Source organism: Pararge aegeria, chromosome 20 (assembly GCF_905163445.1).
Source record: "Pararge aegeria chromosome 20, ilParAegt1.1, whole genome shotgun sequence".
Classification (NCBI taxonomy): Eukaryota; Metazoa; Arthropoda; class Insecta; order Lepidoptera; family Nymphalidae; genus Pararge; species Pararge aegeria.
Genome location: NC_053199.1, coordinates 5,267,352 through 5,339,440, shown reverse-complemented (window position 1 = coordinate 5,339,440; position 72,089 = coordinate 5,267,352). Strand labels below are relative to the sequence as shown.

The 72,089-nt window shown below is 36.7% G+C and overlaps 2 protein-coding genes across 5 annotated transcripts; one reads left to right on the top strand and one right to left on the bottom strand.

Annotated features, from left to right (window-relative positions):
- Positions 1 to 43,666: 43,666 nt before the first annotated feature.
- On the bottom strand, positions 43,667 to 46,977 carry LOC120632676 (protein ALP1-like). 4 transcript variants are annotated; one of them, XM_039902631.1, is made up of 3 exons: positions 46,453 to 46,977; positions 44,914 to 45,167; positions 43,667 to 43,994 (listed from the first exon to the last, which is right to left on the bottom strand). In XM_039902631.1, exons 1-3 carry the CDS (start codon positions 46,743 to 46,745, stop codon positions 43,948 to 43,950), a joined length of 594 nt encoding a protein of 197 aa, XP_039758565.1. In that variant the 5' UTR covers positions 46,746 to 46,977; the 3' UTR covers positions 43,667 to 43,947. The 4 variants fall into 4 exon arrangements, with proteins under 4 accessions (XP_039758565.1, XP_039758564.1, XP_039758566.1 ...); XM_039902630.1 differs by lacking the exon at positions 43,667 to 43,994 and adding an exon at positions 44,155 to 44,826; XM_039902632.1 differs by lacking the exon at positions 43,667 to 43,994 and adding an exon at positions 44,155 to 44,597.
- Positions 44,003 to 46,255, top strand: LOC120632677. Its single transcript, XM_039902633.1, has 2 exons — positions 44,003 to 44,156; positions 45,299 to 46,255. Exons 1-2 carry the CDS (start codon positions 44,024 to 44,026, stop codon positions 46,027 to 46,029), a joined length of 864 nt encoding a protein of 287 aa, XP_039758567.1. The 5' UTR covers positions 44,003 to 44,023; the 3' UTR covers positions 46,030 to 46,255.
- Positions 46,978 to 72,089: the final 25,112 nt, after the last annotated feature.

The following is a 72,089-nucleotide window of genomic DNA, read 5'->3' as shown; positions in this document are numbered from 1 at the left end:
AGTTCTTTAGCGCAACATTTCAAATATATATATATTATAATATATATTTCTTTGGACCGTGACTAGCTTTCTGAGAGGCAAAGCCTTTTGTCCGATATCACTAACAAGGAACAAGGCAATGCGTAAACAAGTAACGCTAAATCGAAAGAATTCCTTAGATTTAGCGTTACTTATTTAAAATCATCAGGCATTCTATTTACGCACTGCCTAGGGTTAGTGAAATTAGTTATTCTCGTCTTTATGTCTACTAGGGACCTAGTAAGGTTGCGATATCATAAACATCTATAAGTCTTGTGACTTTTCAAGAGATTGCAGAACTAGCACAGTAACTGAAGTTTTTAGACTGATGAGAAAGATTAACTGCCATTCAATCACCATTAGAAATTCAGCATGAACCGAGAATTTACATGAGTTTAGAAATTAAGATGTGGCATTCGCGTAGTAATATTTGTTAAATGACACCTGTTTACTTATCTTAACATACTTGTACCTAGAAGTCGGTACAAGTCTGCGTACAGAAGTTATTGACTTTTTTTTCCTTTTTTTTGGGCATTATTTATTTAAATTCTGTACCAACAATATAATAAATATAATCTTTACATTTAAAGTGGCACTAACTTAAAAATTTTGTAGATACATAATATTTGTTTCTTGCTTCTTAGTTCTCTATATTAACGTTATTTTTTGTAAATTTTTTTTTGTAACATTTTGTCGATATCGTGTGAACGTTAAAAGAAAATAGAGAACGTTAATTCGAGTGAGCATCCACCCCAGTGATCCAACGGGTTTCAATTACAGTCTGCTTTATTGGAGTTGTCGAATGTTGACTTTTAAAAAGATCCTGCATTTTATGTCATCCTAGTACATCATAGTTCTTTTTTAGTTTCTACTGGTGCCCTGTTTGTATATTACTTTTTAATCATAACACCCTTAACGAATTAAGCTAACGTTAAACGATTTTTTAACCAGCTGATTTTTTTTAAATCTGATGAAACAAACAGAATTTCGAATGGGTTCGAAATTTCAATTTCCAACAAAATTTAACGTTCAGTAATTACAAAATATATAAAATTCTAAAAATTGTAACGTCCGTTTTCAACAATGACGGACAAAGTAATGCGGTAACGTCTAACCAACGAAGATGTATACATTCATCTATCACCAATCCACTTATAAACTCATATAACCTAACTTGTCTTTAGCCAAGAGTGCCACAAGACGCGGTATTTTGTTTTGTATTTTTTATTTATAAAAAAACTGTTTTCACCTGTTAACGACAAGGCTGCTTGGAAGCAAACCGCTCCGCTCTCATCTCACAAAAAATAAAAAAAATCTCAAATTATGAAACTGTAAAATGATGTTAAGAAAGAGCAATCTGCTGAGTTTCTTGCTGGCTCTTCTCGGCTTTTCGCCTTACTAACCGGTGGTAGAGTCACTACAAATAGACCGACTTACGTTTACTACGTTTACTACGTTTCAAAAATGAATAAATGAATTCATAGATGGCCTACGTATATTGTTATTTTTTCTAAAAAATCACTTGAATCTCTAGGCATCCGATTAAGGGGGTTCCTATGTCTTGCGAAAACGGGCATTAGTTTATTAAACGTAAACCGTCTTTAAATACTTAAATGTTTTTTGTGGATTTGAATATTATCTACCATCGGTGCCTAACTGATGAATATTTAAACGGCCTAAAGTTATTGTAAGCCAGGTGTCACAAGCGGATCGCTTCGCTGGTACTAGCTGAATGGAGATAAAAACAATGATAAAACGCCGCATTTATCTCCGAAGGTAATCTCACCAGTGACATCTGTCTCATTATATGCAAATGTGCCACGCAGAGATCGTACCTAATAATTGCACGGTTATTGCTTAATCACAGTGATTGGATAGGTCAGGTTTATCGTCCATAGACCATTAATATTCTTTTTGCTGGGAAACGTGTTTGTTGCTACTTGAATATATCTCTTGTGTGGACTGTGACTGTCAGGGCAATGCCCACATCGCTTGAAAGTCTCGGGTCATCGGCTATGCAGATGATATAAAATGAAGAAAATCATCACCTGCCTGGTGGCAAGTGAGGATGCAGTCAAGGACTAACTTGTAGTGGAATAAAAAACTAACCTATACCACGTTATGTGCCGCTTATAACCAGCGGCTCCCTGCGCCTCGTGATGTCATTTGTCCACGTATTCTGCATACAGCTTTATACAAATCAAGATGAAAATTTAAGAGTTAATGCAAAATACATCATAATTTCATAGACATAGAAGTCAAATTGTAACTAGCGAATCCGTGTCTGTACATAACATGTATATACCTACTAGTACACTAATGACTGCCACGGTTGCGGAGATGGCTATCGCAGTGTCAACCGTCCCCACGCATGTCTCCCACCATTGTTGCTTCTTGTTACATGGAATAATGACCACGTACAGTTTGATATGGTAACAGTAGATCCGCCATGGATCTATGTTTCTCTAATCATCTTCACCATCAACCGATCGATGTTTTCTGCTAGACATAGCTCTTTTGCAGGGAGTTCCAAATAGTAAGTAACATAGCTCTCTGTAGAGTGAATCTTTCTTAATGACCAGTTACATATGTCAAATTTCGAGATAGAGGTAAACCGACCATCTATGAACGGCGTTTGGGAAACTTTGTGACATATTTTCGTCCAAAATCGCTCAGTGCCTGAAGAGCAAAGTTTTCGAATAGTGCGTGTTGCGAGTGATGACTTACGGATCTGAAATGTGGTCGCTTACGTTTCTCTCAGCTGAAGCAAAATATTTACATTGATGACACTTCATAACGATAATTTTGAAACCAATGTACCTATATTCTTCTTCTTTGTCGTAACACTCTTGCTAGAGTGGTCGCGGTCATCACGGTGGGACATTGTTTGTGGCAGTTGTTACTCGCCTCACGATCATTTGCCACTTCTCCCTGTTTGCAGATAATCGGGTACACTCATGCAAGGGACCTCCCGCTGAAGATTTGATTTGATCGGTCCATCGCATGGGTGACCTACCGCGTGCTATAGTGCCTTCTACCTTGCCCTGCACAACAAGGCGTTCTATGGAGTTGTTGTCTCTCCGGGAGACGTGTCCGAAGAACTTTAATATGCGGCTGTGCACTAATGTTTAGAGACGTTGCTTGATGTCGATTTTCGGATAATGGAAATATTGGTGCGAAATTCGTTCCATGACACTCCAAGCTTACGTCACCAACACCACATCTCTAAAGCATCAATTTTCCAGTCCACGTCTCCGCGGCGTATAAAAATATGGGGAAAACAAGTGTTTGTACAAGCCGGATCTTAGTGGCCTTAGTAATGTTACGGTTCCTTCATATTTTCTTCAGATTTTCCATAGTACTTCTCGTTATTACCTACATTAGTACAAGCAAAAAGCAAGAGAATCTGAATCTATGTCAATTGAATGCTTCAATCTTTATACTCCACACCAAACAGATCTTCCACGGTACACTTTCTAAACACGTTTGGCTCCGAGACCGCTGCATCTTCAGGATGAAGGAGGAGATGTTGAGTTTACAATGAACTATGGCTAACATAAACCCCCAATAAGCTAAGCCAATTTTGAAGAACTTTTGCATTGGGATAACTAGTATCTTAAAGATGGCCATTTGATACTTTAAAGCTCATTAAAACATTCGGTTTACACGTGGTTTTTATTAAAAACCTGGGCCAAACTCGGGTTAAACTTGTTAAGTGGATGCCAGAAACGTCTTCGTCGTCTGCGTTTAATTTCTATTTTCCCATTAGAAAAAACCTGCGATACTTATACCCACCTTTATTTATCAAGCTAAGTAAAAGTCAAACCCTTTTTCGTGAATTGAAATTATAACTTCAAAGAATGAAAGACCTTCATATATACTTCCCGTGGCTATATCGTGATTTTGGCGGCAATATTAAAACTTTTTTGCCAATCAATAAAAAGCCCTTACTAAAGCTCTAGTTTGGTTACGACGTCACAAGTACGGCCATGGCCACGTTTTGGCGGGAAATAATATTTGCAGTTTATATCAACAAAAGCTTTAATTTCTACAAGAATAAGATATATTTCGGATACAGTAGATACATCCGAACATTTTGGGCAGTTTTTTAAATAAGTCGTCATATATATTAGCAAAGAGGCATATCCACCTTAAACAACATCCACAGAGCCGTCGAATCACAGCGACAAGCAACGAATGAAGAGATTGAGTTCCCGCGGCTTACATACAAATTGTTATATGAGATCGACCATTGTCTAGCGCTATCAGCTCCATCAGCCACATTGCGGTTCCGTGTTCGCGCTACACAATGACCATGGTTGACGACATAGTTTACGGTTTTAGGTTCTAAACTTGTGACAAAATATGTAAAATTACTCGAGTCCAAATAAAAAAAAAAACGTGTGAGTATTTATGTACACGCGTTTAAAATTCAAAATTCAAAGTTTATTTATTTCAAGTAGGCCTAATATAACTCATTAGTATAGTAATCACTTTTGAAACGTCAAGTCTGTATGTGTATAGTGACTAGGTTCGAAAGGCAGATTCTACCGAGAAGAAGCCGGCAAGAAACTCATCAAAAAAATTACTCTCATAATTTTTCCATAATGCGCCAAAGGAAGTTGGTATAGCTTCAAAAAACCTATTTCAGAATCATACACCGACATATATTTTCGTCAATTACGCTAACTTATGTCCACTTACTTACTTGGGTCCACTTTAAACTCATAAAATAATTACTCTTTTACTAATTTAATCTTTTCCCTTTTTTTTTTTCTTTTAAATTCGGCAAATAAGTAATAGATGAATCTCATTCACCTGCTGGTACGTGAATGTTCAGTCTTAGAACCCCTAATCGGTTTTCACGCGGCATTGTAGGTATAGGGAAGCTAAACTCACGGACAATCAGACCAGACGAGAGAAAATTTTGAAATTGTATATTCACAAACTGGTCAAGCCGGGTATTAAACCCGGGTCCTTCCACTTAAAACCATAGCACTCACCGCTGCGCTATAAACGTTTTCCTTTCCCTATTATTCCCTGTATATAAGGATAAATTCAATAGGTATTCCAACTGATGATTTACTGATTTTTAATTTGTGTGTAGAATCATATCAACCCGTTATCGGCCTACTACAGTGTACAGATCTCCTCCCACAACACAAACTCTGACCCACTGCAAATTGGTGGTCTTACCACGCCTTTGAGAACATTATGGCGAACTCTCAGGCATGCAGGTTTCCTCACGATGTTTTTACTTCCTCGTTAAAGCAAGTGATATTTAAATTGCACAAGTTAAAAACGCATATAACTCTGAAACGTCAGTGCTGCGTGCCGGGGGTCGAGCTCGTTCTCCACTCAAGGAAAGCCGAAGCCTTGAAAACTAGGCTATCATCTTGCCCACTAGGCTATCAATCTGAAAATCATTTGACTAAAATTATGCGAAGGTGAGACAGACATATAATAACCACAGCCTACCTTACGTATGCAAATAGCTCAGAAGCCTTAGTATGAAATTTGCTCGCTCGCAATGAAAGAGTCGTTTTCGAGTATGGAAATACTTTAATATCAAAGTAAAATGGATCTTAATTATAGTTTTAAAGCTCAATTGCTTCAATCGAATCCGCAAGAAGGCAACTAAGAGAGCAGAAAGCAAATCAGCTCGAATACAATTATTAAGCTTTGGCTTTTGACAGTGCATTTGAAAAACCAAAATCACAAATACAGGATTTGCGAATCTAAAACAGGTTAAATGAGGTCCATTTAACTTTGACGTTACAGGATTTAATGCTCAAAAACAATTTCTCGATTGCGAGCGAGCAGATCTTAGACTACGGCTACAGAAATACAGAATTTGCGAATCTAAAACCAGTGAAATAAGCTCCGTTTTACTTTTATGATAGTTTCATACTCGAAAACGACTCCTCGATTGCGAGCGAGGATCGAGAAACATATACTAAGGCTACAGTTTTTAGCTGGGCCATAGCCTCGGGAACTATTCATAATGAAACAAAGAGTTCGACTTGGAAAGGATTACCAAAACCGGAATGTAATTAACTCGAAAGCCACTTAATTAGGCCCCATTGTAAAATGACAAGACAACCGTCAATTTTGATACTGCCACTTACTGACTCACAGTTGTTTAGGAGAGCACACGTTTTTGATATATCCTCCAATTTTATGCTTTGCTTTTGCTTTGCTATGTATTCCCAGTAAGCAGAAACTCTTGAACTGCATTTCTGTTTATCTCACTAGTTCTGCCACTAAAAAAGCACAGAACTATAATAGAAGTTGGTTGTTTTGGACAGTAACTACCACGTCGGTTAATTGGGTGGTAATTTCGCAGAAATCATAATGTCTCACCAATCCAGGTCAAAAATTGATACAGTTGAGTAGGTATATACAATTTTTATAATTTTTATTAGTGTTTTACCTACACTTGGAGGAATTATCAATTTTATAAATTTAAAAATGCATATAAAAATTTTCGGAACCGACAGACAGGCTTTGAACCTGCGACTCTATGGCAATCGCGGCCTGAGCGCTTTCTCCAATTAAGCTACGGCTCTCCTTCCGTCGATGCCGAAATTAGTATATGCCTTTCACATCAGTCTTATAGCGACTGTAGCGTCATCTAGTGGGAAACGTTGCTGTTTCGATCTACTTTTTCAAAGGTCCATATTACAATGAGACACGTTTGAAGATGAGATGATACATTGCTTTTCATAATTTTTATACGCATTTTTAAATTTATAAAAAGGTTTATACAATGTATTATTGTATATATACATGTACCAGTGGCGTGCATAGAGGGTATGCACAGGGTATGCAGATGATATAAAATTAAGAAAATCTCCAGTTCGAGTAATAAAAACCTTGAGAAGAGGCTTTGTAAGAGTTATAAAAAGCCTACCCTTAAGTGTTTATAACTCGCACTGGAGAGTTTCTTCATTTTATATCTGCCATGTACCTGAGCAGGCTACTATAACTACTACCTGTCGCTAGTCTCTCGCTAGACAAGATAGCATGGGGAAGTCATCGGTGACGTGAACCGATAATTTCAAAGAAGGTTTCACTCCAATAACTTTCAGTATTTTAACTGCAATTTTTGGTTACATTTTATTATTTATTTATTTATTTATTTATTTATTTAATGAAAAATATACATTTTTTTTTATGTTAACCTAACAATATCTGTTACGGCGTAACAAAAACCCAGACGGGTTTATCCGTACACGTATTAAGTATTAGGTAGCACGCAGTTTGTTTTAACCGTGTGTATCACTTTAACCTAAAATTTTAGCAACAAATCAAATCGGGTCTTTGAAAACGTTTAACTAAATCATCATTTCTCCCCGAAAACCTTCTTCGGCGCAGTTAATTATACATTGCTTCCACACACGGTTGTTTTTACCCGTATTTTGGTGAACTTTTTTTGCTTCAAATAAATGATAGTAGCCTATATACAATTAGAGGTAGTGGTATACACAATGTGTTCAACCAGGTTAAGCACTAGGTAGCTACATGAGTAAGTAATAGTGTTATTTATTTTTACTAGTTGTACCAGTAAGTAATATTGTTATTTATTTTTTCTAGCTGTAGTACCCCGCGGTGTTCCGCCGTGATTGAACCGTTTGGTTCTTTTATTATAACGTGAAGAAATAACAATATTTGGCTTAAATAACGAATGTTTCTATAAACCAGCTTGGGTATTTGATGTCTGTTTGGATATAAAAGTTACCTATATTCGTACTCTCTAACTCTACCATACGTACTTTACAAGTTAGCGTTTGACTGCAATCTCACCTGGTGATAAGTGACAATGCAGTCTAAGATGGCAGCGGGCTAACCTGTTAGGGTACTCCCAAGTAGTCATAACCCTAATCGGTTTCTACGCGACATCGCACCGGAGCACTTAATCGCTTAGCGACACGTCTTTGTCAGTAGGGATGTAACTAGCCACGGCCAAAGCCACCTACCAAACAAAATACGAACTTTCAACTAATTAAACAAAATTAAGTCGACTGGTTGGTTTGCTAGGGCGTGAAGGAAGGCCAAACAAGCAAACAAACTCATTTATAATATTAGTATGGATAGGCAACATGAAGATCTATAGGGCATGCTAGCTCGCACCACGAGAATATTATGTCTATAAATTATCTTGTCTATCTCTATAGTAAAAAGTAACGGGTAGAGATGAGTATCTCGTGGAACGCATGCTAGCCCTGCTGGTGGATTAGCTCATTAAAAAGAAAGTGTGCAGTCAGGAGATCCTCGTCAGACTCGAAGTTTTAAGATAGGTAATCTTTGGAAATAGGCCAAAAATAGTTAAGTCCTATGAACGCTACCGAACGACGCGCACAGAGCTAGTATAACAATTTTTTCTTACGTAACGTGACAACGGTTGTTACGTTTTGTACTGTCCTGTGTAACCACACAAGTAACTTTAAAAACTAAATCAAAACACCACAAAACTGACACAAAATTGAACGTGATGAGATGATATCACACTGCCAACATTTTGATCGTAAGTAAAAAAATATTAGCTATAGTAAAAAAACACAGAATTCAGAACAAACCAGAATCCTCATTCAGCTAGTATTGCGTACAATGCACACGGGTATATTGGAGTCACCAGTTAAATTTATGTAATTTTTAACAGAGTACCTTCTTCATTTTCATGTTTTTAAATAAGTGAACAGTTTGTTCTTTTTGAGACGAAAGACTTTAAACTAAACGTAAAATAAGGCAGTGCTTTTATGCATATAATATGACCCCACTGAGTATATCATTAGTACAAAACAGGCAATTAAAGCGAACGTGTAACAGTTGGTATTAATTCTGAAACTGGTACAATTTACGGTAGCGATATCTGTCACCTCAGAGCCGTGCCCTATCGCGCCTTGACATTGACTTACTCCACAGATAACTGCGTAACGAAATGTGAAGCATGGGTCAGACCTGCGGCCTGATTCACTTTTGACGACCTCCGTGGCGCGGTGAGCTTTGTGCTTTTTAAAGTCGGATGTCCCGCTTTCAACATGCCAGGGTATTTGGTAATTTATAACTTTTGAATTTTCTCTGGCCTCTGGTTTGGTGGAAGGGTTCTGCCGTCGGTTACCACTTTACCGACTAAGATGTCCTACCAGCGTAGAAACCGATAAGGGTTTTGAGATTAATGTAACTGACATACCTCTAACAGGTAAGTTAGAATTGTAGGCATGCAAAGGCGCCTTATTTCTGCAACTCTTACAGGAAACCTCTGTCAGAAGGAAAAGCTGCAAGAGAACGGGATAGTGCAGATACATATATATATATATATTATGGGAGGAGACCCGTGCTTTGAGTGGATGATGAATATATAGCTTAATAGTAACCTGATTAGGTTACTCTTAAAATCACTAAATTCTGTAGTAGCTTTATTAAATAATACCTGTACCCGATGATGTATTACTGACGCTCGCGCTATTAGCCTATGTGTGGGCGCAGCATTACAAGTCGCAGCAGATAATGCGACACGCAGGTCGATACGAGGTGTCAATATGATGTGAATTATGTCGACATTTCTGTCCGCCATCCTTATTTGTATCTCATTATAGCAGATGAGTGCTACTAAATACCAACATTTACCTATGTTAATTTATAGGTACGTACCGACTCGCACGTTGTTATTATCGATAACGTTTAATTTGAATTCGCATATGCATAGCTAAGATAGTTGGATACAATTAAAATATCAATTGTTTTGAAGGCGTGTGAAGTAAAACAATTCGCATTTGGCTAGCGTGGAAGATATACGTGGGTGTGAACAAACTACGACAATACACACATCGCCATCTAGCCCCAAAGTAAGCGTGGCTTGTGTTATGGATACTAAGATGCCTTATGAATATTTGTATGAATAATATACATAAATACTTAGAAAATACATATAAACATCCAGACACTGAAAAACATTCATGCTCATCACACAAACATTTTCCAGTACCTAGTGGGAATCGAACCCACGGCCTTGGGCTCAGAAAGCAGGTTTGATACAAACTGCGCCAATCGGCCGGCAATGAAGATCTCAATTTATAGGTATGTATTGACTCACACGTAGTTATTATCGATAAAGTTTAATTTGCTGTTTATAGGTATAGCTAAGATAGTTCGATCAAAGTAAACATCACTAGCTTTAACGGTGAAGGAAAATCATCGTGAAACCTGCGTTCCCAAAGGCGTGTGAAGTCCACCAAATCGCATTTGGCTAGCGTGGTGGACTGCGGCTTAAACCCTTTTCATTCTTAGAGGAGATTGTTACTCTTTCATGGGCCGGTTTTGGGTGGATAATCATGATGAAGGTACTCCCTAGCCGCGCCTAAAGAAGAAAAGAAAGAAAGAAGGTATATGGCGTATAGGTGAAGCAGATGCCACCACTTATCAACAGTCGTTTCGCCCGATGACACAGCAGAATGGCCGTAAAAAACCGAATCCTTTGAGAATTAGTAACGAAGCGACGGTGAATTGGCATGTTATCGTCACCTGCCCTGACATCTGGTGGTCAACCCCGAAATCTGAACAATAAAAGTCAATCCAATCAGTGATGCCGCTATAGGGATGGCTTACTCGACGAACGACTCGTTAAGGATTACTTAAACGATAAAAATGCTTGGGTGTGATTTGCTCTAACTTCGTAGCGTAATATAAATTTACTGTGAGATGGTGATAACAAAAAACAAATTACCCGGCCAAGGTTTTTTGTGGGCTCTTCTTAGACCAGAGCGCGTTTGGAACCCTCGTAGTTTTAGGTTTAAGTTGGCGAACGAAGTTATCACCATCCCCTTACAATTATGTAAACATATTATATGTATGGGCGCTTCATAAGTGCCAGTGATAGGCCTACATGAATAAAGAAGTTGAATGAAGAATGGTTAGAACTATGGTCTCGCTTTTTGGGAACCAACCAAACCATTTAATAAATATCACTTGCTCGAACGGTGAAGCAAAACATCGTGAGGAAACCTGCATGCCTGAGAGTTCTCCAAAATGTTTTCAAAGGTGTGTGAAGTCCACCAATCCGCAATTGGCCAGCGTAGTGCCAGCGTAGCTGTTTTCATTGCAACTGTAAAAATTTGTAAAAATAAACTATTTTTATTTTTTGATATAACCAATGTCACAAATCACAATTACGTTATAATTTTTCTTTAATTTTAAGAACGCCTGACTAAAAGAATTAAATAAGATAACTTAAAGCCATAGTTTATCATTTACTCAGTCACTTGTCGATGTAAAAAACTGAAACAGCATTATTTATGTGAGTTGCTTTGAAACCACTTCTTTGGAACGATTTGTGCTACCACTTTTAATAAATAACTTTGAAGAGCCAGTGTCCGGTAATAATCTAGGAGTCGGTTAATGAGTTTTTGTTTACTTCGTGTAATTTTCAGCGGACTTATTAACAAAACTTGAAATGAAGAAAGGTATTGTATGGATTTTTAACTTTGTTTTTACTATATTTTGGTCCGAAGGTCCCGAAACGGTAATAGCGCATTGGGAAGAGCTCGGCCTCACATTCCGGGGGTTGACTTCGAATCCCAGCACGCCCCTCTAACTTTTCTAAGTTATGTGCGATTTAAGTAACTAAAATATCACTTGCTTCAACGGTGAAGGAAAACATCGTTAGGAAACCTGCATGCCTGAGAGCTCTACATAATGTTCTCAAAGGTGTGTGGAGTCCACAAATCCGCACTGAGCCAGCGTGGTGGACTACGGCGCTTACCCTCATTGTGGAAGGAGACCCGTGCTCTGTAGTGGGCCGGTAATGGTTTGATGATGATGATCTTTTGGTCGCGACTTGGTCTTAATTAGAAAAAAACGTCGCCACTTCTCAATTGAGTAGTTTGTATTTTATTTTGTACTTTATTGTATTTTACAGTTTAATTGTGTGTGTTGTTGGATGCTCTGAAGCTGGTTCCATTAAAATTAGAGTTAACTTTGTTTTAGAAGGTTTTCTTAACTATAGATACAAAATGATACTAATTGTATTTTGTACTTCATTGAAATAATTATTCTCATTGTCATTGGTGTGTAATAGAGCAAAGAGTTTACACACGAGCCTTTAGCCTTTAAAAATAGTGTAGTTTTTTTTTAAGCTCTTAAAAAAAGTTTGAGTTTAGTCGGTTGACTCTCCGCTGTTTAATAGGGCCAGTAACTTAAATTTTTAAAATCGGCTTTAGTTCATGATTTTTTTTTCATAATTTAGGTATCTTGTTTTTAATTATTTATTAAAAAAAAAAATGCGTATTGTTAACTTCAGTGCGTATTTTCTAGTATTTTATACTTATCGTTATCGGTCCCCCATCTGGATAAAGACATATTTTGTCAATGAAATATATTATACTATATACTCGACTCAGGCTCATTTGTATAAAAAAGAAACTAAAGTCAGCTGGAAACAAAAAACTTTGCCCCAGATTAACAACAAAATGTAAAGGCAGTCCCACATTTGCGAAGACAAAGCCGCTGCGTCTAAATAAATGCCAACCCATTTACAAGAGTGTAAGATATGACGTGATATAGATCACTCACTCCGTAATAAATAAATAAATAACATAAGTAAAATTACACCGTAAAGCGAATGTAACCGGAGGCGCTGCGGCTTGCTAGACTAGTGTGGATGTTCTCTTGATTTATATTACTCACAGTTTATTATTCAGATTATTTGCATTTTAAAAATTAATCATGTTTTAATATGCCAATATTATTTTTCGTGGTTGATATTTTTCCTTTTACGGTTTCTGCGCGTCAGTGTATATTCTAAACGTGAAAAGAAAGCGCTTTGCACATGTTCGAACGATATCAACTATAATATAAAATATCTTTAATTAAAAAAAAACCTCCTTGGATGCAAATAAATAAGTTGAGAGTGGAACCTATTTCCACTTATTTCCTGAGCACGCTTTCCAAAATATTTATTGCAGTCTTTGTAACGGTGAAAACATAAGACCGTTAGGAGTTTTATGTTATCAGTAGGAGACTGACAAAAACATCGCGCTCCCGCTCCAATTAACCGGGTCTGTTGTTTTCTTTGGTCCCCTCCGACAATGCGAAGGGGAGTCAGGCCAGTGGTTAGGTCAGGCCAGCCTAAGTAATAAGGCTAGACTGACCTAACCACTGGCCTGACCATGCTGGCCCAGTGCAAATTTGTGTATAATAAATAAATATACTACGATTATTCACACATCACCATCTAGCCCCGAAGTAAGCGGAGCTTGTGTGATGGGTACTTAGATGGCTGATGAATATTTATATCAATAATATACATATAAACACCCAAACACTGTAAAGCATTCATGTTCATCACACAAACATTTTCTAGCTGTGGGAATCGAACCCACGGCCTTGGAATCAGAAAGCAGGGTCGCTGCCCACTGCGCCAATCGACCTTCGTAATAAAATAAAGAGTTAAGAGTAAATAGAGAAATGGTGCCTTGTAGTGACGGCAGATCAGAATACAGGTTCACTACCCTTCCTCTTCCCACGGGTGTCGTACGAGGTGACTAAGGGTATATTACAGAGAATTGGCAATTAGCAGAGTACAGCAGTGGACTGTTATAAGCTTATCGTTTTTTAATACTTTAATAAGTATTTTGCTACTACCGCTGCAGTTCCATTTCTTCTACAGTTGTACGTAAATTGTAATAAAGTAATCCTTGGTGTTCCTTATTTATCCTGTTCTTTTGGTAAATGGATATCCAGTAGGTATTTGGTATCGGTGAGGTTGTTTCCCACAAGGTAAGTGACGGGCAGGTGATCGCAGGAGCGTACGCCGTAAGTATTATTTGGGCTATGATATCACCATAAGGTATTGATTGTAACGATTATTGATTTGAAGGTGGCTTATCCACCATATGTCGCAAGAGGCCGCGAGGGAGCGACAGGGACGGATGATTTAGAAACCCCTCGGGAGCGACGCGACCCGGTATTAATATTGTGACTGTGCCAGTATGGGGAAATCTTCCGATAAATACAATACGATAAATGTAACGATATTTGGGGGCTAGGCCTCGATACGGTGGTATCGGAGACGTTTTCACTCAATTGTGTTATTATTGTTTATAAACATTTGACCCTTTGTCTTTCCCGCATTTCCATCCATTCCTACTAGCTAAAGTCGCTGAGCGAATAGTCTCACTTATCTGTCAACTATGTCTTCACTTATCTAGTTCTAATCTCCTTAAATTTGCAATTTGAAGGCATTAATATAAACTAGCTGACCCGTGCAACTTCGTCTGCACCAAATCGGTTATTACCGGAAAACACAAATAAAATGAATGAATTAATCTTTGCTAGTTCTATTTATCGCCCCCGAAACCCCCTGTATACTAAATTTCATGAAAATCGTTGGAGCCGATTCCGAGATTTCAATTTTATATATACAAGAATTGCTCGTTTAAAGATATTAGATTTATCGCCCCCGAAACACCCTGTATACTTAATTTTATGAAAATTTTCAATTATATATATACAAGAATTGCTCGTTTAAAGATATAAGATACGATACTGAATACAACTAACAATAATACACCTTTATACAGGGGGAAATATAAAAATGGAAGATGTTGCTGTAAGAAATATTGTGGTCCATAAATATTATTATTATCATTAACTAGCTTTTGCCCGTGATTTGAGCCGCGTTTATTTTGGGTTTTAATAAAATTCCGCAGGGACCCTTTATTATCGTGGTAATACCTACCTGGATAATTTAACCTATGGTCGTCTCCAGGACGCACATTTTTCATTGCTAATTCTCACCGAGATCTGGTAAGTGGTCAAGCGATGTTCAGATAAGTAAATATTTAATACTGCTAGGCAGCATTGTTGCAATACTGTGTTCTGGTCTGATGGGCTCATGGACATTGGATTACATTTAGTTACAAATGTAACTCGTACCTACTGGAGATATTTTTCATTTTATATCATCGCATACCCTGTGCATACCCTCTATGCACGCCACAGTGTCCATCGGCAGGATATAAGCTACAGGTACATCAAATTTCATTAATATCGGTTCAACGGCGGAGCTGAACGAAGGTAACAAACAAACAAACTAACATACACTCTCGTATTTAAAATATTAGTATGGATTATCAGCATCTAATAATCTAGTACATACAGCGAATTTGGATCACTCCTTTCCACTGAGTTTTGGTGTCTGTCGCCTGGCACCTCAAGCTAAATTGGTACCGAAATTTCAAATTCAAATTTGTGTTCCCACATGCCCCGCGGCAGGTCCCCTTTAACGTCGTAATTGGTCCCCGGGGATTTGGTATTGGTAATGCATTCCTTTGATGCCTGATTGGTACTGTAGCAGTTATTCCGGTAAACGGTATCGTAATATTCGGTACTCGGTTGATGTTGTCGTAGGTCCGGACGGTTTGCTAGCTGGCGTATTTTCTCTGTCTAAAATGGATGAAATAACTTAAAATAAAAATGTAACTGGAAAATTTCTGTACATTTTTTAATATATTTTGAAAATGTTGACGGGTGGATGCTTTATAATCGATACTGAGTACAAAACAGATTTTTATTATATTTTTGTCTGTCTGTCTGTCCGTCCGGGCATCACGTGAAAACTACAAAACGGATTTAAATAAAATTTGAAACAGTGGTAGCTGATAATCCGGGCCAACATATGGGAAACTTTTTATCACGATAAACAATAAGTTTCCTTCGCGAAATGGGATGAAATTTTTTATTAATTTTACTTCATAGCTCTGTGCTCTTTTCTGTTTATTCATTTGAAAGTTTATACTATCAACCATGTTTTGTCTTATTTTATTAAGTATCTGATAAATATTTACTGAGATAAAGGACATAACTCTTCACAAATAACATCAAGTGGCAAGGGATATGGGACAACGATCGATGCATGCGTACTATCCTACTAATATTATGACGGCCGAATGGCGCAGTGGGCAGCGAATCTGCTTTCTGAGTCCAAGGCTGTGGGTTCGGTTCCCATAACTGGAAAATGCTTGTGTGATGTGATGTGTTGATGTGACTGGAAGATGGTTGCTGGTGTATAAATCATTCATTCATTCATTCATTGTTGTTTCCGGACTGAAGGGCGTGGTTGCTGGTGTATAAATCATTCATTCATTCATTCATTGTTGTTTCCGGACTGAAGGGCTTGGTTGCTGGTGTATAAATCATTCATTCATTCATTCATTGTTGTGTTCCGGACTGAAGGGCGTGGTTGCTGGTGTCATTACAGGCCCATGTGGCTTAACACCTACGCCTTAGGTTGACGGACACAGGGCAGCTCGTTGCAGGAAGTGCTCCAGTGAGTTAATTACTGCGATAGGTCCGTCAACTAATATTGAAAAGTAAAAATAATGAATAAATGTAGTAAATTTTATGAGGAATAATCGTATTATTTCGGTGTGGTTTTCGGGCAACGCGGTTGTTTGCTCAGTTTGATACTGGGGCACAGCATTGACTGAGCTTTCGGTCATTTGCCATATTGTTAATAATAAATTGGTAATAATTTAGTTTAACATCTCGTATTAACAATAGAGATTGGCAATAAAGGATTATTTGTTATTATTATTATTAATTGTCGAGGAAAGGAGATGGACAACGCATTATTTTATATTTCTACTGAATAATTAATTGATATTAGGATATTAATATTAATATAAATAAGTTTTAACGTTTGAAATAAAGCTGTTTTTTAGGATAGACCCGAAGACGAATTACTCATAAAACAGCTATTTTTATAGTCTTTAAACAAGAAAAAAATAGTTTTTTGCACTGTGTAAAGAGTTGTTTCCAACGATAACCCACAAGCTTCCGTTACGTTAAAAAAATATTGAATAATGAATTTCTTAACTATGGAAGCTATATTACCTAATATTGCTTTTTGCTCAAGCCTAGCCTAAACTGCAAGGGAAAGTAGAAGGTACCAGAGCACGCGGTAGATCACCGAGATGGACGGACCAAGTGAAGGCCACAACACCCAGATGACGGCCACGGCTAGTCTGTCAAGACTGCAACGCCTAAGAAGAAGAAGAAGCCTGACCTAATATAAAATTCTACTCTAAAGCAGGCTTTGTACCTAAAACTTGTACATATACAGAACTAAAAACTTACAGAACCCTCACTCAGCCATTATTGCATGCAGTGCATTGTGTCCAAAAACAGTAAAAACAAAACTCGCATCTATTTCACACCCGCGGAATCACAAACTCACAATTTTTTCCAATTTTCCCCATTTTATGGTAAACGTTTAGAACTACAGAGTTAAAATAATTACTGTCATCTGCTAAATGGAATAAATTGACGGAACTATTCGAGAAACACTACTAAAGTGGAGTGGTTTTTGATGCTTCAATATTAGTCGTGTACACGGTTTCTGTATGTTCTTAACTCTGTGGCTAACCACTAGACCAACGAGTTAGTTAAAACAATCCAAATCAGAGAAATAAATAATCCAAGTCAAAATCTTCCCTTTCATTATTCTCCTTTTGTTTATTCACTCGACACTTCGACACAAAAACAACATAAAACAACGAAATGCCTAATTGAAAACCGGAACGGCTGGTTATCGCAGGATTCCCTCCTTATTTCATTTAAAAACATGCCTATTATTTCCCCAGGGAGGGAAGGAAGGTCGCGAATTTCATAATTTAATATTTACCGGTATCGGATAATTAGATAGCGACGTGATTTGGTGCACGAAGGCGAAATTAATATCAATGTTGCTTGTTCGGTACGTCTAGTGATGTACTCATGCACAGTAAAGAAATATCGACGTGAGACATTTGTTGTTATATCCAAACGATATGAAAATCATTAATGAAATCACAATGTGTTAATGGCCAAATACTATTTACTTACGAACTAATTTATGTAAAACATTATATTTCCAGAGAAGAAAGGAAGGTTTTGAATTTTGTGCTATAACTTATATCGGTGTTGGATATTATACGTAGACAAGAGCCCAAATCATAGTAATATTGGGTTTGATATCTGCTATAAAACCCTGTATTAAAGGGCTCGTATTATATAGTACAGACGAACATGCATAATAAGTTGGTACCTATATACCAGTGATGCAACGGGATTGAGCTTGATAAAATAGTTTAAGAAATTAACTACGATTAAATGAAAATAATTTTTATGGTAATAAATAAATCAATCTTAGACTAGATACAGAAATTTGACATTTAGGACTTTTGAATTAGCCATTCTGACAAGCCTCATCTAAATTTGTAACCTTTTTGTATCCATTATTATAGGCACAAGAAGCATGTCATTTTGAATAGTGCATTCCATCAGAAAGTATATCTACAATTTATAACCCTTTTGATATTAGTTACCGCAGGAGAAGTATATCCTCGTTTATAAATGTTTGTAATGTAATCTATTTAACTTAACTTGTTTTTTTAACAGAAAAAAACAATTCCACCGATATCGATAAAATTATTCTCTTCCCTCATCGTCTAAGTAGGAGAATGAAGACAAATGCTAAAGTGTCGCAAGGGGGATCGATTCCGGGCGACATGACAAACAATATATGACAAACATAATTTTGTAGCCCTTCGTAATTTAGTCATGAGCAAGGGTAGCCAATACAAGAACGATGAGAAGTAATGTAATCCTAGTATACGGCCTCCGTTTTGCGTGCGTTGGATTTTGCTGTATGGATTTGAATCAAATTATATTGATGTGAAATGTCTATTGGCACGGCTTGGCAAATCAACCAGTATGCCATATTATGAAAAATTAAGCTTAATTTGCTTTAGTCTGCGAAAAGCAGGAGAATCTGTGTGGTGTAATTTATAATTTCTACAATCCTTATACTCCACACCAAACAGATCATCGGCAATGTGGGTACATTAAGCACGTTTCGATCCGAAACCGGCGCATCCTCAGGAGATTTTGACTTTACAATGAATAATTACATTGCCGAAGATCTATTTTTGGTGTGAAGTACCTATAAGGATTGAAGAAATTATAAATTACACCATACAGATTCTCCTGCTTTTCGCGGACTATAATAGCAAATTAAGCTTAATTTTCATAATATACCTATCAAGGATTTCCATAGTAGAGTAACGCCTGCTTCTATCCAATGCCGTAACGACATACTGGTTATAATTTTAGTAACTAAACTTTAGAAATTGTCCTTTGATTATTTATGTTTAAGTTAAACTAAAAATCCATTTTTATCAACCTTTTTAATCTGTATTGCTGTAGGAATATGTAACCAGTAAAGGGGCGTAAATAGGCTCTTATAGGATCAGTTATAGCTTAATAAATTTCAAAAGAGGTTCTAAGTGTTTTTGTGAAACAGCACTAAGTCTATAACTCACCCTAATAAAAAAGTATTATAAAGCTATATTGATAAAAAGAAACCGCGAACTCGCGTGACACTCCTAAGAAATAGTGTGTCAGTATAAATCAGTGCCGTCACAGTGACTGCACGATTTTCGTGAAACTTTTCAATTATTACAGTCAACCTTGGCGTTATCATCGCGATGGGGAATGGAATTAAAAAACTCGTGTTAATTGGACACTGGAGTGGTGCCTGGCACGACACGATACACGTGAGCCGGCTCCCTAATCGCACAATCAACACAACTTTGTCCAACACTCGGCTTTTCATAGACCTGCTAATGTTGAAGAGCTGCTACCTGTGATCCGTTTCACATATACAATTATGTTGAAACGAATAGTTTTGAGCTGTAGTGTGTTCAACTCGTGCTAATTGGACACTGGAGTGGTGCCTGGCAAGACACCATACCCGTGAGCAGGCTTTCTAATCGCAATGTTATAGACCTGCTAGATGTGATGCATTTCACATATTCACTTATGTAGTAACGAACAGTTTTGAACTGTAATGTGTTAAATCATTCAGTTGTCCTAATAACTCGTGTAATTATGACACTGGAGTGATGGTTGGTACAACACGTTACTCAGTAGCCTGTTCTCTAATCGCACAATCCATACAACTTTATCCAACACTTTGCTTTTGATAGAACTATATTGAATGCTAATGAATTTGATAGAAAATAGCTGCTAATATAGTACAGCTACTATCTGTGACCATTACACATATGTCTTTGCGTGGTGACGAATAGTTTTAAACTATAATGTGTTAATTTATTCAGTTGGCTCAAAACTCGTGTTTATTGGATACTGGAATGGCCCCTGGCACTACACGATACTCGTGAGCCGTCGATCTCTAGTCATACAAACAACAAAACTTTGTCCAACACTTGACTTTTGATACACCTGCTAATGTAAAGCTGCTGGCTAAAATCTATTCACCATTTTTTTATTGGCTGCATCACATGGCTTCTGAGAGGTAGGAAAATGGACTCCTCGGAAGAGTCAATCAGCATGTGACTTTAGAAATGCATGAGTAGCGACTTTTGCTATCGGGAATAAATTAACTTGAATTCACAGGTCCAATTAAAAAAATAAATCATTATTTTTAACTGATCAAAAAAAAAACCTTTAGACGGTTCTCGTTACATCACTTTCACTCTATACAGCAATTGTCGCGCCTTTTAACTTTTTGTTCCCAACAAAATATTGAGGTACCGCAAGGAAAAATCAAAAACTTCTTACAACGAGTAAGAAGTTTTTTCCTTACGGCTACGGCTTACGTGTTTACTAAGTAGGTAATACAATTATAGAGAGAAGTAAATATTATCATTATCATTATAAATTCTTTATTGCAAACAAACCTACTCTTTGTATTTAAAAAAAAAATCAAAATATATGATTCTTAATTATTTTATTTCTTTCCGCATCTAGTCGATTCACAAGCGTGTGGCATAGTTTGAGAGCTAGCGGCTGTCCCTGTAAGTTGGCGGAGTGAATTACAAAAGTTAGACGAGTTCATAGATTGTGGATATTCGATTACACCTATTAGAATGCGGGTCACATTACCCCTCGCCTTTGACTCTATTGACACTCTATTTAACTGCCTTTCGATTTAAGTACTTTTTATTTACTATATCAAACTGCGTACTTTACCAAATAATATGTAGTCCCATTTGAAGTCGGTTGGAAATAAAAAAAAGATTAATCAGTTTATAAATGACGGAGTTCAGGATTAGGTACCAAATAAGACTTAGGTTTCCTAATTTATTATTTTTTCCATGATAATTATCAAAATTTTCTACAACTTGTGGCTTTTTTATTCGTTATTTAACGAGATAAAGAGCTAGAATTGTAAGTTTTGTTTGGCATTTTTTTATTAATTCTAAAGCTGGAATTATTAGATAATATTTTGTATCTATGATAATTCCAGTTTTATTAATTCCAGTTTTTTTTTATTAACTCATATCGAGTGAATAATAAAAATGGGCTACGTCAGAATAAAGGACACTTGCGATCCTTAAAAGGTTTTAAGAATAAAATATGGACCCCAAAAATACGCAATGTCAATGTTTACGACCCAAAGGTCTGTCTTCGGATATTAATCCAGCATCAGCGACAACCCAGCCAATTAGTGGAGACGCCGAAACGTCAAAGTTATTTATGTCTCATATGTTTGGAATGAAAACTTATAATTATCGGCGGGAATCGAACCCGTCAGTTATGGCCAGTAATTGGGATGGAACAGTGTGTAAGTATAGTGTACCCGTGCAGTAATACTGTTTTATGAGGTCCTTAAAATAATATAATGAATGTCATTTCGGTATACGACATCCAACTTTTGTGATGATTTTCTTTATTTGGCTTTCTTTGGTTTGGTTTAAGTGTGCCTATTATGGTAGCTGCAATTGTACTTGGGTTTTTACTTTTATGGTTAATTATAATCATCACCGTTATCAACCCACTACCGGCCGGACGCACGGGTCACACCTGAGCATGAGAAGAGCTTAGGCAGTAGTCCTGAACTACAGGATCTCACAGTGGCATGCATAGAGGGTATTCACAGGGTAAGCAGCTGATATAAAGAGAAGAAAATCTCCAGTACACTCTAAAAAAAAATTGGTTATTCCTAACAAGATAGTGATTGTTGTGATCAAGCATCTTGATTCCATACGAGCCTAACAAGAACATAGATACATCAAATAAGATGATAATGATTGTTTATCATCATTCAATGGACTGGGCAACTGTATTGCTCCTATTATTGTTACTTAACTAAGGCATATTCTTAACTGATTCAATTTACGTACTTGTTTAAGCTAAATAATTAAAAATGATCTAATCATACAAAGAAGTAAATAATAATAGAAACAATTTATTTATTTGTTAGAATCAATGAACATACCTACATTGTTAGCTCAATCTATAATGAACTTGCTGCTATAACTAATCAGCTTTTGTTGTTATGTTTATTATCATAATTGTTATAATTTATATAACGTCAACTAAGAGAAAATCTCTCTTAGTTGGCTTTCTTTTTTTAGAGTGTACGAGTGATAAATACTTAAGGGTAGGGTATTAATAACTCTTACAATGCCTATCCGTACAAGGGCGGATCCAGCGTTTCGACATTTTTCAGCATTTCGACGGCCGATTGGCGCAGTTTGCAGCGACCTTGCTCTCTGAGCCGAAGGCCGTGGGTTCGATTCCCACAACTGGAAAATGTTTGTATGATGAGTATGAATGTTTGCCAGTGTCTGGGTGTTTATATGTATATTCTAATAATTTATGTAATATATTATTCATAAAGATATTTATCAGTCATCTTAGTACCCATAACACAAGCTACGCTTACTTTGGGGCTAGGTGGCGATGTGTGTATTGTCGTAATATATTAAAAAAAAAAAAAGTCGAGAACTTATAATTTAATTTTGATGACAATAGATAGAAGTAAAAAGTAGTTATTTTATTAATGTACCTAAGTACTGTACTTAAATTTTTTTATTCTTTATTGTACACTTACAAAAACACGTACACTTGAAAAACTTAACCTAAATAACTTGTACATACACGTACATAATGCCATCTTCTCTTGACATCCAGAGGAGAATTATCACTCACGGAATGAGGCAGCCTATTTATATTATATAACCGTGGTGAATGATTTGCCATAGCTAGAGGTATGTCGAGGGGTAGGACGCAAAACTCCGCAAGAGTGAAGAGGTGGGTTCAACAACTGTGTAGGGCATAAACTAAGAAATTATAACTTAGTATAAACGGTATATACTCGTAGCATAAAATATTAACAAAACAACAACATAATTTTAAAGTAGGTTTAGTATACTCGTATAACTTAGATAATTTAGAGAACTAACAAAAATAACATTTAAGTTAAAACACACGCACTGGAATAATGAAAAAGTGATTACTTTCCATTTCTTGTAATTAGTGAATTTGCAGCAATAAGTTTTAAGAATACTTATAAAGGTACACTTATAAACACATTAAAGGTAGAAAGAGATTTAAGTTTTTTAACTTAGAACTATGTTATGATATGTTGAAGTTTAGTCGTTCCGATTCCGATTGAGTTTAGGTCTAGCTAGACGTTACGTAGTCGAGAGAATTCAAATTTTCGTTGCGTTCGTTCCCAAACGTTTGCCACCATACAAAGTTATTATATTATATTGAATTAATAAAGTATTGAAGGTTTGTAGTTACATAAAATCTGTATTGTGACGAAATATATAAATTAAATCATTATGTTCAATTAGTGGTCCACCTAAGTCCTGTAACCAGCTCAGGGGGGGGGGGGGGGGTCATGACCCCCATAACCCCTCCCCCATGGATCCGTAAGTATGCATAACTCGTAGTGCAGATTTTATAATTCGTACTGTTCACCAGTGGCGTGTATACGTTACCTCTATTTATGTATGTACCTATGTAAATCCTTTATTGGAAACCACAGAGACATTATAATTATGACATAAAAATAAAGTCTATGTTTGCACAGAAAGGCGGTCTAATAGATAAAGAACGACCTTTTCCAAACAACCTTTAGGTTTGGGAGATATTGAAAAATAGAAAGACAGGTAAGATCGTGTATAATATACACATACATGCGAATAAGTAAATAAAATAAAAATTAGTAAAGCAAACGATAATAATAATTAGATTTATTGCATAAATAGTAAAGTTACGTAGATAATCAGATCTTACAATTTAGCTTTTTTTTATCGAAACAGTGTATTACCATTAATCTGGCGTGCATAAATCACAATCATATCATATAAAATAAAAACATAAAAAAAATATTAAAAAGAAATTACAACCATAATCAGAACGCAAAAATATATAAATTATATTATCGATAATTAAAATAATGTAATGAAATGAAAACAAGCAGTTAAGTCGAAATTCAAGTAGATTTTAATGAAATTAAAAAAGTCATCCTTAAATAATATCTATCCATAATATTGTTGATAATACAAATATACAAAATTTGTCGAAATAATAATGTAGAGTAAAATCAAAAATATCATTACGATATTAATGTACTAATATATACAACATAAAACTATTAAACTTACACTAAAATAATTTTTAACATAATTTTTATTCGGAGAACATTATTACAGTTTGTTTCTGTTTCGGCTTTTGTTGTTGTTGCTTTTTTTTTTGACTCGCTTCAAAAAATATTAGTTTATACGCAAAATTAGCATGTAGTGTTTTGAGTTTAAATGGTTTTGCATTCTCTGTGTAAATACAATATGATAAAGAAATATTATTTTTATTTATGTAAAATCGCTGGTGAACCTAATACCTAAACAAATATTGGATAGGAGCAGGCGTTACTTTGCGGAAATCCATGATATATTATGAAAATTAAGCTTAATTTCTCTACTTCGCGATAAGCATGAGAATCTCATCTGAAATCTCAGTGTGAAATCAAAATCTCCTGAGGATGCTCCGGTTTCGGAGCGAAACGTGATTAGAGGGTACATTGACAAAGATCTGTATGGTGTGGAGTATGAGGATTGAAGAAATTATAAATTACAGATTCTCCTGCTTTTCGTGGAGTATAGTAAATTAAGATTAATTTCCTACTCAATAAATAAATAGAGTTGTAACGTTGTACGCCCGTAAACCGCCAGTGTATAAATGCCTTTATAGTGTAAAGTAAATTAAGTGTATCCTCTAGACACATTATAGTAATTACATATTTAAATTGTAATTTACAGGGAGGTCCCCGTGAACTTATCGCGGGCAATTGCACCGAATAATTGCGTAAAGCATTCCCATCATTGTCGAGGGACTGGCGGAAATCAAACCCCCCCCCCCCTGGTTTCTTTTGAAAATTTAAGTGTTTTACTCCTTATTTATTAGATTGAGGTTTTAAAAGAATATTGTTGATAGATGTCGCATAGTATTATATGTATCTATTTCAAGAAGAATTAACGAGCTCCTATAAAAACGTGGCAATATAGATTGCCATGAATCAGTGTCGGTTTAAGCAAGTGCAGGGCCTGTAGCAGATTCTTTCAACGAGCCCTTGATCTGCTATGGGTTCTTTAGTATAAAGTAGTAAAAATACAATTCAATACTAAATAAATTCAAATTCAAATTCAAACTTCTTTATTCATGTAGGCCTATCACAGGCGGGAGGTAAGGGAGTGCAGGGAGGTAAGGGAGTGCACTTTCATCTAGACACTCTAAATGCCAACCTCACCTGCTCGTGGTACCACCTGCTGACTGACGAACGAGGCTCTGGCGGCCGACTAGTGGCGGGATAACCATTAAACTAAACTAGCTAGACTTGAAAAAATGACAGTTGCCGATGTCGGGCAGCAGCGATATCAGCGCAATCAAGTCTAGTGCTGCGATCACCAACCCGCCTGCCCAGCGTGGTGATTAGGGCATTATCCTTATGAGTAGCACAACAAAAAATAGGCCCCTAGTTCCCGGCGGCCCCACTTCTTCCGACTCTGGTAGCGGTCGAGGGGATGGTGGGGCAGGGGGTGCTAAGAATCTCCGGGTAAAGCCGAAAATAGGAAAAGTTGGCGCTGCTTGAAAGAGGCCTATGTCCAGCAGTGGACGCACAATGGCTGATGATGATGATGATGATATCACAGGCACTTATGAAGCGTTCATAAATATATGTTTACATATTTCTACGGGGATGGTCATACTACTACTCTACTACTACGTTGCCTGCCTGCCCGCCTGCCTGCCGGCCTGCCTGCCCACCTGGCTGCCCGCCTGCCAGCCCAGCTGGCTGCCCGCCTGGCTGCAAAGTTTCACTCAAAAGGCAGAGATGAGTGGTATTAAATAATCGGGGCCCACTTTCGCGCGGGGCCCGTAGCAATTGCTACTCTTGCTACGTGGTTAATCCGGCATTGCCAGGAATATATCATATTTGACGTCAAAATGTATGCCACAATTTCAAGGTACACTAAGAGGTACACTAGAGATACATGTTCGTCAGCACGAAAATGTTATAAAGTATCAGAAACTTCAACTAGTTATGTACTAGGAGTTTATAACTTATTAAGAGTAACAATAGAGTAGTTGCACAGTTTTTTAAAGAAATTACATTCTCTTAAGCGCACCTGACAAGCGTATTAACTATTAACTACTAATTATAAAATAGTACCAAGGTAATTACCCTTCGGAACAGATGCTCACGTTACTTGTAAGTATATAAACCATATAATATAGATGTAATCAGCACATGACTCGGCTGGGACAATACGTGCGCTTTAGTACAGGGATGTGCTTAAGTTTATTTGTAGAGTATCGATAAGATCTAACAGCAAAGAGAACATCTTTGAATCTTCACTTACTTCTTCACTTATTTATGGGTATTTATACTAGGTAATTGATTAAATTTAACTGTATTGATATCGTTAGTATTCGTTGCAATATTCAGAATGCGGGTATCCCCAGTAACAAGTAGTTTACTTACCTCGACTAAAAAAGCAAAAGGGGGTATTGGTAATTGTGCGTGACTATCGCAACCACTAATCAAAATTACTAACTAAATAACATAAATTTTAGTAGTTGTTTCGGGTCTCCTATCATACGAAATATTTATACAAAAGTCCCATCACAAAACTAAATACACACCTCGTCGTAAACATAAGAGTCTGATAATTTCTTGTAACCTACAATAAATTAAAAAACTAGGTATACATTTGTATGAATGCTAATTAAATTAAGAAAATATTATTATTATAAATTATTAAATGATTAAGTATCAAGTTATTGTAATATTGACATTTTCAACAAAAGGATAAATATTTTTAAAAATCAAATTATTAAGCACTATTCCCCACAATCTTTAAGGAAATTGTATACTATTTTTTAAGTGTTTCTTTTTTGTTTAAACTTTAATTTTATCTTAACTTTTTGTTTAATTTAATTCCAAGTTTTGTACACATACTTTAGGTTGTAACTTAGAACAAAACTTGTTATTACTTATATTTAGGTCTACTTTTAGTTATTACCTGTTTTGTGTACCTAATAATAATAAAAAATTTACTTTTTCTAGATCGCCGTATTAAAAATTTAAATAAATATTAAATTATTAAATTAAATATTAAATATTAAATATTAAAAATTCAAAATTCATTTATTTCAAGAACGAGACCTAATTTATAAGCACTTTTGAAACGTCAAGTCAGTCTGTTTGTAGTGACTTTAGCACCGGTTTGGAAGGCAGATTCCACTGAGAAGAGCAGGCAAGAAACTCAGCAGATTGCTCTTTTCCAACATCATTTTAAAGTTTAACAATCTTTAAACTTTTCTGTTTTGTGAGAGATGAGAGCGGAGTGGCCTGCTTTCAAGCAGCTTGTCAGCTTGTCGTAATAAAATTGTCATATATCGATATATTCCCCTGCCTACTCGCCACCTGTGATCTAGCTGCATACACCCGTTCATTAGGTCGCGGCGCGTGATTGTCATTTGGCGCCGCCCCCCTCGTGCTTACACAATTATTGTAATTCGTATCATTACCCCATGTATGAGCGGAACGTGGCTCGGAAATTTTTGAACCAGTTTTTGTCTGATATAGCTACCCACCTACAGGTGAGATTAGAATCGAAATTGAAACGAGCATTTTCAACATTAAAGACGCGACCTAACTTATGGACAGTGCATTGTAGGTTAGACAACCGAATGGCGCAGTGGGCAGCGACCCTGCTTTCTGAGTCCAAGGCTTTCTGCGGGTTCGATTCCCGCAACTAGAAAAATAATTGTGTGATGAGCATGAATGTTTTTCAGTGTCTGGGTGTTTATTTGAGTATATACAAGCTACGCTTACTTTGGGGGTAGGTGGCGATGTGAACATTGTCGAATATATATATATATTTAATTATTTTATTTATTAAAAAAAAAGTTATAACTTGCAAATGCACCTTATGGGCGAAAAGAGAGAAAGATTTTAAAGGGATTTTAAAGGTAATGGAAGCGAAACTATCTCAAGCAACGGCTGTGGATTATGATTAGGATTTGTTTTTAATGTTGATGCCAAAGCAATATGAGCTATTTGGTGGGAATAGAATATAATAGAATAGAAAAACTTTATTGCAACACAACAAAAAAAGGTAAATACAAGGAAAACAGTAATAGTACTTAGTGCTAGGGTGCAAAGGCGGCCTTATCACTAAAAGTGGGTTCATCACCCACCAAAAAGTCCAATATTGCTTTGGTATTGGTGTAAATTTAAAGCATGATAAATGGTTTACCCCAAGCACTGAATACAAATTGAAATCCCTAGGGCACTGAAGCGATTTTAGCTACCTTTTGTGTGTTCGATTGGCTTTATAATAGAGAGTGTTCTGATGAGTTATTTGTATTAATACCTCCTTCCCTGTTCTCTGACCGCAACTCACGCCGTAGAAACAAATTCCATCCTCACTTTTTGGATGCCTGGTATACTTCTACTATTCGCAAAACCAGATCATTTCAATCTCCCATCTGATGTTTCCTTTATGTATCTGCAAAAAAATTAAGAAATGAAAATTTAGCTATATTTTCTGTAAATTTGCGACAACCAGGTAATGCGTACGGTGTAGCGTATTTTTTTTAATACGATAAGTTCTCACTATATCTTGCAAAATAAGCTATTTACGATAAGGTACTCCTTAAACTTGAGAATTCTGAGAATATCAATAAGGCTCCGAATGGAATTGGATTTCTTCTAGATGTTTCGTGACTAACAGTCAAATTACTAAGAAAATGTTTATTTACATTTGAAGTACGAATCTGTCCCCAAAGCTTTAGCCTGGTTTAGTATGTATTTACGTGATAAGTTCTACGAGTGTTATGTACGTATTCATACTTACATAAAGATAAATTGTGTACTCGAGACTGAGTTGAGACGAGTTAGTTGTACGTAAACAATAGGTTCTTTTTTAATCCAAGTATCCTCCGTTGCTTCTAACGCTAAGTGCATTATGAGTTACAAATAAAATTAAAGCTCGAATAGATAATTTAAATTTTCTACCATCCAAAAACTAGCTTAAACTAGTAAATTATAAAACTCAAATTTAAATACCATCATATTTGAGCCCAAGAAAATAATGTCCCCATTTGTCGCAAGAGTAGGCGTGGTTGTTGGCCACTAGAAAATTGAGTCAAACAAAATTTATCAATGCAGGTACGATCATCTTTAATCTTTTACCGATAGAGTTCAAAGTATTATGATTTAGCTGTAGTAATTAAATGTTTGTGACCAAGAGGCGAGATATAAGAGGTACAGATAGTTAAGGAGCTGTTCAATTTCTCAACATTTTTGATGACTTAGATTTGTGTAGAATTTAATTCAATTGGGAGAGTAATTTCAGCTTTACTGATACTGTACAAACTTAATATAACAGACAAATATTGATAGTTATGCCACTCTCGTAACAACTTTAATTACGTTACGCAATCATATTTTATGAAAAAACACAAAAAAATATCGTAAAAATCTATGACGGATTTTTCACCTGACTTTTATGAAAAATCGATTCTGATACATACTTAACACTACTATAAGTAAGCCCTTGATTGCAATCCCACCTGGTGGGAAATAATTATGCAGTCTAAGATAGTAGCGGGCCAACAGTGGCGTGCACTTCATACATGCACAAAAGCACTGCATACCCGAATTATTTTATATCACTCGTATTGGAGGGGAATTTTTCAATTTTATGCCATGTACCTGCTTTATGCATACCCTGGTCAAAAACCCTATGCACGCCACTGCGGGCTAACCTGTTAGGGAGTATGGGAGTCATACCCCATATAGGTTTCTACGTGACATCGCACCGCAAAACTAAATCGCCTAGCGGTACGTCTTTGTCGGTAGGGTGGTAACTAGCCACGGTCAAAGCCTCCAGACTCCCTAACAGGTTAGCCTGCAACACCACTTACCACCAGGTGAAATTGCAGTCAAGGGCTCACTTGCAGGGAAAAAAAGCGTAAGTAATTAATAGAAGAATCGATTATGACAGCTCATTTCTTATATGTTCCAATGCATTATATCATCATCATCATCATCATCACATCAACCGATAGACGTCCACTGCTGGACATAGGTCTTTTGTAGGGAGTTCCAAGTTCCACGATTCTGAGCCGCTTGGATCCAACGGCTACCTGCGACGCGCTTAATGTCGTCTGTCCACCTCGTTGGGGGTCGACCAACGCTGCGCTTACCAGTACGGGGCTGCCATTCCAGCACCTTGGGACCCCAACGTCCATCCTTTCTCCGAACTATGTGCCCGGCCCATTGCCACTTAAGCTTCGCGACTCGTTGAGCTATGTCGGTAACTTTGGTTCTTCTACGAATCTCCACATTTCTGATTCGATCGCGTAGAGATACTCCGAGCATAGCTCTCTCCATCGCCCGCTGAGTGACTCTAAGCCTTCTTATGAGGCCCATAGTTAACGACCATGTTTCAGAGCCATAGGTCATCACTGGCAACACGCACTGTTCGAAGACTTTCGTCTTCAGGCACTGAGGGATTTCTGACGAAAAGATGGCACGGAGTTTCCCGAACGCTGCCCATCCGAGTTGGATTCGGCGGTTCACCTCCTTCTCGAAATTGGACCTACCTAACTGGATCGTGTGTCCTAGGTATACGTATTCGTCAACAATTTCGAGTGCAGTGTTCTCAACGATTACTGGTTGAAGCGGAACATGAGCATTAGACATAATCTTCGTCTTGCTCATGTTCATTCGTAGGCCAACCTGTTGAGAAGCTCTGCTGAGGCCATCGAGCATCGTATTTAGGTCTCCCAGAGTCTCTGCCATTATGACTACATCGTCGGCAAACCGAAGTTGAGTGATGTACTCGCCGTTAATGTTGATGCCAAGTCCGTTCCATTCCAGAAGCTTAAAGACGTCCTCCAACGCAGCGGTAAATAGTTTCGGGGAGATAACATCTCCCTGTCGCACGCCTCGCTGCAATTGGATTGGTCTCGTAGTCTGATCCTGTATACGAACTGACATAGTGGCGTTTTTGTACAAACACTGCAACACTTGGATATACCGGTAGTCAATTCGGCATCTCTGCAGTGACCTAAACACAGCCCAAGTTTCCACCGAATCAAAGGCTTTTTCATAGTCCACAAACGCTAAGCAAAGTGGCCGGTTATACTCTTCAGTCTTCTGTATAACCTGCCGCAGCGTATGAATGTGGTCTATGGTACTAAAGCCCTTACGGAAACCGGCTTGTTCGGGAGGCTGGAAGTCATCAAACCTACGAGCGAGACGATTCGTAATGACTCTCGAAAACAGCTTGTAGATATGACTCAGCAGCGAGATGGGTCTGTAATTCTTCAACAAGGTATTATCACCTTTTTTGAAGAACAGAACCACCACACTCCTGTGCCATGCCTCTGGCGTTGTGCCTTGGTGAATAACGGAATCAAACAATCGCTGAAGGACTCTCAGTATCGGTTTTCCACCTGCCTTCAGGAGTTCTGCCGTTATTCCGTCATCACCCGGCGCCTTGCCATTTTTAAGCTGCTTGAGAGCCACACTAATCTCGTATAGGCTGACGTCTGGGATATCTTCGGTATAGTGTCGAGTTAATTTGGCTCTAGGATCCTTAGCCAAATCTTCAACAGGCGTCTGTACTGTGGTGTACAACTGTCCATAAAAGTTCTCAACCTCACCCAAGATCTCAGGTTTGGAAGAGACAAGACTACCATTATTGGTCTTCAGTCGCATCAACTGGCTCTGACCGATAGACAGATCTCTAGCGAACACTTTAGAGCCTCTGTTTTGCTCGATGGCATTTTTAATACGCTCTGTATTGAAGTGCCGCATATCACGAGTCTGTGATTTAGAGATCTGCCTATTAATCCGCCGGTAAGCGGACGCGTCTGCTATAGACTGTAGTCTCATCTCTTGCCTCTCCGTCATAAGCTTGAGTGTATTGGTTGAGAACCTATTGGCCTTGTTTCTACGGTGGGCCTTGTAGAATTTGGACCCGACTGTTTGGACAGTTTCCACCAGCCTGTTGTTCAAATCGTCCACAGTGTCGCAATCTGCTAGGCAACCGAACCGGTTCTGTAGTTCTAGTTGAAAGCTCTCGGGGTTTTGAATATGGGCACGAGTAGGCCGGAGTGTAGACTTCACCAGTCTGACTCTTTCAAGTTGAACGTTTATACTCAATGTGCCTCTTACCATACGGTGATCACTTCCGGTTTTAACCCTGTTGATCACAGAGACATCATTGAATACATGCCGTTTGGTCGACATGATGAAGTCGATCTCGTTTCTCGTGGAACCATCGGGGCTTATCCAGGTCCATTTCCTGTGTGGCCGCTTCTTGAAGAAGGAGTTCATCATATAAAGGCCCTCCTTCTCCATGAAGTCAGCCAACATTTGACCCCTGTGGTTCCGTTGCCCATACCCAAATTGCCCCACCCTCAACTCTGAACCAGTTCGCTCGCCAAGCTTCGCGTTGAAATCCCCCATCACAATATTGTAGTAGGTGTTCGAGGCATGTATGGCTTTTGAAATGTCCTCATACAAAACCTCTACATCCTCGTCTGGGTGTGCCGAAGTCGGCGCGTATACCTGTATGACCTTCAACGAATACCGTTTGGTAATTCTGAGTATAAGGTATGCTACCCTGCTCGACACACTTTCGACTTTTACAACATTGTTGACGAGAGACTTGTGGACGATAAACCCGACACCACCCTGTGACTGTTGGTCACCCTCCCGGTAGTAAAACAAGTTGCCGGATTCCAAGATTATCGAGTCCTCCCCCTCTCGCCGGACTTCAGACAATCCTATAATATCCCAGCGCAACTTGCTCACCACTTCTTCCAGCTCAATCACCTTTCCATCGGTCCTCAACGTGCGTGCGTTGTATGTTGCCAGGTCAAGTCGTCGGGGTTGGCAGCGGAATCTCTGCCGGAGATTCTTAACACCCCTTGCCCCGCCGTTACCATAACCGCTGCCAGAGCCAGGAATAGCGGGGCCGCCGGGAACTAGGGGCTGTGGTTTTTTTCTCCTTCCCATTAAAGATATGCCCGATAATGACCACGCTGGGCAGGCGGGTTGGTCATCGCAGGGCTAGACTGATCGCCCCGGCGTCGCTGCTGCCCGACACCGGTCTGTGCCATTTGTTCAGCCTAGCCAATTCGAAGTGGTTATACCGCCACTTGTCGGTCGCCAGAGCCTCGTCGGTTAAACGGCAGGGTGCACCACGTGCAGGTGAGGTTGGCAATTTGGGAGGCTGACTGGTACTAGCCACACCCACTTACACCCCATTGCATTATATAAGGTAATATAAATATTAAGTAAGGATTGAAAATCTATATAATATTAATATTTATATTACCTTCAATCGTCTAACACACTTGAAATTTAGTACAGTTAGGTATACTTATTTATAAGAATGTAATAATTGTATGTTAAGCTTGATGATCTGATGCTGTAGATCCAAAAAATATGTATCTGGATCATAGTTATTGTCTGTTGTAACTGGTAGGACAACTAGGTCCGCTAGTTTCATAAGAAAATAATTGTCACATTTCATTGTTTTGGAAGACAAAATGGCCACCGGCTCCTTGCCTAGCTAGCAGTGATTTGGTCAGCCATTAGAGCTTCGTACATGTCATTATGTGGCTCAGCCGGCGTGAATATACGTTGTGTAATATAATGGAGACGCTTTGTTCTTTTGTTTGGTGGTGAAGTGTCATTGAGTGGACGGGTCATGGTGAAATCTGTTTGCTGTTCCGGTATGGTAATTTTGAAGCCACCTTGTAGGAAGGAGTAACTTTTTGATCACAGTTTAAAAATAATCTCTTTTCTCCAGCAGAATCTACGACCAGAATTTTCTTAGCTCTAATCTATACTTTCCAAGAGGCAATACGAGGTGTCGTCACTGCGAGAGTCAAAGTCTTCGCCTCTAAAATGAACACCAAGCTTCATTTGCTATAGTCCACGAAATTATGTATAGTGCTATTTTTGTTAATAATTTTGAGAAAATTTTGAGTCAAGATGTCGGACATGCCGGACACTTTGTTAACGTTACGTAATACAGCAGTAGCCTAGAGCTTTTTAGTAGGAGAGCTGATTTGGGGAAGTACTACCGAAACGGTTATTTCTTTAGTTGCCGATGTAAGTTGCATATTAGACTAAACACATACACATTTGTCGATAGACACAGAGCGTCACTAGTGGACGTACCCTGCGTGCCCTGCGTAGTTTTGTTGTGTTTATATTCGATGGTTTTTCAACCAGCTTTAGATGAGCCATCTGCTTGTTCCATCACCAGTCAAAAACTTCAAGAAGGTAGGCAGAGCCATGCCACAGGTGACTACCTCTTCCGTGCTTGGTGTATACATGCGCCTGGGACAGTATAAGAAGCTGTCCTGGCGTGAATTATGGCTTCACAATGTTAAGGAATTTATACACTTGCAATTTCTTGTAAATTGCTTTCGTGATAGTAAAAATATCTTCAGCGATAGCATACCTAGTGTTAAGCTTAAGTTAAGAAATAGTTAATTGCTCAAGTATTTTTATTTTCGCAAAAAATTTTTTCTTTGTTTTTTTTTTTTTAGGATTTTACATTTTGAATCATTTTAAATTTTTTGTACCCAGCGGATTTTCATTGTATACACATATCAAATAGTGCTACAGTTTATATTAGAGTAAGAAGTTGATTGCCAGTTTTGCGACCTAAATAAAAAAAAAGAACACCAAGTTTTATCAGCTGGAATGAGACTGGATGCATTTCCGGAAATGATACATACACCGCGGAATGTGGAAGCCAAGATAAAAGAGCTGTACATTGTGTTTTGGTATCGATGAACTCGATTTAAACGGCCCCATCATAATCGGACACGTCTTTCAGATTCGACTTAACGCGCTTTGCAAAGTTCTCTCTTGTATCATACCATTGTTAATATCCTTATGGCATGGGTTTTCGAAAATTCTAATAAAAATATACACAGAGTATAATCGAAATAATAATTGTGCTAAGTATAAAGCAGAGATAATAGAAAACCTTGCCACAAATCGATATTAAATCGCTTTGACATTTTAGATATCGACACAGAATGTCACGCCCAGTCGCTACACTATTATTTTGATAAAATGTACCTATCATTTTGGTTTCCACATCAAATGGCTATATTCCAGTCATTTTAATCAAAGCTACTGTAGGTAATAAGCTAGATTACATGTTCTTAGCACTTTCTAAAGCCTAGGTAGTTCCTTCGTAAAATACTTGTTGAAATCTTGATTAAGTATAGGAATAAAATGCAGTTACATAAATAATAAATAAATAAATATACTACGACAATACACACATCGCCATATAGCCCCAAAGAAAGCGTAGCTTGTGTTATGGGTACTAAGATAACTGATGGATATTGTTATGAATATAATACACATAAATACTTATAATATACAGATGAACACCCAGACACTGAAAAACATTCATGTTCATCGCACAAGCATTTTCCAGTTGTGAGAATCGAACCCCCGCCCTAGGACTCAAAAAGCAGGGTCGGTGCCCACTGCGCCAATCGGCTGTCAAAAAAACATGAATGTTAATTTGTTTAGATAGTGTTCAAAAGAGACTGCTTTAGGTCTGTTTGATTAGAGATAGTAAGTATATAGTACAAGAGCTTTCTGTGGCAGAGCTCGTCTTGTGATGCAGGTTTGGAGTGTCAGGAGTCTGAAAGGCGTGGAAGCTGGTGTAATTATTAATTAGGCACTTGAGGCTTAACACCTACGCCTAGTGTTGCTCTGCTTATAGCCGACGGTTTTCTGCTTATCCTCAGGTGTGCCATCTGCTTTTATCAGTTTTTAAACATAATTTTGAATATTTAGTTATTAATTGAATTAGGTATAGATACTTATTTTTTTATTTACACCGACAACTTACATATACTGTTCTCCTCTTCTTCTTCTTTTGATTTATGGCTTTTCGTAGTGCCAAAACAGCACAATGTACTTTGCCAGTGTCAAGTAGCTTGGAAAAGTCACGAACTAGAGTGGTCAGTAAAGACAAAGAAATGTCTATTTCATAACTTCGTCCTGCAATAAATTAATCTTATTATAACATGTACTGTATATGTGACATGTTTGTCATTAACAGGTGTAACATATAAGACAATACAAATATTCATTAGCTTGTAACTTACAATTTTATCGTTTATTGCCTCGTAGGTAGAGTGTTTACCATGTTTAATTAAGAGTCACAAGGTCCTGAGTGCGATTCATTCGGTTTCCTGTTAAAGAATTTTCAGTTGCTACTAGTTAGGAGTTACGAAATTGTCTGGGTCAACACTCTCACCTCGGAGCGCATAGTAAACCGTGTCACGTGTAGTTGTTAAAGCCCGCTAACCTGGATCTGGGTGGTGAGTAAATAATAAGACCCTCTGCTCTACTAAAAAACCAGTGGAATCTAAGCAGGCTGTAGAAGAGTATGACGGTCAAATAATCTGTTACTATTGAAGTCAGTTAAAAAAACTTTACCGGTTTTCAACGTGGTATTTGGTACGAACAATTCATCCATCAAAATTACTTACCTATTACTGTGGACACTTTGATTGGAGTTTACATCAAATTTGTTATAATGGAGTTGTCAAGATGCTACTTCGTCAGTAAATTATACTCGAATCTAATTTTAGTGATATGATTGCGTTTTCAACCGATTTTTAAATTTAAACTCTACCACAGTACATCTACCACAGTTTTATCTACTTTCCGAGCATGGATGGAAATTCGTAATCTTCATCATCTTCATCATTTTATATTGTATATGTAATGTATAGAACTAGCACAATTTGGGTATTGCACTATCCCGTTTTATGTTATATGCTTCTTCAACCAAAGGTTGTCTAGAGGAGATCGCTTCAAGCGATAAGGCCGTCTTCGTGCATATGTGTATTCGCGTTAACCTGGCTTTCTACTTGTATGTGCAATAAAGACTTTTTCTTCTTCTTCTTCTTATCAACTCATTACCGGCCCACTACATGGAACGGGTCTTCCCACAGAGGTTAAAGCCGTAGTCCACCACTCTGGCCCTGTGCGGATTGGTTGACTCCACACACCGTAGAGAACATTACGGAGAACTCTCAAGTATGCAGACTTAAGGACATCAACACTCCCTCTCGCAGGAGACGAACCGGGCGCCGGAGGACAACCAATGACCTCCGGCCTCCATGAGTTGTAGGCCTGCGGGTGGCGAATTAAAGGGGAAGTTTGTCACCCAACTAATGACAGGCCGAAGTAGGTGGCGTGCCGTGTAGCGCACGCCTCTCTGGAGGATTTGGCAGCGATCAGGCCATTGATGATAGAACCCGCCATGCACTGAGGGGTCAAAACCTTGGCGAGAGTGCGGTGAATACGCAAGTGAACCCCGTGCTCTCACTTATAGGTCTATCGAGGGACACACAGAAGTTTTAGTGGGGGCAAGTCCCACATAACTACCCCGTTTACCCCAACGGAGTGCTATGCGTCAGGAATTTTCTCTGTATAAAAAAAAAAAGTATCAGACTTCCTCACGATGTTTTCCTTCACCGTCATAACGGATAATATCCGAATAATATAATAAAAATAACAATCATTTATTGCCATACTCTATTGTTAATACAAGAACTTGAACTAAATTATTACCAATTTATTATTACAAAATGGCAAATGGACGCAAACTCAGCCTTATGCTGTGCATTGGGAACAATGCTCAGCGCTGATTTTAGGTCGGCTGCAGTATCTAACTGAGCAGACAACCGCGTCGCCCGTTGCGTTATTATTATAACTAAGAGTTGAATTGACATAAATATATATATATATATATATATTATAATTGTGAAAGTGTGGATGTTTGTTGCTCAATCACGCAAAAACGGCTGAACGGATTTGGATAAAATATGACATGCATGTAGCGTTTGACATGAAAAAGAACATAGACTACCACTTATTCCTTAAGTAGTTCCCGATGGTAAATTGAAAATGGTTTACGAGCTAAGCCAGGGGCAGACAGCTTTAAAATTTGGTATGCAGGTCACCTATGCTATGAAAAAGTACATGTACTTTCTATAACGATCTTTCAAATAGTTCCCGTGGTAAGATTAAAAATTGTTAACTTGAATTTAAATCCACGCAGACGCGGGCAGAAGCTAGTAATTAATAAATCAAGTAAAAGGAAATAAATCAAGAAAAATTTATAAATATTTATTTTTAAATAATGGACGTATTCATAATTAGCGTAACTACTTTTTTTCAAAGAAGGTGCTCAAATGTAACATGAAAAAATTCTCGCCGAACTGGGCTAGAAGGAAACTTTAAAATAATTAATAATAATAATTATTCCACGTAAATTATTTGGATATTTTTTCTACATGTTGCCAATGCTCGGAGATTTGATAATGCTGTGGCAGAAGACAATTTAGTCCTTCCTCGGGGAGTAAAATGTCTCCGGTGTCCATGCGAGCCGTGTAGGTGGACAAGTTCATCTCCTATCAGGGGATATAATCGGGGGATAAAATTTTGGTATCCTGCCTTTGTTAGCCGTACTGTTCATATCCACACACACTTTCCAATGCGAGTTGGTATCAAAAAACCTGCATTGACAATAAATCACCTTCAATATAACAGTCAACATATACCATATCTTGAAACCCCATAACATACAAGCGATACTTTATATTATATAACATGTATATTACCCGGCTAATAACCATTTAAGAGGCTTGCGGGCATGCGCGCGCGCATCTGATTGATGCGAATATAATTATGGCGGTTTGCGCACGGGAAATATCATTTGCGAACGCCTTAATGCCATGAAACGCCCATTTAAAATACGGTACAGGTTATAACGTAAAATACGATAGTTCATGTTAAAAGGACGTCACGAAGCTGATATCTAGGTGTGATGTAAAGGCTTTTACTGTGGAATATTAATCTTAGATAGCCTGGCGCAGTAATAATCGCTGTGGTGTTAAAAGTTGTAGGTACAGGGTTTGATCCCCGGCGCAAACCTATTTAGCATTATTTACGATACTAACATTGGATATATTCGTATCGTGGTAATACTTCATATATATACATAAATTATTATAAACAAAAAATACTACAAAGTTAGAGAACTTAGTAAATTGAATCTTAGAAAGGTTTATACTAATTTTCAGTATCCATGAATGTACCTAGTACCGGTACTTTTGAACTGTATGGGCTTTTGTAGTTATATTATCGATAAAGACGTATCTGGTTAAATAACGTGCAAAACACTTTAATACCTGATTGCTTAATAAAACTGTTGAGAACTGTTGATTCTCATAAAATTAACCGAAACGGTGTCAACGTCTCTCAATCATAAGCGAATGATGGTTATTACCTACTATGAGCATAAAAGAAACTGTTATGATCTATGTAACGCTAAGTACCTTGACATTTATGCTTTCCTGGTATCTAGTGTTTATTTTAGGTTATATTTGCAGCTTTCCTTGGCACGGATAGCTAGATAAGGCCAAGTTGTGTAACCGCCAAACTTCAGTCAAGGAAAGGCTGAACATCGTAAAAAGGTTATATTCCACTGGATATATTTCACATTATCATCGTCTTTTATTGTGCTAGTGCTGGGAAAAGAGCTCCTGTCTGACAGGACTGCTACTCCGAGAACTTAGACCCACCAAGCTGCTCAAATGCGTGTTGGCGAGTTTAAAGGAATCAAAAGTTCGAGACAATGGCTCAATACGCTTCTGCTGTAGGAAGTAAGAAACTTTCAATCTGTTTTGATAAAAATTAATGAATTATAGATTATGATATAGGTACATACTTAGGTTAGGTTACAGTTCAAAAACAAAGACTTTTTTTTTCAATTGTTATTAGAAACCCGAATCAATTTTATAATATTATAGATTTTTACTTTGTTATTTTTTTCGAAATAACATAATTGTCGTCTAAAATTTATTTAGATACCCCAAGAGTAGTTTAAGAAAAAGTTTTAAAAGCTTTTCACGTTAGGCTGCATTATCACTAAACATTTACCTATAGCTAAAAATAAAATAAGACGTCATGTGTAAAGGAATTTCGTTAACTAAAATGTATAGGTAATAATCACAATAAAGACTGACACGATAACGAGCGAAAACTAGCATCTCGTAGAACATACCAAAAAGTTTTTTTTTATTATTTATATTAAATTCTTGTAAAGTGTCGTGTTTTAAAATCGATTGGTCGTGGTTTATCCTCTCGTGTTATGGAGAGACGTTGTCACGGTTCCACTCAATTTGATGAGAATAAACACGAAGTGACTTGTAGTGTAGAAGACGGTTGCGTCAATGTAGTTTCCATCGGTTAGGTAATAAAAAAAATCTCAGGTTTATATCGTATGGTTTTGTTAAAGGCTCAGTCTTACAAATGCACTCTTATCATCCCCAGCATGTGTTCCGCTGCTTGAAACAGTCCTTTTATCTCCTCAGAGAGAGGTCTTTGGAGAATAGATATGCAAATTAAAGCTTTAACAAGTCCTTGTTTCATAGCTAAAGATTTTGCCATTGTTAACAAAAAAAATTGGCAACTGATAGTTTTAAATTACAAAATACTTGATCGCAGAGATTTTCGAAGTTCAAGCGGTACAAAATTATGTTGGTATGACGTCACGTATATATAATACGTGACGTCATAACTTTGATTTCGGTGTGTCACCTGTCATGGCGGACTGCTAGATTTTGCAGTTTTATTTATAGAATATAAATAGCAATTTCATTTATAATAGAAATAAAAATACAAATATATAATAAATACAACAATGATTATATATCATTAGATAAATACAACTTTTTAGCGATTCTTTGTTACTGCCATCGTATCTATTATAAGTAACGATCCACCAACTGCGAGTCGTCCACTAGACGTTCGACTCGGTATAGATATGTCGACTTGGCGTGGACACGTCGAATCGGCCTCCCACAAGCCTAGACCAGTGAAAATTCTGAGACGACAAATTACCAAATTCCCATAAGAAAAAAGCTCTCACCATGCGCCTTCTGAGAGGTCTTAAGCATATTTCATTAGTGCTTAACAACTTTTTAACGATTTCCCCGTAGATGCACTTCAAACTTCCAGCTTGCATTGACAGGCTTACCTGCCGGCACGTTTGAACGCGATGATTTGACAAAACTCTTGTTTGACACCGACACACAGGTTTTCTAAGCGACAAGTGAAAAAAAAAACGACAAAAGCCAAGTGATTCGTTAATCGCGAGGGTGTCGGCTACTAATGGGGAACTGGGATAGGACAGAGAAAACTGTGCAGTTGTGTTTCTATTTCTTGTCGTTTAATTATTTCACACTAGCTGTTGCCCGCGTTCTTTGACTGCGTTTTTTACGGTTTTTACATATCTCGTGGGAAGTTTGTTTTCGTGGGATGCAAAATAGCCCATGTTACTTACTCTACGTCACTTCTTTATTGCATTGTACAGGAGAAATCAAAGAATACTTGTAAAATATTGCAGGCAAAAGGCGACCTTATCAATATAAGTGATCTCTTCCAGGTTACCTAAACGAAAAAATACACGAACGAATACAAAAAATAAAGAGAGTACAACAAAGGAAGTAAATATTAGACAAGCAAACAAACACATTTCGCATTTCAAATATTAGTAAGGATTTACAATTATAACAGTGTGGTTTTACTAGTAATAAATAATTTTGACTGATGCAACATTAAACATTTAAATCGGTCGAAGTAAAAAGTTAGCTGTATTTATTTTTAATTGGTGATGAATAACCTTCTCGTTTTCATTTTAAACTAGCTGTCCCGCTCAACTTATTAGTCATTAAAATTATAGTTCTAATAATTTATATAATTTCTTATAGGTATCTAATAGAACTTATCTATGAGATAATCATTTACAGAATAGTAACACTTTTCCAATTAAAATTAGATAGAAAATTCGCAATTTCATTTCAGACCCATGCAATTAAAGTTATTATAAATTTTATAAAATGGGGCATAATAAAGTTTGAACTAAAGTTTAAAGAACGTAGATAAGGAACCTTCTCATACATCTGCATTGGAAAACTATTTTATTTGATGTTTCTGTTATTTTCTTTGTCGAAATGATCAAATATTCATATTTATTGTTTTTATGCTGTATTACATCTCAAATTATTTCTACAGTCGTCAATGTTTAAAAAATGTGTAATTTTAAACGACATCCTAGTAAGTATTTTATTTAAAAAATCAAATTCTTATTAATTTACTATGTTTCAATTAATTACCTCTATATAGTTTTTTTTTCTTATTTAGAAGTTAGCCCTTGGCTGCAGTCTCATCTGGTGATAACTAATAATAAACATGGTATAAACTAAGGTGTGTGCCTATTTGTCTAAGTAGTCTTTTTAAAGAATATGGCCGCTCCATGACTTTTGTCCCGTCTATCCTACGTCAGCGACTGCACCTTAATGAACTTCCAAATGGAAGCTGCACGTATCAATGCCAATCAGATATTATTTATCGGAACATCAAGAGAACCTAATGGTAGCACTGATGATGCTTTCACAATGACCCATCGGATAAAAGGTGTGAAAGGTGAGATTAGAGAAGTAGCCAACGTCATTGTCATGGCTGTGTGAAGTACCTGAGCTTAGGTCACGTGAAAGCCGATTGGCGCAGTGGGCAGCGACCCTGCTTTCTGAGCCAAGGCCGTGGGTTCGATTCCCACAACTGGACAATGTTTGTGTGATGAACATTTGTGTGATGAACTGAAGTGTTTTTCAGTGTCTGGGTGTTTATGTGTATTTTATAAGTATTTATGTATATATAATTCATAAAAATATTCATCAGTCATCTTAGTACCCATAACACAAGCTACGCTTACTTTGGGGCTAGGTGGCGATGTGTGTATTGTCGTAGTATATTTATTTATTTATTTATTTATGAATGTTTTTCAGTGTCTGGGTGTTTATCTAGATATATATTATAAGTATTTACGTATGTTATTCATATAATTATTCATCAGCCATCTTAGTACCCATAACACAAGCTACGCTTACTTTGGGGCTACATGGCGATGTATGTATTGTCGTAGTATATTTATTTATTTTAGTTATTTATTTTTATATATTGTTCTCAAAAATATTCATCAGTCATTTTAGTACCTACTCATAACACAAGCTACGCTTACTTTGGGGCTAGATGGCGATCTGTGTTTTGTCGTAGTATATTTGTATTTATTTATTACTTATTATCACTTATCCGCACTGGGCCAGCGTGGTGGACTACGGCCTTAACCCCTTCTTAGGGCCGGCGCCCATTGTCGGCATCGGCACGACTGAGGATTTTAGGTGGCAAATAGCAATATACATTAACATAATGACAATAAAGTAGAAATTTCCATTATATATGGTCGTAATAACAAAAATACCGCTTCGGTATGCTTGAGGCTGCTGTATCGGCAGCCTTAAGAATGCTTCGGGATGCTTCGGCATCCTTCGGCATCCTTCGGTACCCGCCGGCGCCGAGGCACCACTCGGGGATAGCTTGCCCTGCGGGGCGAGGGGAGGCATCCGCCATTTGAATCATTTGACTCACACACAACACAATCGAGGTAACCACTGCGTGTATCGGTTGTTTGCTGTAACAACGAATTTTCTTGTAACAACGATGGCGGAAGAAAAGCTAATTAATTTAGTTCGTCTACACGAGTGTTTATACAATATAAAATCGCGTCACTACAGTGACCAACACATGAAAAATAATGCGTGGGAGCAAATCGCCAAAGAATTCAATAAAACACGTAAGTAAGCATCATAAACATTGTATTTTTTATTGAGTTATAATAAGTATAAGTATATATAATATATAATTAATTACATTGACTTATAGATCGTTGGTATTTTATGATCTATTGACAATATTATTCTGCCAACTAACTGACCCATGTTCAGAGTTAAAATATTGTTTAAATTGATCTCTAATGACCATACCCTCGCACATGATAATATCGGTATCGCCAACTACATTGTTATCCACGGAACTTTCTAAAATGTCACTTTCCTGTAGTGGGTTTGGAAGTTCCGTCGTTGCATTGTTAATGATGTAATTATGTAAAGAACAGCAGGCTAAAATGATGTTATCTATATATTTTGCTTGTACTTGCATTCTCCTCTGAAATATTTCAAACCTTGATTGAAGAATGCCAAAAGCACTCTCCACAATACGCCTTGCTCGACTTAGTCTGTAATTAAAAACTCTTTTCTCTATATTTGCCAATTGATTCGCAGGGTACGGTCTCATTATATTTTTCGTTAGTGGAAATGCTTCATCAGCAACAAAAACATAGGGTAATTCTTCAGTTATTCCTCGTAAGCTCACATTTTGAGGAATATTTAAGGTGTCGTTTTGCAATTTTAAACCCAATTTTGAATGATCTAATATACCACCGTCGCTATTTCTACCATAAGCACCTACATCGACAATGACAAATCTGTATTTAGCATCTGCTACAGCCAACAGAACGATACTAAAAAATTTTTTATAATTAAAATACATACTTCCACTATTATTTGGAGCTCGTATCTTGAAGTGCTTGCCATCTATGGCACCAATACAATTTGGAAAATTCCATATTTCATCAAAGTCTTTAGCAATTATCTTCCATTGTGCTGTTGTTGGTTTTGGCAGAACGATACGGCCAAGAATATTCCAGATTACACGGCAGGTTTCATGGACTATACAACGAACTGTACTAAATCCCATTCGGTAATTGAATGCTAAAGTTTTGAAACTGACTCCTGTGATTAAAAACCTGAAAAGAAACATTATATTTTTAAATATAGCTTAGGTAGGTACCTATTAATCTATTGCCACTTGGAAAACCTGCGTGAAAACCCCTCACTAACAAACCATTCATTTATATGTTTATTATATTATTTTCAGCTCAAGAATGCCTCAAGATGTGGACGAACATCAGAAACAACTATCGAAAAGCGATAAAAAATAGAACAAGCAAAAGTGGTGATTCTGCAAAGCCACAAAGGCCAATAAAACACGAAAGAGAACTCCAATTCTTAACTACATTTTTACAAAATAGAGCACAGGTATCTAATTTAGATTCGTCTTCCGAGGACACACAAGATTCTTTCTTGGATTCTCTTCAATCACGGCCACAATCACAAATGTCACATTCAGATTCACAAAACTCGCGTCCTCGATCACAAAACATAACCACAGCTGAGATATTAAAAAATTATATAGATTCTAAAAATAACGAAGATGAACATCCTATAGATATATTTTTTAAATCAATGTCTGCTACAGTAAAATCTTTACCGAAAAAGTTGCAACTTCAAGTGAAAAGAGATGTATTGCTTATTGTTAATAAGGCAGAAATCGAATATTCAGAAATGTTAGAAGCACCACAGCATATTGAAACAACAAGATCTATTAATGAACCATCCACATCGAAACAAAAACCTCCTGTGAATCAATCAAACTACACCATGGACGATTTTTCTTATTACACACCCCAAGCAACATCCGTAAATAACGAGGACAACATACATTCAACATTGAAATATACACCGACACCCATACCTAGATGCCAAGACCAAAACATTGAAATCAGTGATTACCAGAATATTGAAACCAATGATTACCAGAATTTGTAATTTCTTTAACATATTATTACCTGCAGCAAAGCTAATGTGATTAAAAATAAAGATATGACTCCAATGTCATCAACAATCGCTCCACGACGACAGTTCTATGACCGGCGCAGCATGAAATATAGATTCAGACGAAATAGTAATGTAGTCTGCGATCTGAAGTCACCATTCGAATCATACCTGTACGAGTATATGTGAATTAAAAAATAATAAATATGATTATTAACACATTAAAGTATTGTTTATTATTAACTAACTAAGGGAACTATTTAATTTTCCGGGATAAAAAGTAGCTTATGTCACTCTCCAGGTCCTCAACTATACCCAATCAAAAAATCACGTCAATCCGTGGCTTTCTTGCAGCGTGATTGAAGGACAAACCAACAAACACACTTTCGCATTTATAATATTAGTATGATTACTCACCTCAAGCACACAGACAATCTTTCTTCAACAGATATAGGTGTGCGAAAATTTGATTGTTTTTTCTCCATGAAAGGTCGAAGCAAATGAACCAGACTTTCAAAATTTTCATAACTCATTCTATAGTAGTCATAAAATTTTCGCACGTCATAACGCAAATCATTGAATAAATTGTTGAATTCACCGGACGTATATCGTTGCTTCCAAAGGTTGTTCACCCAAAATCTTCTTGATTGATTAGATTTCTCTTCTTCTTCAGCAAGAGCTGCTATGAGCACTAGATCCCAGTCCACCATATTAAATACAACTCACACAACTAGCTTGTAACAACTCTGAAACTGTTTTGACGAGAAATACGATATTGAGACGCTTCGGCAAGCTACAGGACGGTGCGGCATGCTAAAGGACGCCTCGTCATCCCTAAGAACGTTGCAGCATGCCAAAGCATAGTTTCCATCAGTGTGCGCTTGCATGTAGGATGCCGAAGGATCCTGTTCCTTGCCGATGCCGACAATGGGCGCCGGCCCTTATTGTGGGAGGAGACCCGTGCTCTGTAGTGGGCCGGTAATGGGTTGATATGATGATGATGATGACTGAAAATTTCCTGAGAGGGAAACACCGACTCGGTATTCACTATAACCAAACTGAGTCAAAATTATACAAGTTACGATAAAAAGTTCTTTAAAAGTTTCAGCAAAGTAAACTAAATTTATTAGTTTTGTGTTTCTTTTTATATTTGAAGAATATTAAGTTATTAGGAAAATAGGTAGGGGTTAGGATACGTTAATTAAGTAGATTGAGATTCTAAGTAGGTACATTTTCTTTCAAGAGCGTTGTTCCTTACCGACTTAGTACTTTCCCAACGATAAGAGATCTCAGTTAAGAGGCGATCCGCTACTGTTAATAATGGAATATGAATCCCTTTGTTACCCCTCAAGAAATAACGACAAATTTTGGTCATCGAAGCCGAGCCCGAACGATGAGTTTCATTTTCAATCCAAATCCATATTTCATGACGTCGCTTTCTTCCCCCGGGCTCCAGATGATGCTGCTATTTCGTGGATAAATCAAAGATCAAGGTTTTTAATTATATCCAGTAATGACTGCGCGACCGTCGCTCCCAGCGATACTTATGTTAATTTCTATAAAAGCTACCGCTTTGATATTTCTTTTGTCATTTGACTGATCGCCAATGTGGAGACGGCTTCTGTCTCTATCGCTACGTCGTCGCTTTGTTTTGGTACCTATATATCGACAATACTTAGTCAAAAAAGTGTTGTCTGGTGGGAAAATTTTCATGTTATATTTCCGGTTCAACATATTAAAATTATTCGCACTTAATTAACTTCCTTTTTGGAGACTGACATGGAATACTTAGTAGCTCCTCGATGTGGACGTGGGATTTTAATAAATATACTTTGTTCCCTATCAATGGCCTAGGAATAGAATCAATATTATAAAAAAAAACGCATAGTAATCGCGTACATTCTGGAAATAGACAAAGGATACTTTTTAACCTGCGACAATACAATGGGGTTTTTGAAACAAACGGAGAAGAAGTCGTGGGCAACAACTGGTAAGGTATAAAGTTGATATTTATTAACAAGATATATGAGTTACTTTAAATCAAGAGTGAATAGGCATATTCTAGGCAAGCGTGCTCCACCTTAGGCTGCATCATCGCTTACCATCTGGTATGATTGCAGTCAAGCGCTCGTCCCTAAACATAAAAAAAAGATACATAATCATGCAAGAAGAGCGACTCGCGGCGGTCGCATACATTTATTTTTTTATAAAATTATTTACTACTGCAAACATTTTATGACTAAAGTATCAACAATGTTTTGCAAAAAACAAAGTACACATTTGTTTTTTGTAAATTTAATAAATCAATTAGGTTTTTACAATTTTAATTACTTACCTATGTTATTGCGTATTATTTAAGTTTATAATAATAAATAAATATATATCATAAATATCTATTATAGTAAATATAAATTTATATGGGTATTTTTGTAGCTAATATGTGAATATAGTATGTATGTTCATATAAATTTATTTTATTTTTTTGTAACATACTTTATGCACCATCCGCTTTCCACTTTTTTATCGGCTTCGTACGCTCAAGTTGCCTTTAAAAGATCACTTTTAGTGATAAGGCCGCCTTTGCACCCTAGCAATAAGTACTATTACAGTTTTCCTTGTATTTTTCCGATTGTGTTGTGTTGCAATAAAGTTTTTCTATCCTATTCTATTCTATTTAAAGTAGCTTTGATGGTATCCCAGATAAATGCGTACCTATACTTAGTTTGTTTTTGTAAAATTCAATACATGAATTACTCACAATTTTTATTACCTACTGAGAATATATTTGGTTGTATCGCAGAATCCCTTCCCACAGTAGTGCAGCTTCCACACTAGGGTCGGCGCGATGACTTGCAGCGGCCGAAGGTCTGACGATGATGTATGTGCGGCTCGTAATGAGCGCCGGGATCTGTCGGGACCGGATCCACACTATGTGCTAATGGAGCTATTTACCTAGCTACTGCCATATTATATATCTCTGAACTATATTTTATATATACAGGGTTTTATAAAAATATCAAAAAGCTCTCGACCTGTAGTTGTTTACATTAAAAGTGTCAACTTTTGTTCTACGACTTTTTTTAAACTCAATAGTTTGTGAAATCTTAAATATTTAATTTTTTACACAGACCTACTCTACTTGTTACTCTGTTATGTAACGTCAGCAATAGCGCGCGAACCACGATTCGCTCAAGCGGTCACTGACCTGAGTAGCTAGTTACCACACTACCGACAGGCTAAGCGATTAAGTGTTCCGGTTCCGGCTGACTAGGGTAATAACTACCATAACTCATACATATTAGCCTGCTACCGTCTTAGACGGCATCAAGTGAGATTGCAGGCAAGGCCTAACTTGTAGTGGAATTGAAAAAAAAATTGGTTCATAGTGTAATGCCACTTTACAGAGATAACATGATTTTTTTTTGTATGAAATAAATTAATACCGAATTTTAATAAGTCGTACAACAAAAGTTGTTAGTTTTAATGATAATAACTACAAGGCCGAGAGCTTTCTGGTATTTTTGTTAAACCCTGTATAGAAGTTATTTTCTCTCGCTCATGTTGTCCTAATCCTAAGGTTGCCTGGCCGAGATTGTTTCTAATAGATAAGGCCGCCTTTTGACTTTATTTTTGGCATTGCTCTAATCGATAAGGCCTTGATTTTATTTTTGACATAGAAAAATTTGACATGACAGGTGACACAAGCCTCCTAAAATAGTGCAATTTTCTGTTTCATGATCGGCGTCTTATTCCTCCTGGCAAAGTTTTTCTAATAATATCGAGTGGGAAGCCGCGGGTAAAAGCTAGTCATTTATAAATTTAACCACACAAAAGCTGTATAAAAGAAACATGACAGTGATTTTTATAAAAAAAAAGTATCAACTATAAAATAGTTTGCCCTTTAAACAATTCTCAAGCTCAGGCCATCTATATTTCCTGCTAGAGTAGGTGCTGTTTTAGGTCATCATCATATCCACCCATTCCGGGCCCAACACTGTGAGACGGGGTTAAGGCCGTAGACCACCACTTTGTCCAAGTGCGGATTGGTGGACTCCACACGCCTTTAAGAACGTTATGGAGAACTCTGACGCAGGTTTCCTCACGATGTTTTCCTTCACCGTTGAAGCAAGTGTTATTTAAATTACTTAAAACGCACATAACTGAAAAGTTAGAGGTGCTAAGAATCGAACTTGGCCCTACGAAAGTGTAGTCGAAGTTCTATCCATTGCGCCTCTTCTTTTAGGTCAAAACGTATCATTTATCCAACTTTCTACGCGCAGTTCTCCCATAGGTAATCACTCAGCGTTCCAACATCACCCCGTTTCTCCATAGAGCGGTACGATTTGTCACAGGAGTTGTATGTAATGGAGCCTCTGACAAATGATGCCTCACTAATGACGCGGAACGGTTATTAAGACCAGATCACTCGTTAATACTGTCGCGCTCAAAGGAAAACCTGGGTGGTAGATGCTAAGAAAGTAAGCTAATGGTATCTCATGATTAATTTAGCTTTACCTTGATTTACTGCTTCTTCTAAAGTTAAATCTCCGTCCCTTTTAAGATGGTTATAATAATTTATTTAAAACTAATTAGATTGTATCCCCCGATTATTAAGAGGTATGGGAGGTCTGGGGGGATAGCCCAGTGAATAGGAGCTAGACTTCACTGTCGGGGGGCCGAGCCCTCTAACTTTTCTAAGTTATGTGCGTTTTACGTAATAACATAGCTTCAACGGTGAAGGAAAACATCGTGAGGAAACCTGCATGCCTGAGAGTTCTACATAATGTTCTCAAAGTGGAGTCCACCGATCTGGGCCAGCGTGGTGGACTACGGCCTTAACCCTTTTTATTATCACCTCCCTCTGTACATGGTTTAGTTTAAACTGCAAAATAAAATTAGGTTAGTGCGTTCAAACAAGCATACAAACTTTTCTTATTTCAAATTCGTGATCATATTCTAATCCTAACTAATTTTATACGAAAGTTTATACGAAAGTTCGTTTCTTTGCTTCTTAGTTCATTCTTAACGAAGCAAACAATTAACTTAATTTTTGACATAAGTTAATTGAAAGAACGGAAGGACGCCTACTTTTTATAGCAGGGAGCCAAAAAGTTCCCACTGGATTTGTTAAAAACTGTAACAACGATGACGAAGAACGCGGGCAACAGCTACTAAAAAAATACTTCAAACACAGAATTGAGAACATACGGAAACCGTGTACTCGACTAATATTGAAGCATAAAGAACCATACGCGATAAGGCCGCTTTTTGTATACTGCTTCTGTCCGTGTTTTTTTTATTCTTCTTCTGTATTAATTTTGTTTGCAAATAAAGAATATACCAAAAAAAACCACTTTACTTTAGTAGTGTTTCTCGAACAGGCACAGGATTCCATTTAGCAATTGACGGTAATTATTTTACCTCTAAGTTTCTAAACGTTTACGTTAAATTGGGTAAATGGGAAAAGTTTTTGAGCTAGCAACATTCCGTGGGTTCGAAATGAGACGTGCGGGGGGCGTTTTCATTGTTTTTGGACACAAAGCACTGCATGCAATAATGGCTGAATGAGGATTCTGTATGTTGTTAATTCTATATATTCATATATAGTGCTTTTAAAAATACTACTTAAGTACTTTTTAAAAATAGTCAAAGTGTCGAAACGAATCAAATACCAAAACGGTAGTATTAAACGACGAAATAGTAAAGACATGAGATGTAAAAAGGCACTCGCTTACGAACCTTCTACAGAATAATAAATATACGTCTCATACATTTTTACTTATATAATTATTACATCTCAAAACCCCTCTGAGACGATCCGCCAACGTCATCACTTCACCAAGTCCGCCGAACCGCGGGTGAATAGTGAAAAAGACATTATTCCAAATTTGAACTGTAATTTATCAAGCTCTGATCCATTCCTTTGACCCACCATGTTATGACAAGATGAAATATATCCGCCGATGATATTCCAAAATCCAATCTTAGATACATTTGTGTTCCATTTTTAAATGTTTTTTTTTTTCTTTTTTATCACGGGGGGGACACGACAAAGGCTCTGTCGTATTAGTGATGTGACATCCGGCGTACAATGTATCGATGAGTGATAGTAAGGGGACGGTGTAGGGTAATGTGACTTTTTTTATTATTGTTTGCTTTGGCGTATATAAATGGTTTCTGAGGCGTAGAAAAACTGCTACTGCATGTCATTGTCGTTATAAAGTTAATTATAGGAAGCACTTTTCGTAAGTAAACTATGAAAAAGTAGTGTAAAAAAAACAATTACCGCCAATCATAATACCTACGTTTTGCGTATGTGCTTTGCACACGAATGTCACAGTTACGATCGGTTCATCAAAGAAGAAACGACTGGTCCAAGTTTAATATCGAAGCGTATTTTAATATTTCCCAAGTTTTTTTTTATTGTTGGATCACATATATTTTAACCGCGTTCCCTAGTGTTTAGACTGTTCGTATTCCAATCATAATATTTTGGTTCTGATTTCGATTCTCGTCGAGATATGATGAGTGTATTAATTCACTATCCATGAATGAATAAATTAATAGAATTTTATCGTAGGTACACAAAAGAAAAAAACAGAAAATTAAAAATACTAAGAGCGAGTTGTAAGAGTTTACCTGCGATATAGTTTTTGAATGTATAATTTAAAATCTTACGAAATAATATTTTTAAATACCAATAATTTATTATTTCATATAATAATAAATATGTTTTTGAATATTGTTTCCATTAAGGAGTTCTTGTATACATAATATGTGTTTGTATATTCTAGCACTACACAAATTTAAAAATCATAGTTTCTCATAATATTTTAACGAACGACATTGTAGATAACCACTGACGTATTTTGACGTGACAACGTCTTATAATTCGATGGAGCCGGCTGCACGCACGAAAAAACATGACGTATGCGGCGTTACCTCGCTCTGAGGCATTCCATTCAAGGCTTAAAGTGCAAGCGAGAGCGCGGAACGAGCGACAAAGAGGCACAGTCGGCCTCCGCGTTCGACATCTGTCTCTCTCCTACTTGAGTGAGCGATGCGTCCGCGTGGACAGCTTCTATACAATAATACATTTACATGTTTTCGGCAAGGATGAAGTGCAGTGAAAAGTGAATGTGGTGTCAATTGTTTATAGCAACGATAATATTAAAATTTTCTTTTGAAAAATGCAACCATTCCATCAGTATTTTCTTACGACGTTGTCACGTTCAACTATCGTCAGTAAGCCGACTTTACAGACAACAAATTTTTTTATACCGTCAGTGCAGATAGGATAGCAGTCTAGGATTTTACGATTTTTTGTTGCATCATTGGAGTCACGTGATCAACATAAAAGTTTAAATGAGCTTTTGCGAGGCATTATTACTTGTTTCTGATAATATATTGACTTCATTTCTAAAAGTAGTCACTAACTTATTCCATTACTTTCGCATTTTTATTAAACTACAAATTACCTCTTGACTGCAATCTCACCTGGTGGTAAGTAATTATTCAAGTATGAGATGGCAGCGGGTTAACATTCGTAGGTTTATGGCAGTTTTATTAAATAGTCTAGTCGACAAGTTGAAAATGTAACAAAATAGAGATACTGCTCTTAAAATTTTGTTCGATAGCTCATTGGATCCGGAATGGCGCCTAGAAAATTGTGCCAAAAGTGTAAATATTTTACTTTTATGGCACGATCTTCTTAAGTATCTAAGTAAGTGGGTTGATGTTATGTTGGTAACTCACAAAACCAGCTACACTTACTTTAGGGCTAGATAGAGATGTGTGTATTGTATTAAGATAAAAAAAAAAGAAACTGCGCTAGTGAGGTCGTCAAAACTAACTAACTATTGTATCGATACTAGGATCTCATGACTTGTGCCAACATAGTGCCGGCTGGATACAAAGGGAACCGCGACCGTTTGCGGCGCGGCCTTCATTGCTCGCGATGACATTCACAAAAACAATGCCTCTACTGAGAACATGGAAAATATTTAGAACAATTGGTTTTTTCTAACTAACTTTCCGTGTATAACTATTTTAAACGCTATTCTTTTTATTCATATTGGAATGCCTCGTTGAGTTAGACGGTAAGTTACGCGGTAATAGGTTCGATTCTCAAGTTGAAAATGAACGGTTTCTTCAATCACTATCAGCTTTAGTGTTGCCCAAATGCAAGAACAAGACGAGACTTAGCCAGTCTTGGTCTTGGTCTTGCGCCAATACACCTGGTCTTGGTCTTGGTCTTGGTCTTGCGCTCCCAGTCTTGGTCTTGGTCTTGGTCTTGCAGCAAGAGTCTTGCAAGTCTTGCAATTACCTATTAGTCTATTACTATTTATTAAAGTTTACTTTAAATCTTAGAAAAACGTATTAGAATTGGAACATTGTGAGCTTGAATTAACATAGCCATAGTAAAGATCAAGCAGATTAATAAATAACTGAAGATTTGATAAGAAGTTCGAAAAATCAACTGACCTATATTTCGTTTTCCATGGAAGTAACTGTTTCTTAATAAACATTTATGATTTATAAGCTTACATTTGCTAAAACATGTAAAAAAACAAATTAATTACAATAACTTGACTGTATTTTAAAGAACAATACTTATCTGTCTAGAAAGAGATTGAACCCTCAACTTATAAGAAATTTAATAAAAGAGTTTTACGATTTATCATTTATTTGAATAAAAAATAAAATACAACACAAATCAACAGCTTTATCATTAGGTTATGATACTTTATATCAATTCTTTTGACCAAGAATTAATACAAAGTAACCATCTGGCTGACTCATCACTTAACCTATTTCTATGTTTTCTAATTACTAATGATGCTTTAGAAAATAACCTCTCAGCAGGTACTGAAGTTGCAGGTAAGGAGAGAAAATCACGGGCCATTTTCGATAAAATCGGATACTCTGTCTCATGCGTCCTCCACCAATCTAAAATCACCAATCTGAAACTTATTTATTCTTTGGAACACCTGTAGGTACTCTTAAAATTCGAAATTATTTTGCATGAATAGTGTCAAATGTTAGGATTTCGGCGCGGCGGCAACGATTGTTTTAGATTTCAAAAGAAGCCGCCGGCGCGTGTATCATAACCATGTACTTCCGAAAAGCGGCAAATTTCTTTGAGAAGTAAGTACAAAACCTTTGATGCCGCATTATCAAAGTGCCGATGGTTAAAACATAACTATGCATGCACTCAGTTTGATTTTAATAGATATTTTTTTATTCGCTATGTTTATGGTATTAGTCGTAATGCGCATAGGTCCAGTTTTTCATATTCTTTGATATAGTTTTTTGCGTCTCATAGAATTCCTAAGCGTACCTACCTACCTATACACCGAACTGTTACACCTAACTACTCCGTGAAATAGCGCTAAGTCCTAGCTGCAAGACGCAAGAGTCTTGCAGGCTATGTCTTGTTCTTGCTCAAGTCTTGCACGGTCAGTCTTGGTCTTGGTCTTGCTAAAAATACGCGGTCTTGTTCTTGGTCTTGGTCTTGCAAAAACGCAAGAACAAGACCAAGACTGCAAGACCAAGACTGAATTTGGGCAACACTAATCAGCTTGGAGAAATTGGCGTAGGTCCAATATTACCTTGGGAATCATATTATAAAACCCTTCGACTTCGAACCCAGAACCTTAATTGAACATTCTTACCCAAAGACCAAGGAGACAATTATGGAATATCCGTAATCATTAGAATTATCGAAAAGGGTTATCGAGTCTACCGGTGATCCTAGAGAGGGCAGTTACCTTGGCCAGCGAATTAGTTTGGCCATCCACAGCGGCAATGCTGCCAGCATCTTAGGAACTGTGCCTCGCTGCGGTGGTTTCGAGGACGTTTTAGATTTTATTTAGTTTTTAAATAGTTTATTTTAGGTCATAGTTATGTATTAATAAAAATTATATTTTAGAGTTAAAAGAAATACAAATTTTAAACATCATTACAATCAACTATCTACGTATTAGGCTCCCCGCACACACGTCAATATTATTGTCAATTTATTTTTGAAGTTGTACAATGTACGCGCAAACCGTCACAAAAACCCGACACCCTGAAGTAAGCTATAAGTTTTGACAGTGTACACTTTCAATTGTCAAAGTCTGCGGTTATTCCGGTGATTTTATTGATTCAATTGTACAAAAATTTCAAATTTTAATGTTGAGTGAAACTTGTCCGATAATTAGTATTCCAAATTTAATTAGGTATGTTTATTATGTACATTTCATTAATTATGTAGAAATATTTTATTGGTATTTAAATAAACTTTAATTAACTAGATAACGCGTTATAATAAAACTTTCAATGAATTAAATACCTTTTTTCTATTGTTACTGTTGTTTTTTCTACAAACGTAGCGAACGATAAAATGTTTGAAAAGATTTTTTTTTATTATCGCCAAAGAAGTGTAACTTCTAACCCGAGTACATCACTCCTGATGGTAAGTGATGATGCAGCTTAAGGTGGAGCGCGCTTGCCTAGAAGATGCCTATTCACAATATTTTGTATATTGACAATAATCTTGAGTATGTGTGAGTGCAGTCTTAGAGTTCAAGAGATATAGCTCACCGATATCGACGGATGGACAGACAGACAGCGAAGGCTTAGTAATAGAGTGGTGGATATGGTTTAAAACTTGCAGCGTCTAATAAATACTACTTAGAAATATAGTATTGCATCTAAACATTCCAATTATACTACGAATCCTCATGGAATAAAAGTCGAAATTGTAATTTCCTGGCAACAACGGCTGATCGAGGGACAACGATTTGCGGTCACCGGCTGATTACCAATACGAAAGCCTAACCAAAAACAACCAATTATCATCCTCAGTCAATATCCAACCTTATTACCTTTTACATACGTTTTAATTTGCTTTGGGTACAACTACCAAGTTAGGGTCCCATTAGGGTTGTTTCGTTTAGTCAAAATTCGTCACGTTGCGGACATCTGTCGCCGGCTGTAATCGAATTGATGATCGCAGGAATCAATCGATATTGCGTAATTCGACGATGACAATTTCGTTTCGATTATTCGAACGTCATTATACGTTATTACGGGCACAATTTTTTTCAATTATGCATAACCTTTATTCGTATCAATATAATGATTTATCGGACTTTTTAGTTCGTAGTTGTTAGTTTGACTTTATTATTTTAGTAAAACGAACGGTAATAACAATATCCGACCGACCGATTTTGGAAAAACCTCAATTTTCCAAAAACTGTATAATACGTGATACCTACGTAATTTTTCTAGCAAAAATCGAAAAAAAAACCGGAGAAGTGCAAATAAAACTGTAGGTTTTTCTTAAACTTCTATCAAGTCTGTCCAATTCCAAGATAGGAGGATTACATTGCTTCTTTTTTTACACACATGTGTGTGATAAATGTGTTAAAACTGTAATAAGAAAAACCTAGTTGTATTTTAGTAACTACAAATTTTCACCACTAGTGCCAGAAGACCTTCCTACGTAATTCAAAGATTGTGAGCTATCAGGAAGAATCACAATGTTTTGTTTGTTTGTTTGAAATCTTTTTTGAAAACACACATTTTATACAAAGTGAACACATATACAGAAGAAACTAAAAATAGAACGTACAAAGGCGGTCTTATCACCAAAGCGATCTCTGGATAATCTGAGGATGTCTGGCAACCTTTGACGTTAAGAAAAAAAAAGCAATTTAAGTTTAAAATATGAATATGTTTTGACGATGATCTTTAGTACATCATCGCATACAAAACGCAGTTGTACGAGATTATGTATAAATATACTACGACAATACACACATCGCCACCTAGCCCCAAAGTAAGCGTAGCTTGTGTTATGGGCACTAAGATGACTAAATAATTAGAATATACATATAAACACCCAGACACTGGCAAACATCCATGCTCATCACACATACATTTTCCAGTTGTGGGAATCGAACCCAGAAAGCGACTAAGACACCGGGAGGCATCTTTGCATCGTTCGAGTCCATGTAGGACTGAAGTGCATCGAAAATGCAGTCGTATTTATATCAAAATACCCACCAAGTCAATGTCATGAACATTGGTTGTTAATCAAATATAACATTAGGTAAATGTAACATGTAGGTGTGAGACTAGAATGGACCAACGGACGACACTGATGTCCGACTGTCGGAGTGATCCTATAAGTTTTTTTTTCGGATCTACTGTTTATTGCTAGACTATCGGTTTGTGTGACACTTTGTTTTAACTGATTTAATAAATGTCCTATAGATTTCAAATCCACTGGCTGGCCACTGCAATACTCGAATTCTCACTTCCGCTAATTAGGGCATAGTCAACCGCGCCGTATACCTACGATAAAGCGTTTTGCTGCGTTATGATGAACCCTGGTCCAGCTGTCTGGTTAACAAATTTTGCTTATTTAAGGGCTTCCTTATAGCTCATTTTGGCGCAACGGTGAGCGCTATGAATTTAAGTAGGAGTTCTCAGGTTCGATTCCCGGCAGGGGAATTTTGGGAATTTATAATTTCAAAATTTTCTCTGGTCTTGTCAATGCCTCCCAGGCTTTTGTCGTGGCTAGTTACCGGGTGGTAACTACAAAGACTTGCTGCTATGCGATTTAGTGTACCGGTGCGATGTCGCGTAGAATCCGATCCTTAACAGGTTAGCCCGCTACCATCTTAGACTGCATCATCACTTACTACCAGATGAGATTGCAGACAAGGGTGAAATTGTAGTGGAATAAAGAAAGTATAGCTGAAAAAGTACCTCCGCAGAAGTAATTCGAGCAAAAACCACATTTGAGGAAATTCTTAAGCAACTAATGCACAAAAAAAACGCACGCGTATCATCTGTAACAACCACTGCTTCATTGTTGGTAGAAATAAATGTTCTCTTGCTGTAAGTCCTATCTACAAAGGTTGCCTGTAAGAGATTGCTTGCAGCAATAAGGCAGCCTTTGCATGTCTACATTGTGTACTGTATACTCCTTACTGTTTCTTTTCCTGTATGTTATACGTGCAATAAAGTGTTTCTTCTTCTTCTTCTTCATTGTCTACAGCCCGTATGTAAAGTTTCGTTTACATGTCAAAGAATTAAATGTAATGGATCATTTATAAAGTAACTTATGCGCGAGTTCATCAAGCTCGTAAAGTTTCACTTTCCGCACCCTCGCGTCGTTGATTAATAAGCCGCAAATTGAATAAGCCTTCTTTGACAGCATCAATTTTCCCGCCGCTTACACAGAACGGTACCCCCAAAAATCCACTTACGGGGTCTATTTGAAATTTTGATCGACCCCAAACTTGACACCTCACATCAATTTAAGATGTAAATTGTCAAAGCAAAGTTAAGGCAGGGCTACATGGAGTAGAGCCGGGAGCGCCCTAAAGTTTGAAAGCCGCAAAAGTTATTTATTTTATTTATTTATACTCTTTACTTGCACACAAAAATACAGAAGAAGGATAATGAAAAAACACAGACAGAAGCAGCATACAAAAGGCAGCCTTATCGCTTCGTAGCAATCTCTTCTAGGCATCCTTAATTTAAGGTTGTCTAGAGAGCAAAGCAAAAAAAAAAAACTTTATGAGAACCTTTATTTCGTACTTTTTTTTGTCGACTGTGACATTTTTCTGCGAGGTTAAATAGTAGCTAATGATGGAAATACTTTTACAAAGCTCTCTACATTAGAATGAATTTACAGAGTGTCAAACATTTTAAAACATTATAAAAAAGCCAGTACGTTTAAGGTTTAGACCTACAATTTTTGTTTATTTTTGAGATTTATTAGGTACATTCAAGAGATTTATGTACAACTGTAACTATAATTATGTTTTCTGGATGCACCTTGAATAAGCCAACCAACAAACATGCATTCGCATTAATAATAATATTTGTAAAATAGGATAGGATTAGAAAATAACACACATATATCGTAATTAAATTCATCTAACATTTTTAGATATACGGTATACATACGGTACTATTTTTTCGCATTGGTTGATTTGAGATGTAGATAACTTTATGAGTTGTCATAACTCGGAAGCAATGATTTGCGGATATTGTACACCAAGGCCATAGAAACACAAAAAAATTATAAGTTATTATTTATCCACTTCTTAAACTTACAGTGTTAGTCGCATATTAAATTTATCATTTACAAAATATAATATGTAAGTATATTAACACTTGTTTTAAGATCCTTAGTAATAATATTGATTACCTAGGTAAGTATATTTTTGTGTTAAAATATGACTAATAATATTTATTTATTTGCAAGAATGTTTGTGCAATTTCAAGATGTTAGATGTTAGATGTAATAGTCAGTGTACAGGGCATAACATTCTCCTAAATTAATAGTAGGTATGCAAATGGTTCATGGAGAGAGATTAATTTTAAATTGGTAAAATAACTAAAAATAAAATTCAATCAAACGTCAAATATGTTTAGAATAAACAGAACAAAAAAATAAAACACATACAATAAAATTAAAAATGGCATATACAGTAAAATCTGTAGTTAGGTTGGAATTTTTTTTATATACCTACTACGACAACGTGTGGTAAGGTGGGCTCCCCAGGCGTCTAACAAATCCAACAAGAGGGACATGCCGTGGTAGATTTTAGTTAGGGTATACCCCTTTAGAGGGCCATGGCCTACATAACCTCCGTCCTGCCCAAGGGTCGGAGGTAGGAATAAAGCTTTTCCACCACGCCAAAAAAAAATGTGTGGTACTCAAAATTTTACACCCTAGTCCACCTCCATTCCTCTGGCTAACAGCGTGGCTGGGCATACACCTACAGCTGGTATTATATCGAAAGGTAGAAGATTCAAAGAATATTGTATTGTATTGTATATGTAAGTTTAAGTAAGATTATAGATACAATAGTCATAAAATAGTTCAGATTCAAGAAAATATTAACAAAAATAAAGTATTTTTAGTACTTATATTTTATTCACAGGTAGGCCATGTAACCTCGACAGTAAGGGTTGACGCGTCGCTCCGTTTTGCATGGGCCCGATTGTCTCGTACGTCAAATTGTCACGGCCCGCCGACGTTGATCGATGGATGCACCTGCCAACCCTGCAATATAAACACTTCATAAAAACCCGTTCACGCCACAGTAACCCTTAACGGCTTGTTAATAAGCGCTAAATTGCTGCATATGCACGTCACGGGTATTAGTTAGGTACTGCAAAGTGCGGAAAGGGTAAGGAGAAAACTTGATTTATATGATCCGAAGTTTATACTGCTGCAGGATTGATTGTGTGTTGCAACGGTTTTATTTTTATTTATGTGGTACCCACGTAATTAAGTAAAGCAGTTTTATCGAAAATCAATCCGTAACTCGAGGTATTCCTACTTCTTCTCCTGCTTGCGGCTCAGGTTCGCCTGGTCCCTGGAGGTATTCCTTCTTCTTATTCTTTTTGCTTGCGGTTCAGGATCCCCTGGTCCTTGGAGGTATTTCTTCTTCTTATTCTTTTTGCTTGCGGCTCAGGTTCGCCTGGTCCCTGGAGGTATTCCTTCTTCTTCTTCTTCTGCTTGCGGCTCAGGTTCGCCTGGCCTCTGGAGGTCTTCCTTAGAAAGTTGTGTCTTACCAGAAGATTTTCTCCTTGTGACTAAAAAGACTCCCAAAAGATGATTATGAATATGAATATTTTATGAAAAATATATTCATCGGCCTTGTTCCAGTGACAGGGTTTCCTGCCTATAAAGAGGGATTATAGAAATAAGATCATTGGAACATACCTACTGAGGGATTATAGATATTAAGACAGTTCGCAAAAAAACAACGGGTTGGTGGAAAATCTAAAATCTAGGTCTAATTATGTGAAATCATGTATTCAAAGTTCTAATCCAATAAAAACCCTGGCGAGTCCTACGTACTAGTAAGTCTGACACCGCAATCTTTATTTTTTTATTAGGGGCACGAGGTGACACACGAGGAACATATTGCTAGATTTGCTAGATCATGCCATGATCAGAATCGGGCGGAGCAGAATACATTTGTCATCACCTACACATAACTCTTGCGACTGAGTGAATGTAACTCAGAACGGGCAGCAGCGTTCTCAGTGCTACTACTATCATCTACTGCAATCACTGACCCGTCTACCCAGCGTGCTGGAAGAGGCCTAATAGTTGATTGAAACCACTTTCAATTTCTAATGCCAAAGGCAAAAGAGGCAAAGGTTGCAAGAAGGCAAAAATGCCGTAACATTGAAGTAGCTTCTTTTTTTTTAATACCTTGCCAGTTCCATGCCATTGCAATTTTTTTCCGGTCCAGTCAGTGCAACGAGTAAGTGTTTTTTTTTATCTACGTACTTCTATAAAATAAATAAATAAATAAATAAATATACTACGACAATACACACATCGCCACCTAGCCCCAAAGTAAGCGTAGCTTGTGTTTTGGGTACTAAGATGACTGATGAATATTTTTATGAATTATATAAATAAATACTTAGAAAATGCATATAAACACCCAGACACTGAAAAACACTTATGCTCATCACACAAACATTTTCCAGTTGTGGGAATCGAACCCACGGCCTTGGACTCAGAAAGCAGGGTCGCTGCCCACTGCGCCAGTCGGCCGTCAAAAAAAAGGTATGAGCAAAAAGTAGCGTCTTTTTGAATCTGTGACAACCTCAAATCATTAAAAGAACGATGGCACGGTTAGATATAAACTCAACGTCGTGATTGCTTCAAAAAAAGATAAATTAAAAACTCTTTTATACAATACTTCTTACACAACAGTTAATTTTTTTTGACAAAAATAAATACAGTCATAGAGAAATAGATGTATCTGCGCAGTGAGTTTGTATTGAATCTAGAGAGCCCGGTGAGCCGTACATTTAACTTCAAAAAAGAGGACACCTATTTATGAAAGACACAATTTAGAATGTTATCAGAGAATTGTCAGAAATCATGGAGGTTCTTAATTTGCTGCATTTTTTATGTATGCACCATTTTCCCCCTGACTTTTGGAGTTTATATATATATATTTAAGTTACTAAATTTATCGTCATGGTAATTATAATATGCTTATGCCTGCGACCCAGCGATTTATCCATATTGATATGTCACGCAGTTTTTGTGTTTTGAAATTTGTACTCATATTTCATGGCTATAAACAACAAGGGGACCCTGCAATGTTGTCACTTTATCTAGTTACAAATTTCTTGAAAATTCAAAAATTTTCTAATAACAGATTCTACAATGATAATATGTTCTATGGTATCCAGATTTCGGGGTCTACAAAAGTTTCATTGTGAGTTTAAATTTTATTACTCTATTAATAAGTTTAAAAAGTTCGGATTCTAGCTATTGTAACATCTCTATGCCAAATCATCTGTCTCTGCTGAACCAAATATTATTCTTGGACCGATGTCATCGAAATAAAATACATTTTCAATACAATCGCGATCGATGACGAGACATTTCTTTTGTCGCTATAAACTATATCATAATCCACACCGATCGCCAGAAAAATATACTTTATTTTGAACCTTATTTGTAAAGAAATAATGCACCTAAGAGTTAAACCCCGATAGTATCACGATAAAGAGATATTTATGGATCTAAAATTAAGACCACCCAAAAATGTTATTGAATGAGTTAAATATTGGATAGAAGCAGGCGTTACTTTGCGGAATATCATGATATATTTTGAAACGCAAGCTTAATTTGCTATACTCCGCAAAAAGCAAGAGAATCTGTGATTTGTGTAATTTATAATATCTTCATTCCTTATGCTCCACACCAAACAGTTCTTCGGCAATGTACCCTCTACGCACGTTTCGCTCCGAAACCGGAGCATCCTTAGGAGATGTTGACTTTTCAATGAATAATTGTTGTTGAATCAACAGTCATTGTTGTTTTCTTAACTGTACATTATAAATTACACAAATCACAGATTCTCCTGCTTTTCGCTGAGTATAGCAAATTAAGCTTAATTTTCATAATTGAATGAGTTCGTTAGCTACTTTAAGATTCTTTTGTTATTTAAAGGGACTAAACGAAGATGACAGTTCGTAATTGTAACAAATTGGTCCACTCAAACGATAAACGCAACGTTGGTTAGCCCTGGGGGCTTTGGTGGACAGACACCAAACGATTCGCTGGGAGCATGCGGCTCAGGAACGTGTATTTAGGAACTCCCTAAAAAGGCCAATGTACAGCAGTGGACGCCAATTGGTGGAAGTGATGATAAACAATATTAAAAAGTTCGTAAGTATGTATATAATAATAATACCCCCCACCAATCGGTTTCTCTTGGTTTTCCTAATCCTAAGGTTGCCTGGAAGAGATCGCTACTAAGCGATGAGGCCGCCCTTTGTATCCTACTTTTTAAGTTTCTTCTTTTTGTCTCAATTGTTTTTTTTTATTTGTGGTGTACAAATAAACTGTATAAATAAATAAATGAAAAGTAAGTACTTAAAAGTAGTATTTCTACCTATTTATCATTAAAATAAAATCTATAATTATAGCTGCGGACGCTGTGGAGCACTATCGCTCGATGTAATAATAAGTGACGTCACTCTGGAGGGGACAATGGTGAATCAACGTCAACTGTCAGTGGAGCCCCTCGGCGTCTTTTAGAAGAACGACCAGTTCCACTTGAACCGTAAAATGACATGACTGGCTCTTCCAAATGTCGTTCGGTTTGCACAGAATTTATCCTAATACTTACCTTTAAAGGAGCAATTAAACATATAATTCATCTATTTTCAACTATTTTTTTGACATTTAGTAGCAGAACGCTTTATTTTTAGAAAACGTCGTTTTATAAAAAATTACATTTAGTATTAGGACGTTTCATTTTGTTATATCCGTCGTTTTATGAAAAACTTTTACAATATTATTAGAAGATAAAGACGTATCTCGTCACCATCTAGAAGGTTATATAGCTATATATATATAGCTCAGATGGAAGATTGAAGGACCCTGGTTTGACAGAGCCAGATTATTATTTTTCCTAATGTTCTAAACATATACCATAAAATTGTGAGCTAGCAACACTCCGCAAGTGAGATGTGCGCGGGGCGGTTTCAGTATTTTTGAACACTATGCACTGCAGACAATAATTGATGAATGAGGGTTCTGTATTTTATTAATTCTGTGACTATATCTACTGCTTTATGTCGGTGGGCCTTTAAAATAGTAGAGCTACGTTCACTAGACAAGATGTGACAAGGCTCAAGCAGACTGGTCGGTGCGATGACTAGCGGTTCCTCTGTCGCCTACCCACTCACTGCTAATGATAATATTATCTTTGAGAGCAATCTCGAATGTGTTATTTTGGTTTGCAAATGGCTTTGTCTAATTTAAATTAAACGAGTTACGGTACTTTTTAATGTAATTTGACGATGTCTTTTAAAGAAGGGGGAATGTACCAGTTCTTTGGTTAGTACACATTGAGTCGAACTTCTAGTTTTCTCTCTGTGTTAAGGTGATTTCACATTCGTTTATTTTACCACTAGCTTTACTCTGCGATTTTACCCGTATAAACTACGGGTACGTTCCTTTTATTAAACCTATTTTTAAACTTTTAATACTTTTTTATTATTGCTTATAAAATATCTACTTCCTAATGTTTGATTAATAATACCTTCAATAAAAAAAACCTAGGTAATTATAATCTATCGGAATAGTTAGGATTTTAACAATTATTATTCATATAAGATTTACGAAACAATAGAAGTAATAAGATAAAGTAAAGTAAGTATACATTTATTGTTTTTGGTTTTGGTTTATTGAAGTCGTTTGTAAAATTTTAAATAGCCAGTGCCAACACTGGCTATTTAAAAACCGACTACAAAAAGGGAGGTGGTTCTGAATAAGAACGTTTTATAACATAGAGGTTTTAAAAAATGAAATGTTAGCCGATTACTCCTGAAACTATTTGGATTTTTTTTAATTTTATTCCAGGCAGTCCTATCATCGTCAGATCAGGATATGGTACTTTGGTAACCCAGGGTGGATTTTTTTTTGATGAAATTAAAAATAATATACCACGTGATTATTATTATTTATTTATTTTTAATTCAATTAGTACGGTTAACACCACTTACACTTATTAAATACATAGTAGATTAAAACGAGAACAAAAAAAATAGAAAATACAAAAATAAAAACAGAAACATAATTATAACAATTCAATTAACTTTACAATAGTTTTACTATAGTATAATATATAGTATACTATCTTCACAAAAAATTAAAAAATCGTAAAATAGTTAAGCCAAAAACATGGTGCTATTACTTTTCTCACTGTAGGCAATGGCTACAAACAGTGTTCCAAGGATCCGCAAATATGTCACAGTAAGGTGACTCCGTGTCTCCGTGATATTGAAGTAATTATTATTACCTACAAAAAACATATATCTAATATCTACAACATTGCATTACGACTATTAGTTCAAACGAGTGAAACCGCGTTGAACAGCTAGTATGGTATAAAATGGGGGGTTTGAGACACTTTTGTTGTTGATTTACGACATTGTTTATGACGTCATTGAAAAGCAACGAACATACATAACAAATGTTTGATACAGCCTAAAAATATCTATGTACCTACTTCCTAAATTATTATTACGACAATATAGCGTAGTGGTTCAATTAAATCCATTGTTATTATAATTGATGCATTTTGCTTATTGTATTGCGACTAAGTTAGTCAATTTGCATACCGTATTCATCAATACTTACATTTTTTATTTATTATCGCTTACAACAGTAGGAATTAGGTAGGTAGGTAGGTACTCACTTTACAATGTCGTTGTAAAACAGTTAATGAGTAATCTTATACTAATATATAACAGCTAAAGAGCTTGTTTGTTTGTTTGTTTGTTAACTTGAAGTATCGCCTTCAATAAAAAGTGATAATCATAATAATATAATTATAAGAGTTGGAGAAAGAAAAAATGCTTACTTATATTATGGGATACCTAAATAAAATATAAGAAGCGGTGAGAGCCCAGTGGGTATCCTAGCACGCACCTCTAACTTTTCTAAGTTACGTGTGTTTTAAGCAATTAAAATATCACTTGCTTCAACGATGAAGGAAAACATCGTGAGGAAACCTGCATGGCTGAGAGTTCTCCATAATGTTCTCAAAGGTGTGTGGAGTCCACCAAACCGCGGTGGTCCAGCGTGGTGGACTAAGGCCTCAACCCTTTCCCATTGTGGGAGATGAGCCGTGCTTTGTAGTGGGCCGGTAGCAGGTTGATGAATACTATGCGAAACTGTAATGTTTTTGAAAAGGATGGAAAGTAACATCTTCATCATCGGCTATCTTTTTATCTCAGGAAAGAAACGGTTCACACGTGATTTATAGAGAACGTAATAAACACGGACAAAGAACGCGGGCAACATATAGTATTTAATATTTCCCAAACTCTTTATCTCGCGATACAATTTACAATAGCCAATATGATATTTTGGAGGAACCGATTTAGTCCAATATCATCGCGCTCCCTCGAGATGATTCTCAACATGTAATGCAAGACACGAACCTAAGTTCTAACTCCGGCAGTATATTGAGACATAAATTTTTCATTTCGCCCGTGGCCACTTGTGATAACCTACTTGACCAGTGCCTCCCGGGGGATGCATAAAGGACTTCTCCTGTATAAGGAATCGCATATTTCATAAACGCTCCTCGAGGTTTAGGGTTGGCTTAAATTGAATTTTATCGACATATGAAGTATCGATGTTCATAATTATACTTACTAGTGGTCCCGCAGTGAATAAATTCGACGATTATTAATTTAAATTATAAGTTTGAACATTATTAAGGTTTTATTGTAGAAGACCATACTTCAATTATCACAGATTTTGAAAAGGCACTGACACTGTTCATTTGCATTCTTTTTTCAAACAAATTATTATACAATAAGAGATTAAAAAATAGTGCGTGTGTATATCAAATACGTGGGTGTGTGTAGTCTCTTTTATTGATTTAATGTACTTATTGTGCAAAATAAATAATAAATATTAGCACTCCATCTCCATATAAACTATGACACCTATAGGTAGATGGAGTAATAATAAATATTAGTACTCCATCTCCATATAGGTGTGGAAAATTTAAAGCGGCTTCACGTAATAAAGATTTTTTTAGTGCGAAACACAGTTTTCCAATAATTTGTTTTCCAGCTCTTGTACAGAAACATCCAAAGTCAGGATCTAATCGAAACTAAGTCTACTTAATAACGACATATATTAAAACTTTAACACTTGACTAACTAACAGAAAACGCACTAGGTTTTGAAACGTGTGTGACTGGAGTTTCTAAAAGGGTTAAACCTTATGGACAAACACCAACATATACAAAAATACCTAGCTATCAGCAAGTTATAACTACGGAATTCAAGTTAAGAGTACAAAATTTTAATTATAATCCCAATAAATTAGATTAAAAAATTTGGCAAACACCGAAATAACAGTAAAAAGAACCGTTACAAGTTTTAAATTCAAGTAAATAATTAACTCTTCATTTCTTTACCTATATGGGACATTTGAGATGAAAGACATAATAAATTAAACGCATTAATATCATAATTAATGTAGCATATTTCCGCAATTAAACTACGTACATTAAGATAAGATTCTACGTCTTAATATTTTTTTAATAGTGGAGTTTAAAATAATAAAAACACTGCTTCATCTATGTCACTTTATGCTAATATTAAGTACGTTATTAATGTCTGTCCTTTAATTTCCCTATTACCTAATTAATGTGTAATAATATATTCAGTGGCATCGTTAGCTTTATGTCCTATTTTTATGAACAAACATATTCACAAACTGAGGTTAGTTTTAATTTACATAATTAGTTAAAAAAGCTATTATTTGTTTGACAACTAATTTTTTTCGATCTACTTACTTAGTATATTATTAGAATACCAAAGGTTGATTGAACTAGTCGGGTGTGCTTCGCGAGACACTCACGTAAGGTCAACCATTTCTTAAGAGCTTGTGTAAAAAAGGGTTACGACAATGGGTTAATGCAAGATACTGAAAAACTATTATTTGACAAGTTTCTTAAGATCACTACTTTCCAGAGATTTATTTTTACAGAGTTTGTATGTAATTAATCAACCATAGTCTCAGCTGTGTTTGTATTTAAGGTCAAATGGGTTCACAGATTATTATCGGCTAAAATAAATATTGATTCTAATCCCTGATCTTTAGATTGAAAACTCCACTCCACGTGCTTAAACGACTCCACTAACTTCATTGTTTCATCGGAAGATTTTCGACTGTTTGTTTTGATTGAATCGTTCACACGTACTCGTACGTAAATGACTAAATGTGATATAAGACTCATTATAATAATTCATTCTTCATATCACATGTATCTACCTACATCCATTAGGAACGAATGTTAATTTTAACTGAAAACTGAAAAAGACGTGGAATTATAACCAGTTCAATCAAATCTTTAGGATAAGTGCTACTTATACAGTGCATATTTTATTAAGCTGATAAAGATTTAGAGTCAATGTCAATGTATCGATATTTAAAAATCCCATCTCTATCAGAAGACACAGTGTTCACACCCCGAATTTTTTTGTACGTCGCACAAAGGGCTGAAGGGCTACCGGACGGACACAATAATAAATATTTTGACGATAACGCATAAATATCCCCGCTTTATGAATAACAAAACGGCAATGCCACGGTATAAGGTAAGGGTGGTAATTCCTTTCATTTTTATGGTCACTCCTTCCTCTTATAAATCGTTGGCTATTTATTAGGGAAAGGGGGTTTTGCGATTTTTCCCGCCACTTAAAATAGATGGGAATATTTTAGGAAAATGGGTTGTTATAAAAACATGGGTATAACGATTTTAGAAGCTAAGTTTAAAGATCTTTTTTTCATTGCACGGATAGCTATCCCTTGACTCCAATCTTACCAGGTGGTAAGTGATTATGTTGTCTAAGATGGTATTGGGTAACCTCTTACGGGTATGGCAGTTAAATTAAACTTATACCCATCGCTTTCTACGTGGCATCGTACCGGAATGCTAAGTTGCTCGGCGACACGGCTTTGACGGTAGGGCGTCCAGACCAGAGAAAGTTTACATATAAATTCCCAAATTGGGATCGGGGAAAGACAGGAATCGAACTTTGGTCGGACCTTTCATTTAAAATCACAGCACTCACTGCTGCGCTAGGGAGGTCATCAGAAACAAGAACAACATGTACAAGACAAGAAAACTTCTACAACTATTCATCATCATCATCATTTCGACCAATTCCCGGGCCACTACAGGGCACGGGTCTCCTCCCACAACGAGAAGAGGTTAAGACCGTAGTCTACACGCCACGCTTGCCAAGTGCGGTTTGGTGGACTCCCGACACCTTTGACAACATTATGGAGAACTCTCATGCATGCAGGTTTCCTAACGACGTTTTGTCCTTCACCGTTGAAGCAAGTGATATTTTAATTACCTAAAACGCACATAACTTTGAAAAGTAAGAGGTGCGTGCTGGGATTCGAAATCGGCCCCCCCGAAAATGAAGGCGAGCTAACCACTGGGCTATCACAGCTTCCTACGATGCATCGGTGGTTTAGTGGTATAATTCTATAACTATTAGAAAAAAAAATTCTCAAATTGACTCCGTCAGGAAACGAACCCGAGACCTCCGACTTTAAACCAACCAGCGCGTACCCTGCAACAAGGAGGTCATCAAAACTTCATCGAAAGACGAGGTTATTTAGTCGACAAGTTTATTTTTTGTCTATGACACTGACTATATGTAGGTATGTATGTAATGTTATTGAAATCACAAAATATTCACCTAAGTAAATCTATTAAAGATTCCAAACTAATATATATCAAGAAGGAAATTGTAAAGCTTAGTACATACTACTAAGTAGGTATAATATACTTACGTTGCGCTATTCCATGCCGCATAGAAGTGGTGGTAAAGTCGCGTGCGCGTCAACAAAGGCTGACTTGAAGTAATTTCCGGCTTTGTCACTAAGACTGTACACCGTTTATAATATCCACATACACCCACCAAAGCGTATAGGAACAGTAGTCTTTATAAGTTTCAGAATAGATGTTAATTTCCTTTGTTATGTTATTCGTTTGTTGTTCATTGTACAATGCAAAATACGCTAAGATTATAATGCTTATAATTATTGCAGTTTTTGTATGATCAGCTCAAGGATATAAATTGTATTGTAGGTTAAATGGACTGATCAAATCAAATCTTCAGTGGGAGGTCCCTTGCATGAGTGTACCAGACTATCTGCAAACAGGGAGAAGTGGCGAATGATCATGAGGCGAGTAACAACTGCCACAAACAATGTCCCACCGTGATGACCACGACCACTCTGGCAAGAGTGTTACGACAAAGAAGAAGAAAGAAGGTTAAATGGTAGATATTTTTTTTGTTTATTTATGTACCATAAATTTTGAATGTAAACATATGATACATAATTAATTGTACAAAGGAAAGCTTATCTCTATAAGATATCTCTTCCAGCTACCCCACGATGTGAGTAAGAGGATTTAATTGTGGTATAGGTTTAGAATATACTAAACGATAACAAGTAAATATATGCTATATATCTAAATATTAACAAGATGCTACATACTAATACATATTGAAATTTGTAGATTTTATATAATATTATATAATAAACATTTACATTTATAAACATCTACATATATATAAAACTATTATAGTATATTATAGAAGATATAGATATTATAGTATTGTTAGTTACAAGAAAAATCCAACAACTAAAATGAGCCCAAAAAACCCCGCCAAGGATTGGTCTTGGATCTTCTAAGCCCAGGGTCACTTTGGAACCTTCCTAGCTTTAGGTTTAAGTTAGATAGCGAAGCACTTTAGACCCTCTAAACGCCCGCAAGCCTGCACTACTACAGTGCGTTCTTAGTAGCACTCGGTTTATGATTATTATCAGGTGTTAGAGATACGTGCCCTTCAAGTAGCAAAAAAATCGTCATTACCTTTTGTTCAAACCTCCAAAGTTATATTGTTTTACCCACTGTGCTAAAAACTTAAAAAACGCA

Excerpts from the sequence above, each read along its gene's own strand:
- LOC120632676 (XM_039902629.1), bottom strand. The coding sequence starts at position 46,745 with ATGGTGGACTGGGATCTAGTGCTCATAGCAGCTCTTGCTGAAGAAGAA. Across the intron at positions 45,168-46,452 it reads AGATTGTCTGTGTGCTTGAG|GTTTTTAATCACAGGAGTCA; the intron begins GTGAGTAATCAT and ends GTTTCTTTTCAG.
- LOC120632677 (XM_039902633.1), top strand. The coding sequence starts at position 44,024 with ATGGCGGAAGAAAAGCTAATTAATTTAGTTCGTCTACACGAGTGTTTA. Across the intron at positions 44,157-45,298 it reads CAAAGAATTCAATAAAACAC|CTCAAGAATGCCTCAAGATG; the intron begins GTAAGTAAGCAT and ends TATTATTTTCAG.